Below are 72,089 nucleotides of genomic sequence, written 5' to 3' on the forward strand. Positions count from 1 at the left end.
GAGAAAACATGCAAAATATTAAGTCAAGCTTGGAAGCAGCTAGCTTTTGGGAAGAGTAATATATTTAAGATCTTGAATATTTTTCAGAAAGATGCTATGATCCCTTTTTAAGCCACCTTTAGTCTTTTTTGGACCAAGACAAATAAACCCTCTCTCATGTATGAATTTGACTCAGTACCTGTTTCTTAAAGAATAATTGTGGTAATTCTAAAGCAATCCAATTTTACAAGTACCTGGTACATCAGATGAAATCTGTTTTTCAAACTAATTTTTATTAGGAATATCTGGGTATTTTTAAAATCTAAATATTGTTTTTGTTTTTTGTTCTCTACCAAAAACAGGTAATTGCTTGATTTCAAAACCCAGCTTTTCTACTTGCTAGTGAAAACAATGTTATGCAAGCCATATTTCTCTCTCCCTCTTTCTGCCCTTTACCACATCAATTTTAATGTTAAAATTGGATTTATAACTACTTTGTCAGGTTGTTTTGAGGACTACTTGAGGCAATACACAGAAAGTACTTAGAATAATGCCTAGCATTTTATAAACATTCAGTAAAGTGTAGCTACTAGAATTATAATTTTAACGATATTTATCTTTTTGAAATTCTGCTTAACATGGTTGATTTTATTTAACCACTGAAAGAATTCACTGCCATTTAGTTTTTTATTCTCCATTAAGAATAAGGCAGTAATGCATAATTTCATTTTCTGCTATTTAAATTGGTAATGTGGTCATGGAACAGGAACTTGAGATAGACCCACCACGATTTTTACAGTTGCCAGTTTTTATGCAGTCCTGAGTAGATATAGAAGAGTGGGGTGTTAGGGAGGTAAAGGGAGGAGTAGAAAAGTTTGTTCTAATATTCTTGGCTGGGTGGGTCCAGAACATGTTTTCACTTCAACGTTAACAAATACTTACTGAGTGAAGGAAAGAAGGAAAATAAATACGTAAGACGCAGTTCCTCCCTCAAAGACTATAATCCAGTGAGATGTAAATATGGGTGCTTATTATGTACCTGATGACATTCAAGTTCTTTCAGCATCTCCCAGTAGGCCCGAAGAGGGACTGCTGCAGCAGAAAATGACCACTAGATGGCAATGTCACCACACAGTTACCAGACAGGATGTCCTTAAATTACTTGTATCTGTACTTATGATCTACCAGAGGAAATAACCAAATTATTTTCCAAGATTGGTAAAGATAGGAGATTCTCTTTAACCTTTTCATAAATAATTTTACTGTCTATTTACAAGACCTATCAATAAATTTACTTTAATAATATAAATGCAAGAAAATGTTAAATCCAATTCTCTTGAAAATTGACATTAATTTTGAAAGTATATAGCTTTGAATTTTAGTTGTGTCTTCAGATTCACTTATTTTTTTATAGTCTGTCTACAATAAAGCATTTTAACAACATAAAATAATGTTCAAAACAGTCAAATAGAACCACAAAATGTTTATTTTGGAATACATTTTCTTATATTCAGAGTGTCAAAAGCAAATTGGAAATGAAACTATGTAACTTCATCCAACTCCGCTTTACTCAATTGGCTCAGTCTTCTTTTGGGTACCTACTGCATAAAAAACTTACTGTTTAAAGAACTTAGAAGGCAAATATGAATAAACGTAGATCTTGGAAATCTTAGCCTAAGATTTCCTGTGGGTCACAGCATAAAAAGAAAATTATTCAAAGTTCAGTCACAACAATTTTTAAAAGTTGTGAGTAGCTATCAATTAGAAATTAGAGAGTTTGCCCTATCAGACAAGATGTAACCACATATTTTAAAATATCCATAGTGAACAATGAGCAAAACCAAATTTTAAGTATACTCTTAATGTAGTTCAGCTGTGTATTATAATTCTTAACAAAACATTTTTTGAGTCTGGGAGTTCTATATTTAAATCCTGATTCTACCACTTCCCAAACCTCAAGTACCTTCTGTAGCATCTCTAACGTTTTTTATTTGAAATGAGGACATTTAATAGTGCCTGTCTCAGGGTTGTTGTGAAGATTTAATGAAATAACACACCTGTAAGGAACACAGCACAGTGCCTGATACATACTATATGTTTGGTAAGTATTGCTCAAATGAATTAAGGTAGCCAAAAGGAAGTTTCCAGAGGAATCTTTTCTGTTTTCAAGGTCACTGATATTTCATCTTTGATCTTTTGGTGTTCTGTTTTTATCAAGATGTACACATGCTTTGTAGCTTTGCACCATCTACTTGCAATTTCTATTAGATAAGCTTTTGCTACAAGATACGCAGTTTATACTTGCAGTGACCTTGTGGTACTGATAACCTTCCATCTCTTTAGTATACGTCTGGCTACCTTTGAACTTTTCCCTAGAACCATAAAGACCTCTAAAGGACACTAATCTGAAGGTTATGCAGCTTGAGATGATCATTCTTTTAGTTAAGTACTCAGTAAATTTTCTGGCAAAACACGTAGTTGCCTTGTTAAACTCAGTGGTAAACCTGATGCCCTATAGGTTGTTTTGTTTGTTTTTTAATGAAAACAATCTTTAATGACAAAAAAACACCAAATATTTGAAGTCCAGAGTAATATCAAACAACATGCCCTGGAGGTTTATCAGCCACTTCCACATGATGGGGGGATGAGTTCATTAGGTACTCAGGAGAGCAGTCCCTGAGGTGTATGTTTATTTCCTGGCAAGGAGTCAATACTCTGGGTGGGCTAAGGCTCACCATCTTCATTGTTCATCCCTCAGAACGTCTCCCTAAAGAGCATCAGACTATCCTAGTTTGACTAGGATTTGCTTAATGAAGTTTAATGACTATTTGCTTAATGACCTGGAACCATATGCAACTGTGTAAGGCTGGGAATGAGGTAAACTTCAGAATAGCCATGAGCTAACAGTTGTGAATAACCAGGAAGTGTGGGAATAACTCCAAAGCCTACAGCATGCACAAAGATTAATACTGTTACATTGTAAAGATCCTAAGTTTTTCTTTTACTTAATATTGTAAACAGTGACGTTAAAATTAACATTTTACATAACAATCAAATTATTGTAGGCTTAATTCCATAAGTACGATCGTGCTTCATAATACAAATATTTTATCTGGGACATTTGTCACAGTATTAGATGCTTCCATTTAAAGAAAAAAAGTAACCACTTGAAATAATCAAAAAAGAAAAACCCTGCTTACTACAATTTTGCTGTTTGTGGAAGACGTTTGGCCTACATTAGGAAGAAAAATATGTATGTTCATACATCAGGTTTCCAAGTGTTTTTCGTCTTGCAGAAAGTGAGGAAGTACCCAGATTTTTAGGATAACATTTATGTTGACTGAAAGCCTCTAGTGTTTTGAAGAGAAGAGTAAACACAACAACGACGACATGCGAGTACAAAGCAGACTAAAGAGCCTGGTACCATTGATCTGGTGCTGAGAAAATTCCAAGGACAGTGAATAAGTGAAAGACCAGACTAATTTGGTGAAGTGGTTTGGGAAAGGGATTTGGTCGAATAGAAAGACTGAAAAAGAGCTTGCAAAGAGGAAATCAGGCAGAAAATCCAGAAGACAGAAATTAATGTATGCTTGTTATGCTGCAGTTGGGAAATGGGTGTTGTGCTGCAAGGGACTAAATTAAAGATGATTTTGAATTTTTTGTTTAAAGTTTGACCTGATTAGGAAAAAGCAACTGTAGGTTTTGAACAGTGCAATGATTTGATTATAAAAAGAGAGGAAGGAGTAGAACTAAGGAAACAGCAATGTGAGAATGAGTTGGAGGAGGTCTGGAATAGGATCTAAATGGTTGCTCTGTCAGCCTAAGTGTTAAGGTTAAAACAATCTGGAATGTAACCCTATTATATCATACTAGAGATAGAGATTCTTTATTACCTTGTGTTTGTTTGTTTTTCAGAGATGAGAAAAAAGTATCTTTGGATGTAAAATCACTTGCCCATAGTCAGAGAGTGAATAAGGATGGGAGTGATTGAAAGAAAAAAATGGAATTGTGAAGTATCAGAAAGGTGAATGAGAGGAAAATCAGCATACTCAGGTGGTTTAGAGCTTTGTATCCACAGTCTTCTGCAAAGTCACTGATGTCCACAAACTTGGACCCGTCTTCCGGAAGTATGACGGGTGGAAGTGGAAGTATGAGAGGGGATAGTCCTCATCCAGAAAGTTCCCTTCCTTTTTAGAAAACAAAGATGTTGTTTTTTCCCTAACAAGTTTTTTTATCTTCTCACAGGCCCAGTAAAAAACCCATCTCAATAGACGGAAGCCCTGAGTGGAACAGTTCTGGGGAGGTGGGAGAGGAGCTAGGTGGTACTAGAGTAGTTTTTTTGTTGTTGTTTTTTTTTGTTTTGTTTTGTTTTGCTTCTTTGAGGCTACTGAGGTACCTTGACAGGATCAGGAGAATATATTATTCTCTAACTCAGTCTTTCTCTAGTTTTCAATTTGTGAAAAAATAGGCCCCCTTTCTGTGCAGTTTCCTATTCCTCTTTCTTTAAACAAATTGTGAAATATTTCTTCTGTGTCAGCAGGAAGCATGCTAAGTGCAGTGCTCTGGTGGTAACTGCATAGGAAGTAAAATGGAAATTATAGTTTACAGTGTGAAATGGATGGGCACAAGGCTTTTATCTTAATGGAAGCATATCCATAAGTGTAGCCGAAATTGAATTAAGAGTATACTAATGATGCAGTCTTCACAGGAAGCTTCGTCTAAAATATATGGAGCTGAGAAATTACTGGCTTGCTTGAACTTAGCCTCTCCATTAACTAATCTCAGGTTTAAGTCATTTTTTATAACCAACAAACATTTTCCCTAGGTTTGTTTTAGTCTAATATTAATTTTTTCATAGCTTATATTTTCATTTTAATATGCTCATTGTTGCAGATATTTAAATACTCCATACCACTCATACCCCTCCAAACATGGAAAGAAAAAAACGCAGCTGCAATCACCCTATGTAAACTGTCTCATTCCGCAGCATGCCCCTTAGAGAAGACCTCAACCCTTTGTATGTGAAGAGTCACTCAAAGACTAAGCTGGAGTTCATATACCACTTTTAGAGGCAATCTTCTCACTTTATAGCCACAACTTGTATTGTTTTTTCCTGAACACCCAACAAAATAAATTACTGTCCTGGACAGCGAAATCGAGCGGGGAGGGGGGGTGGATTTTGTGAGAAAATGCAGGAAGAGGGAAATGAACCAATAATTAGATAAATTTTTATGAAAGAGAAAATACTATAAAGCCTACTGGAAAAATACACTCCAAAAACAAACCAAAAATTTTTAAACTGTCATTTTCAAAACACATATTATACTGGCAGTCAGCCAGCCACAGTTTTCACCGAATACATAATAATGACCCAAGGGCTTTATATCTTCAATCTGGAAAATTTGAACATCCAAATTCTCCCACCTTTCAACATCTGAGTTTATTCTGAAAGTGTTACCCCGTTTCCCCGAAAATAAGACCTAGCTGGACAATCAGATTTAATGCATCTTTTGAAACAAAAATTAATGTATTAAAATAAGACCGGGTCTTATATTAATTTTTGCTCCAGAAGACATATTAGAGCTGATTGTCCGGCTAGGTCTCATTTTCGGGGAAACACGGTAACCTGTGAACTAGCAAAGCCTCCCTCAATAATCCCTTTGGCGTCTAAACTGTTGTTTGAAGAATCAATTTTGTTATACTTCTCTTTGGAAACCAAAATACCACGACAGGCCTGGGTAATTGGTTACATAAAATAATCTAGATGACATGGGCTCATTCAGGATCCCCAAATTATACATACATACACACACACACACACACACACACACACATTATGAGTGTATATACAAAAAAGTATGATCGAAAAATACTGTGAATGTTTAGATTTAAAAAAATTATTGCAGTGAAACACATTGCCATCAATCCCCCTCGCTTAGAACACACTTATCCCATTGTTCTTGCCACTTTCTGAAGCAGTTCTGATAGTTCTCTTTCATGAGTGTCTTTAGTTGTGCTGCTATGGCTGCCTCTATGTCCTGAATCAATTCAAAATATTTACCTTTCATGGTCATTTTGACTTTGGGGAAGAGCCAGAAGTCGCACAGTGCCAGATTTGGTGAATAATGTGGATGAGGGCACACTGTATTGCTTTTATTTGACAGAAATTGCCGTACCAGAAGTGTTGGGTGACAAAGAGCCTTTCCTTTGTGATCAAAACGTACGGTGAATGCTGCTGTCAGGTGCCATCCAACGGAAAGGCAGGGATTTTCAATATGGGGAAGTGGTGCTTCAAACCTGAGTAACAGGGTGTGGCAAGTTTCAACTTGTTCTGTGCAGTCAGTCAGGTGTGAGCTATGGTTAAGGGAAGGTACGTTTTAAAGTGTATCGTAAGTCATCCTCCATCATGACAACACTCTGTGTCACACATCATTTCTGGTATACGGCAATTTATGTCATATAAAACAATGACGGTGTGTCCTCATCCACCTTATTCACTGGATCTGGTACCATGTGACTTCTGGCTCCTCCCCAAAGTCAAAATGATTCAGGACATGGAGGCAGCCATGACAGCACAACTAAAGACGCTCACGAAAGAGGCCTTCCAGAACTGCTTCAGAAAGTGGCAAGAACGATGGGATAAGTGTGTTCAAAACGAGGGGGGGAGTATTTTGAGGGGATTGATGGCAATGTGTCTTTTACTGTAATAATTTTTTTTTTACTTAAACATTCACCGTATTGTTTGATCATATATATGTGTGTGTGTGTGTGTGTGTGTGTGTGTATGTGTGTGTATATATATATATATATATATATATATATATATATATATATATATGCATGTATATAACATAGAAGGCTCAGATAAAGGAGAGGTTTACTTTCATTGTGCTTTCTGGTTATGAGTATTCACTCTACCCTGGCAAGCAAAAAGGGCAGTTCACTAGTGGTTTTATTTGGTGGAGAGGAAAATTCGTTCAGGAAAACATTGTTCATAATATTCTATAAAAATGAAGAAAGTACATTCCTTTAATAGGTAGATGGGGTATTAATTTTCTAATTATTTGTTTCTAATTATTTGTTCACATAGTTCCATAGGTACTTCATTGATGATTTCCTAAATGTAGCGATATATCAATGAACAAATGTCAGACTAAGTTCTTTTATGTTGCCTGTGATTTTAAATTTGTTTTATTTAGCAATCTGAAGCTGTCTTTTTAACTGACCCTCTCATAAATAGTTTAATTCAAATATCTCATTGCTCCCTTCCCAGTTGGGAGTAAACAAATTAACACCGGGCAGCCATTTCATTTCTCTTACTTATTCCTTCCCAGTTGAAAGGAAACTTGATGCTAACAAACCATTCATTCCTCATACTGGCCTTTTCCTAGTTGAGGCTAAACAAAACCGACACTGAACAGTCATTAGTCATTACCTCTGCAAAGACAGTTTCTTTCTGGCACTGGCCCTTCTCACCCTCCCACACACCCCCAGAAGCACTAACACACAGCTCTGACCCTCTGATTGTTTTGCCAATCCAGCATTTAGGCCCTGTCCAGTTCCCTCAACCCACCTCCCAGTGGAATCTGGAAGGAGCTGCTCTCAGTCGTTTCCCATTGGTTTTGTAAACTACTTGCGTGAGACCAGTTCTTTTTCATTTTATATACTTTACCTTAAATTGTAAAATTTTGAGAATCAAGGCATTAGCATGTAAGCGAAGAAGTTATTTCACGGAAGATAATCTTTCTAAATCTCAACCAGCCTCTCCTTCCCTCTGTCACCGAATTCCTTAGAGAGAAGTAGCTATAAATTGGCTCAGGCTCAGTTACCACAGGCCTCTTCTTTGAAGTCTGCATGCCTTGTGCTGAAATTGTTCAGGACCTGGAGTCTCCCCAACTTCCCTGCAGCCTCACTTACTGGCCCCATCTCTGCTTCACTTACCCCAAGCTTCTCCTCTAGGGCAAACTGAATTATGAAGTGGGGAGGCAGGAGAATGGTGGGGGTTCCTTCCTTATTTTAAGTAAAGATGATTCTTTGGTGCATTTATGTTGTTTTCTAACATTCCAGATGTTATTTCAGTTGGTGGCCCCTGCCTCTTACCATGTTTGTACCTGTAATGAACCACGAGTATTTAACAACAAAAAGATTACTGGAATGATAGGAATGAATTTTCTTTTCCTTAACAACAAAATTATTGTTTCTAGGGAGTTTTTTGTCACATTGTTCATGAATTGGTGCAAAATATGCCACCTTGATATGTCATCATCTTAAAGAGTTCTTTGTACCCTGGGAGCTAGGTAAAGGTATCACTGCTCTAAGCCTTCCTCTTTTACTATTGGGGAATAAGTTTTGATCACTGAATACGTCACTTGGATGTCATTTGTCATACTTCTGAGTAGCACTCTAACAGGGTTTGTAAGAGCATCATTTTGGTTTTCACTGTAGCCATCTACCCTTGTTTTAATACTTTGATTTTGCTTTTGGTATATCTATACAGATGGTTGAGGCTGACAGTGAAATCTAACATGTGAACTGTATGTAGAATCTGTACTAAAATAGAGACATGGAACAGTGACTTCTCAGGCTCTTCCATCTCCATCAGGTGTTTTCTGCATCAGAGAGAATGGTGAGAAACCTCCGAGTTGTATTTCTCTACTATCTCACAACAACACTTTAAGCTGAGATAGCCTTATGGGCAGACAAGGAAGAAATGCATAAGCAAAGGTTTCAGAAAGCTTCTGCTGAATGATAGAGCCTAATGAGAAAGAAGAAATTATACTAACTGACTGGAAAATTATATAATCCACCTTTCTAGAACTCCTTTTTCATTTCTTAAAATATAACATTAAAGAATATGATTGTTTTTATCAAATTATCTTTGCCAAGCTGTTTTGGGGTTCTCTGGTTTGCCTTCTTTAGAAAAATCTTGTGGAGGTTGAAGATTAGTTTTCTTGACAAATTCTTTCCTTTCATTTTAATTAGCATTAGTGGTGAGTATCTTTGAATTCACCCTATTAATTCGTGTCTCTCATATTGATGAATGGATATGAGGTTGACTGTGGGAATAGAAGTGTTTTGTATGAAGACAAGTCCAATTTTTAGGAAATAAAAATATGACTTTCCAGAAGGCTAGAAAATTTGTGATAATATTTCTGTTCATTTGCAATGTAGCCATGTAATCATAGACATCAGATTTGAAAGAGAGTGTCCAGCTCAACCCCCTCCCCCCCAGTTTTCTAGATAAGGACTCTGAGCCCAGAGAAGATGAGTGACTTCTTTAGTTATACAGATAACAAAAATCAAATGCTAAATTTTACTAATCGCAAATTCAGTGTTCTTCCACCACACTACGCAATCAAAATATTTTTATGTATTACTATAATTAAATTTAAGTCCATAAAAGTCCATTTACTGATTGAAATCTCAGCATCACTCACTTCGAATTTTTCTGTGTTATTTCTTTTTATATTATCAGTCTCACTCCTTTGAGAATTCCATATTATTTTTCCTGTTTTTCTAATGGGAACCTTAACTACCTTAGTTTCCAATTCAGTATCACACTGAAAGTACTTGCATTCATTTATACTTTGTGTCCAATCAATGTGTAATAGTTTTTTGTTTTTTGTTTTTTTGTTTGGTCTACAGATCATCCAGGTTCTTTTAAATGATAAACTCCTGGATGGCAAGGATATTGATGATTTTCTGTATAGTACAGCCAATGTAAAGTACACTTTGGGATCCTAAATAAGTATCTTAACATGAATTGCTACGTCTTTCAAGTTCTTTTTTATAATAATATCTTTGCACTCTGGGGCTGCAGCTCCATGTCTCTGTTATGTGTGGCATATACTCGCTGGGGGCGTTTGCTAAGTGATAGTCATTATAATAAGAATTATTATTACAGCCCATTTCTTCTGTTTCCTTTTATTAAGCCCACCCTTCTACGAACTAACTGAAAAAGCCGATCACATGGAAAACATTTTATTTTTAGTCTTTAAAGGATTGGTTTCAGTTAATCATATAATACAACATAATTATGGAATCTGAAAATTGGAAAGAACATTGGAGAGCAATCTCTTGTGCTTACCCTAGAAAAATATTTTTAATAAAAGTAAAGACGTCCCCAACAAATCTTCAACAACTAAGGTGGGTTACAGCCATTAAAATCAGTTCTTTTATATCTGGTACAAATCCTTATTACTGCAATGGGATCCCATGACTTATATGTATGTCTCTTGTGGAAAGACGTCATGAGTGGTGAAGGACATAGGTAGAAAAAGAATCTCTGTTTTCTGAAGATTGTTTAATTAAGCTACCTATGTTATTTATTTATTTTTTTACTTCTGCAATTTTTAATAGAAAAAAATTATCACGAAATGAAAGGCAGTGATAGAATTCATTAAAGTCAAACTTGGGAATGATTTGCCTTGAAGGATCAATAGGGAAACAAATGTTTCCAAGCAACATGAAAAAGTCAGTCCACGAGGTTTTACTTGTCACTGCTCATCAGAAGTGACTATAATTAGGCGGGAGGAAAAAATTAAAAGCTTGGCTCCCAAAGAGATGCTCCTGAGTTCATATACAAGGCATAATCTGGTGTCTGGCTACATTCACAATCTTCATAGCACTTCTTTCTCAAAGAACAAGTTAGATTCTACTGATTCTGAGCTGGAAGTCTTGAGCTGGAAACTCCTTTGTTACTAAGGAAATTTCCTTGAGAAATAATCTTCTGGATTCCATACACCTGGGGATAGCATGTTTGAAGACGGGGGTCGAAAAGAAATATCCAAGTCAGAAAGCCGCACGCAATTCAGGCTAAATCTGGTTGGAGAAGAAAAGCTGTTCCTATGATGATTAGGGAGCTTCCCCAGCTCGCCTGTAGGTGGGTGTGTTTAACAGAAGGAAGCAATGGGAACCCGCCTGTCAGCCAGCCTTTAGAGCTAATTAGCTCAGCACACAACAAAGATAAGTGAGCCTGGGAGGAGGGCCCCCTGAGGGGTCTTTAGATTCTGGGAAATGTCTGATTGGCAGATGTTAAAAGGGATTCTTTGGTAATCCTGTGCATCAATGAGCTGCACAAATTCGGTCCAGGACTGCAAGAATTCAGGCATGAGGACACTGGGCAGCAGGCTCACACAGGCAGACCCGAGATGGACAGAACCTTGGAATCCCTGAGACACATCATTGCCCAAGTCTTGCCTCACAGAGACCCGGCTCTAGTCTTCAAAGATTGTAAGTACTGAAGGGGAAAAAGGTTTTTTTGACTTTTTTTTTTTTTTTTTTTAGAAAATAGTCCTAAACGTCTAGTCACATCCTATTTAAGTAAGATTTCTTCTAAATCTCTGTAGTCGTGTGCTGTGGTCTAAGTGATATTTAACTTGTTTCTGACTTCAGTCAGGAACATGATTTCATTTCACCTACGGGTAGTAGTTGCTGGGTTGCTTTGTCAGTGATACATCTTACTAACCGTTTAGGAGTCTCTCCTAAAATCAAAGACTCACCTAAGACTTAATGAACTTTTCCAGATGCTTTAAAATAAATAAATAAATAAAGCAAGGCTGATTGCTACTAAGATTTAAATTAAAAAATAACTTGAATATGATAAAATATGTCTATATTTGCTAACCTGTTTCACCCTTCATAGCATATATTAGTTATGTTAAATCAAATATTGCTTTTGTCTGAAATTTTTTGTTGCAAGCAAAAGTTAGTACATCACCACTGAGCTCTTAAATTTTAATAACAAATTATAACACTTCAGTTAAAAGGCCAATAAAATTAGATGTCTTCCCACCTCTGCAACACCCTTCCCTCCAAAAAATCTAAACAGCTATGGCAAAGTTATTTCAAAGTTACTTCTTTTAATGATTATGAAAAATAATTCAATCAAGCTTTCCAATTCTAGCAATGTTATTAAACCATTTGTCATGTTACTTCGTTTCTGGAACCAATTTGATTTCCTGCTGCTGCAAAACAGACTATCTTCCCGTTGTATCTTATCTACAGTGGGTTTCATATTACAAAGAGCTTCTGAAATAGAACTTTGCTATGGAACTGCCCAAAAGGTAAAATGCATATGGATTTTTTTTTTTTTTTACTTCAATAGGTTACAGCTTTCTTCTTTATAAATCTCGTTATGTTTGTCTCCATCAAAACTTCAATGGTTTGGATTTTCCCTTTCTGATTGCTGAATAATGTTAGTTTCCAGATGTCCTTTTAGTTTATATTTTTCATGTGTGATGAAGAAAAAGAAATGTTAGGCTATTTTATTCTATAAAATTTTCTTCTTACAAATTAAATTGTAACCAATGTGCCCTCTGAGGCATAAAATAAAAGCTTGCTCCTTCCTTTCTTTTCTTTTTTCTTTTTTTCTTTTTTCTTCTCTCTCTCTCTCTCTCTCTCTCTCTCTCTCTCTCTCTCTCTCTCTCTCTCTCTCCCTCTTTCTGTCTCTCTCTTTCTCTCTTTCTTTTAAATAGTATCTTCAAGTATGTGTCAATAGCAATGTTAGAACTAATAAAAATCACTCTCACCCCCAGCCTCGCCTGGGGTCTATTCAGGTTTGGTATGTTTCTTAAAGTGAAAAGGGGAGGCAAGAATGTCTCTCTCCCACAATAGCATTGAATTCACTAATGAAGGGTAAAGGGCTCTTGACCTGACTAAAGCTTTGGTTAAATTGTGTAGGAGCAGGGGTCCTATTTTGGGAGTTTGGGTAGTAGAAGCAGTAAAAAGGAAACGGGGAAATTTTTCACTGAGTTCATTGTGAATTTAAGAAGTTTAATCGGAAATCATATGGCTCACTGTTTAAGATGAACTAAATCCCAGAAATTGTTTACAAGTTTAGCACAGAGAATAGAGAAAGGATTAAAATAAAGCATACGTTATATTCTGTCATCCAGACTTTGCAGGAACTCTTTTATATAGAAAGATAAAGAAATGTCCTATTTTATGTATTTCATTCATTAGCATAGAACCTAAATTCAATCAGAATTGCTTACCCTATAATGGGCTGCCACTGTACAGCTGCTTAGATGGCTTCATAGGTATGAATATCAAACTGCTGATGTTCTCTCTTCAGGTGTTTCTGATCTGAAAACTAACTAACTGAAAGTAAGCCAAATGGCAGATTTCTGTACCGGGGATTTTTATAATATCGAAATATCCAGCCACTCGCCATCCTCATGGAGTAACTGGGTACAGACTTACTTTTGGGGGCATGACATCAAAAGTCGGCCTGGAGAGTATGCCATTCCTTGGTAATCTGTGGTGCACATGCCAGAGTTTAGCACGTGGACTTTTCTTTGGCACATCTGTAAGTTGCTGCCACTACACTCCTGTTATACACAGCCTATAAAAAGCTGTCATCAGCCTTGAGTGACAAGCTCTGTGCAGCTTCCTCTCAAGCACTCCTGACTCTTCCCTCACCCTGGTCCAGTCTCTTCCCGCCAGAAGAAAAGGGCTGAGCACTTAAGTTCATCACTGCCAATTCCTTAAGAAAAATGGCTACCTTACTTTCCTGCAAGATGAAAAGCCAGTCCAAGAATTTTTAAAACCCAGTACAGTTGAACAATGGAGCATTAAAAAATACTGTAAAAGTGTTTTTCTAAATTTCTCTTCTATAAATGTACAGGCGGTTATTTCTCTTAATTCTTTAGAAACACATACTGCAGGGGATGTAAATGATCATTTGACTAATTTATTGCCCTTAGTTGGCTTTTGATTTTTTAAAAGCAAGCAATAGTAAATGACATTTTCTCTTCAAGTTGGTCAGGAAAACCACCCAGAGTTTCCTGGTCTGAGACCAATGCACATGGGGATAGTTACATTCATTTAAAGAAATAAAATTTGAATGTTTTTTCTCAGCCAAGGAGGCCCTCCAAGTGGTATTTTGCAATACATTAAATCCCTAATTTGTTTTAGACACAGTGTTCATCTGGCAGTAGTTGTGATTTGTTTTTTGCTTTCTTTCCTGGAAGGAAATTAATTTCATAACATTTTTTTTTATCATTTCCCTATTTTACATCTCAAGTGAAAAATAATAGAAATACATTTTAAATAAGGTGGGCTCTCAATGTGAAGTTTGCTCAGTTCAGCGGGTGTTGGATTGTTCTTCACTATCTAAGTGTCTCCATTTTGTAACAAGGGGTGTTGGGAGTCTCCATACCACCAGACAGAATCTCTTTGCAAAGAAATCAAGGAGTATCTTCGTGTTGCCTTCCACTCTTGGCTTTGCGCAACATCCAATTTCTTTTCATGCGTCATGTAATCACAACCAAAGAGGAGCTACTCTAGAAGCAGCCCCTGCCATCTCTTTTAAGAGTATGTGTGTTAGCTTACTATTTGTTTGCTACTGTTCGACAGCTCCTCACACGCTTTCTTGAAGGAACTTACCACATGATTTCAAGATGGCTACATACTCACATTCTACTTTGAGTGTTAACTCTTCAAATTACATTAGCACAATATGCTTATCTGTCATCTGCAGACTCCTCCTTCATCCATTCATATAATCATGCTAGGATGTCAAGTCCTCCTCAAGTCAGGACAGGCACTAGGCTAAGAATATTTCTTCTTCACAGCAAGATAGTAATGCAGGTACTACTGTTATTTACAGGTGAGCGAACTGAGGCTCGTGGAAGTTAAGGTGACTTGCCCAAGGTCATATAGCTAATAAGTAATAGAGCCAGGTTTCAAATTCTATCTTCCAACTCCTCACCTTTAGCCACTAGAAGACCTTGCCTTTCAGAGGTGTTATATTACCATGTCGTGGCAGAATCTGTTAGGACAACAGAGGGGGCATTTAAATGAATTCTTCTATTGGAGTGCGGAGAGCACCCATTAAAAAGGCACATCGGAATAGGAGTGTGACAGGAGACTGAGAGGAGAAGGGCATTTTCGAGGAGCGAGAGAACAGCTTGTCCAATGGCAGGTCAGGCGATACAAGAACAATGCATTGGGGGAGGTAGAGAGAAGGCTGAGAAGGCAGGTGGAGTCACACTAGGAAACCATTGGAGATAACAGTGATCTGAGATTAGTTCTGGAAGTTTCCGGCCTTATGTTGCATTGGGGAAAAGATTATATTGACATCTGTTGGGGTACATTTCCTGAAACTAAATTTGGAAACAATTACAGCTTTTTCACAGCAAGAATCCTTTTGCCCATTCAGGCAAGATTTGTAAGTCTAAACATGCCTATAGGGAGAAACCAACTAACCGAAGGCCCAAAGCAAGGCCAACTTTCTCAAATAGATTGTTAAAAAGCTGTCTTAGTTGTCACTGAAGCCATGAGAATGTGTTGGTTTCTAGCATTGACTTATAAAGTGACATGCTAGATTTCACCAATATGTTTCCCCAAATTGTATAATGGAAAAATAAGATGGGATCTTTACTGTAAATATTGTACATTTAGAAGCAAATTTCTCACATATTGGAGGTGCATTAACTCTTCCATTAAGGGAAATATTTTTCTGCATGAAAGTTTTTATTTATGTCACATAGGTGCATACTTTACCTCAAAAAATACATTTTTACCTTTTGGAAATATTCGACCAGACTGTAGAGCTATTAAAAACATCTCAGCAATCATGAATCTGGTTGTATGCATTGTGAGAGAGCAAAAATCCTCAAGAGTCAAGTATTTTCTCTTTAGTGTAGTTATCTGAAATCTATAAATTTGATGGTACATTTATGGTTTTTGCATTTCACAGAAAGGAATGGAGTAGGATGTAAGGGATAAAGGTACTTGTGCAGTAAAATCTCTACACATACTGCTTTGCATTCCACCACATGAAGTATGCCTGAAAGAATATGGTTAAAAAATAAAAGTCCTGGATTAATGACTGCATCTTAATTACAATAATTTGAACTGTGGATGTTTGGTATACCAAAGTGTATTCAAATGCTAATTTTACTTGAAAAAAATTTATATTGAAAGATAATGCCAATTATTTTTATTTGAATTTATACTAAGAAAAATGCAGATTTCAGTTCAGATCTCCCTGGGATAAGCACCATTCTCCTTTTTTCAGTAAATACACATTTGGCAGAGTTTTAATACTGAAAGTCTCAGCCCCAGAGGAAAATTTTACAAAATGGAAAAACAGAAGTGGCTTCTTGATCACTTTATGTCCCTCTGTGTCCTAATACATTTATTTCTTAATATATAAGTAAGATTTAACAAATCAAAATAAAATATGATTGACACTCATCCTGTGTTCAAATCTGGTGCCTCTTCAGAGCCCGCTATCTCTTCTCACCATAGGCTTTTTTTTTTAACAGTTAAGATTTGTTAGCCTGAACTCAACTTTAACAACTTCTGAAACTCATGTGTTAAGTTACAGTCCATAATAGGATACAGCTGCACAAGGGTGAGTTTCTAAGTTATGAATTTTCTGTTTAAATGATACGGTTTTACTGATTATGTGCTACAGATTGATTTAAGAAATGTAAGACAACTTTAGAAGCCTTTCATAAAAGAATCTTCTTTATTTAATACATTTCATACTGCAGTTTCAACCCCAAAGACTCTTATTTCTTTTTCTCCATGTTCAAACGCTCATATAAGTTTAGTCTGTCAAGATAGTTAAAACAATACTATTTTAAAAGAAAAGGACAAAAAAAGAAAGAATCCTATTGAAAGTTTAATATTGATAAAATAGGCAATTATTACACTCCCTGTAGTTCTATTCTCTCTCTGGCGTCTGTGGAATGCTGTTTGAATTATGGTTTGGTTTTTTTCTTTTTTTTTTTTTTCCTGCTGCGATGATAATCAGTTGATCCCTATTTTGATCTCATCCTGTTAGGCAGCTGTGGGAACCCATCATTTAGTCACCACTCCTTTGGCGCTTATGGCTTGTACTGTGTAGTTTACATTTCTCTCATGTGGCTCTGCGTTATGAGTTATAGCTTCGCTGGCATGTTTTTGTCCACACCTATGTTGGAAATCTCAGAAGGGCAAAGCCATAGCTTGCACTTCTCTGTAACCCCAAGGTGTCTCTCACAGGGCCAGACACCGACCAGGAGCACAACAGACCTGTGTTGATTGCTGATTTGGTTGGTTTTCTCACTTATAAAAGGGGGAAAGATTTTTCCCATTGTCAGGTGTTCTCCTTTATGATGAAATGAACTGTACTGAGACCTTCTAACTCATCCTCCACTGACACCCTAATCACAGCCTAATTGCATGCAGGGTTAAGTTGACAGCCAGGTGAGACAAGAAGGAGCATGGAGGAAGGGACTCTGAAATAAATAGCCCCATTATGCAGCTTCCCCAGTGCACTGCCTTGGGTTGATCTTGGGAGAGCAGCCTGACTGATCCCATTCACCACTGTGGCACGGTGACTTATGAGGTGTGACAATTAAGTTCGTGAACTTGTTGCAATGATGTTGCTAACCTTTTCTGATATCAAAAGAATTATTCGTTATGAATTTGTACCAAATAGACAAACAGTTAACCAAGTTTACTGTTTGGAAGTGCTGAAACGGCTGCGTGAAAAAAAATCGACAAAAACCACCTGAACTTTTCACCAACAATTCATGGTTCTTGCATCACGACAATGCACCAGCTCACACAGCACTGTCTGTGAGGGAGGTTTTAGCCAGTAAACAAATAACTGTATTGCAACACCCTCCCTACACACCTGATCTGGCCCCCAATGGCTTCTTTCTTTTTACCCAAAGAAAAAGGAAATATTGAAAAGAAGACATTTTGGTGACATTCAGGACATCAAGAGTAATAGAACGACAGCTCTGATGGCCATCCCAGAAAAAGAGTTCCAAAACTGCTTTGAAGGGTGGACTAGGCACTGGCGTCAGTGCATAGCTTCCCCAGGGGAGGACTTCGAAGGTGACCATAGTGATATTCAGCAATGAGGTATGTAGCACCTTTTCTAGGATGAGTTTGCAAACTTAATTGTCCTACATCATAGCTGGCCGATCCTTATATTCACCCTCCGGGTCTGCCCTCAACTGTAGATCACCAAAGGCAGTGCACCATGCTCTTTTGAGCCAAACTTTGTGCCTTGTACAGAAATCCTGGTTTGATAGCTGTGGCAGGGTTGTGAAAAGCTTTCTTTCTTTTTATCCAAAAAAAAATTATAAGAACATTATAATGTTCTTATAATGACTGTTCCTAGGGAAGGTACGTTATACACCTAAAGCCACATTTGCAAAGATATGACCATTTTAACTAAACAGCACTGGTCAGCAAAGCAACCTGTGTTGTTTTTCTTGTGTGTTTCTTTTTTTTTTTTTTTTGATTGTTTGTTTGTTGTTTTTTTTAGATCCTTGGTTGGTTATCTAGAATCTACAGTCCTACAAAGTCTCTTAAATAGAGTGCAATGTCAGTGCCCAGTAGACCATGGGAAGACATATACTGTCTGATTGGTTAAATGGATTACCTCAAGTTTTTATTTTATGTAGCTTTTGTGATTGTATAGCATCATCTGACCCATGATGCACGTGAAAACCACACATGGGAACTCAGCATGCTGCTGCTGCTGCTGTTTAATTCTGATCTACTTAACGACTTTTTATTTTAATTTGTCTTTGTGATTCCCTCTGGCCCTTTCATATACTCTCCCCTCTGCCTTCTTTAAAAAATCACCCTGTACTTCCGAAGATATAAAAAATAAGTATTACTTAAGTTTCTCCCAAATGATTTATAGCTCAGCAATTTTAAATTCTAAAGGTAAAAATTAAGCCAAAATGAATGATATAGTTTTTGCATATTTGGGAGAATTCCCTAGAGGTTGACTTTGTAAAACACTAAAAGGATCATAATTACCTCACGAAAAATGTTCAAGGTAGAGGATGGGGACCAGACCAGAAGAAAAGAAAAAGCACAACAAAGAAGAAGAACACAACCAGCTTTCCAGCTGCTGAAGGAGCTAGGCACTGACACTGGAGCATTGCTAAAAAAGTTCCTCTGCTGGGAACAAAGCAAGACTCCAAGCTGTCTTAGCCCTGCTGTGTGGCTGTGGCTACCTTGGAAAGAGAGTCTACAAAAAAAGAAAAAGGGGCCCAAGATTCCTATATGTCGTACCCGACACACAAGACATGTCAGCAAGATTCCATTTAGCTGGGTCAAAACTTGACAAAGCCTGAGGATGGTTATAAATGATTATAGACAGTTGGCTCTGTTGCTCAGTGGCCTATAGCTCCCCAAACCAAGCACCAGACCCAAAGATAGCCCATTTTGCAACTCATTGTTCATGAATGGCAAATTGCATCATGCCTTGAGCTTACGCCTCATATTATTTGGGGTCCTTTTATTTTTTCCTCAACAAAACCAGGAAATCACATTGGCAAGAGCAAGTTATACATGATTGAATTACAAGAATAGAAAATATTAATTAACTTTATTTTAAAATATTGCCTGCTAAGACTAATTGAATTAAAGATTGTATTAAAATATTATGTAATATAAATCCATCTGTTTGGAGGCAGGAATCAATTTTAAAATCTGTTAATCATCTTGAAAGCCTCTAAATAATTTATCCTTAAACGGTAGCCTTTTCAATTTGTCTTTAATTGTTTTCTGTAATGTAAATTTTACCCAGCTAAAATTTCATCCATGTAAGGCATAAAGAAATGGGTTCTTTTTGGGGGGGATAGATTTATAGCATACTTTAAAGATTCCTTTTTGAAGATAAATGATTGTCTTCCATACAAGACTTATATTAGGTAATTGAACTGGGCAATGAACTATAATATTTCTACTTTGCTGAAGCATAAGCAGTAATTAAACATTAACATAAAAGTTAGATCCTCTCTGTAGTTTTTGCTAAGAGCAGGTCTACTGCCTTTAACATCCACTAGAAAGTAAATAATTGGAACAGACAGCCAGCCATGTTTCCAGATTTTGAGACATGTACTAGTTCATCCATTTATTTTCCAGCTATTATGAAGTTTTGATTTTACCAGTGAATAATATCAAAAGACCTTTCTCTTTTCTATGTCTGAACTCTTCAGATATTTTGGAACTAAATAGCACAATGTATACAAATAATGGCAAACACTCTAGTGCTTACTATACTGAAACTCTATTCTGAGCATTTCCATTTTAAACCTTATGGCAACCCTGTGATATAAGTGCAACATTTTACAGATAGAACTGGAGCAGTTAGGTAGGTATCTTACAGTGGTAGAGACAGGAACCAAGTCCAGGCATTGTGGCTCCAGAGTCCATAATGTTAACTATAATACTAAGTACACTGCCTGCCTGTTGATAAAAGGTGGAGAGACAAGATGCAGCCGTACACATTTCATTGTGTTTGAGCCAGGGCCTGTTTAAGGACTCTTCTATAACAGACTCTACAATACCTAGGGCATTTACATTCTCTACATCTCAAAATTCCCATATGAAAATAGAGGTCACGTGTCCCTCCCAGCACCTCCATTGTGTCCAATCTGTGAAAATGACAAGCTCTGTATTTTTAGAATAAAAGCTCTCTGAGTGTCCAGTTATGGATTTCCTTCTCTGAAGGGACGTAGTGCTCTTTCCAGACTGCCAAAAGAGCACTCTCTTGCTTGCTTATCTCCTACTCACAGATTTTTTTCTGCCGAGCTCCTCCCAGAAAAGCGTCTCATTGGGCTCACCCAGCCGCACAAGAGCAGCTGCAATTCCCTCCAAGTCTGGGTTCTTCCTCTTCATGGATGGAGCCACCTCAGATAATACAACAGCACCTCAATAAGGACAAAGGACAAGGGACTCTGCTCTTGCCTTTCTCTTCCACTTGGGTAAAGCTGGGACACCAGGACAATGTGGTTGATTTTCAATTATTAAAAGACGTTATGTTCCCTTCCTCTGTCTCTTGTCAAATCATACTCCCTTCCTGATGGCACCCTTTCCTATGGCTCCCTTACACAATTCCTCGGCTGAAGCATTATTATTTTTCTTACTCTTTTTGTCAGATACCACGCTCACTCCTTTGGGATCCAGACTTCTCTCCCTTCTCCCATCCCAGTCTAAATTTCATTCCTCTTAGGTGGCCCAGCTTTGACCTTCTTCTGACACAGATGTTTCCTTTTCAGCCTACATTCATCTTACTTTTCTCCTCCTACTGATTTAATTCTTGTGCCATACATTTTTAAGTTTTAAATATTACTTTAAAATCATCTCTGCGCTTCAGGGTAGCACTGTAATATTTTGTTCACTAATTATGAATATATTATTTTTACACATTGTAAATCTTTACGAGCAGAGGTCTGCTTTGAACTTTTTTTTTCACTCCGTAGTACCAAGGTCAGTATCACCAGGTAGACTATGCCAGTGCCACATTGCTGGTTAATTACGATGTTATGTTCCCCTGGTACCTCAAGGTACTTTCACATCCTTTTCAATGGACTGCTCCAGTAAGCCAACATAAATGGATTAAAGATGGCACTCTAAGAATATGAAAAATATTTGTCATCCCCCATTCAGGGTTTTCCTAAGACTTATTATGGAGGTAAAGCCCTAGCTATCAAGCACTAGTAATCCCTTGTCTGCTCTGACCAGGCTTCATCTTTCTGCACCTACTCCACCATCTCCACCAGCTGAGGCATGGCTGCCACCACCACACCCATGTTGTGTGGGCACTACAGTGGTTATATATGAAACATGCTAGTCCCAAAGGAAGTATTGACCTCTTCAGGAATCGTAGTGACTTCTCTTACCTTCTATGTGTTCATTCAGTTGCACTCAAACTGCTCAGATGCATAGAGTTTTCTTAGATTCCAGATGAATTCAACAACTGCTTCTAGATGAATAGCACTGTGCTGGATACCAAGGGGGCTACAGAGAAGAATAAACCAGCATCCCCACCCTCCAGAATCTCACAGTCTGCTGAGAGTTTAATAACAGAAAACTGTATTCTATAAGACGAATTATCACAAGGCATTTCATTCTTTTAGCCAGAAGGAAGTCCAGCCAAGTCTGACTTGATAAATTTAGCCAGCAGCACCACATCCATTTTATTAGCATGGTTTATAGGAGATTAAGTGCTAAAACACGGGACCACTAATGGAATAAGAGCTCAGAAAAGAAGATTCATGGGGACTGGAACCAGTGAGTAAGGCATGATGGAGGAGGTGGTATTTCCTCTGAAGTACTGGAATAAATTGGAGGAATAGGGGGGAGGGACAGGAACAACACTCGAAGTAGAAAAGAGAACTGGAAACAAGGCACAGGTAGAAAATAAGCACTCTACGTGCAAGGACACTAGTGTCACTGCCCTTGCTGAAGCTGATTCAGGATTGCAGCTAGAGAAATCCTTAATCTAGAGGATTAGATGGGATGGTCTTCATTGTTGGATGTCTTCATTGGTCAACTGTCTTCTGACCTCCATCGTCAAACAGAAAACTTGGCAAAGGTGAAAATGAAAGACTTGCTTGGGGATCTAATTATGAGAGACTTGCTTGGGGATCTAATTACCACTCTGAAAACTTTGTCATGTTCAAATTTCAAAACACAGTGAAATAGAAAATAGCCATACTAATGTCTATAAATTACACAGTACATTTTCTAGTTGATACACAAAATATTCAAAACTGCTGAGGTGATTTGTCTTAGTCATCTTGGGCTGAAAATACCATACAATAAGTGATTTAAACAACAGAAATGTATTGCTCACCGTTCTTGAGGCTGGGAACTTCAAGATCAAGTTTCTGGAAGACTTGGTTCTTGATGAGAGCCCTCTTTTTGGCTTCTAGATGACTGTCTTCTTGCTATAGCCTCACGTGGCTGAGAGAGAAAGCTTTGATGTCTCTTTCCGTTCTTATAAAGGCACTGATAGAAATCACAAAAAGGAACTGGCTTGTATGCTATTATTCCTAAGATAAAGACCTTTTTCTTTAGTGTCCATTGAGACAAAGTAGAAACTTTCCAAAAAGAACCTTACTAAACTTTGGGAAAAACAATGCATAGCCCAAAAGGATGTGTTCCAAACTATATCTTCCTGACTTGGCCTTGACTTGTGCTCATGCCCCTCTGCCCAGAAAGGCTGTACAAACCCCTCCTCAGTCTTTGGTCATTTCCTCTTGTTCCTCCTGTGGTCTCTCCTTTCGTCATCTTTCCTGGAAAGACGGGATTGGAACAGGATGTTGGTCACAGCCCCCTCTGAGGCGCACAACTGGTGGTTATTTACACCATTGCTTTAAGCCAGAGCAGAGTGTTGGCTGAAGATTGATCGTCAGGATACCTGTTCACGCGGACACAGACCGCCTCATTCAGCGTGACAGCGACAAGCTGGAAACATGTCATGGCACTTGTATGAAATAATATTGGCCTTTGCTTCATTTGACTTTGTCAAGAGCAAGTGTCAGAAAAAGAGCCCCTGGGAAAAGGTCAGTGAAGTAATTCCTGTGAAGAACCGCCTATTCCTCTCCTACCAACAGCGTTACAAATACAGACTATCTTGCACACCTCTGATGACATTCAAATACTCAGCTAACATTTATTATGCTCCTACTGTGTTCCAGATATTGTGGAAAAAATGACATACTTCTTCATCTGAGGAGCACTGTCCCTAGTAGTGGTAGACACACATGAAAACAACTTAAATTCTATCATAATTAGAGAGTATCTCATGCTGAACAGACCGTAGATTATACACTCAAATGAAAACTAGGTTTCAAAACCCAGGTCTAAGACTTAGTAGCTGTGTAATTGTACCCATTCATTTCTCATCTATAAGTTGTGGGTGATAAAAACCTATTTCTAGGGGGTGCTGTGAGGATTAAATGAGAAAATGCATAGAGTCTGGTGCATGATATAACAGGTACATGATAAGGGTCACTTGAATGCAACTTCTTCCTCCAGCAGAGCTTTTCAAACTTTAATGTGCATCAGATTACCTGAGACTCTTATTAAAAATGCAGATTCTGCTTCAGTAGGCCTGGAATGCAGCCTGAGATCCTGCATTTCTGACATGTCCCCAAGTGATATCCAGTTTCTGTAGCAAGGATTTGCAGATTGTTTTGGTTTTGGTTTTATCTCTAAAGAGCTGATGCTGGAAGTGAATCTTAAAAAAATTAGCACGTGCCATCAAGGAAGACAACAGACAGTGGGAAGAAGAGCATTCCAAGAGGAGAATGGAAATCTAGGGCTTGCCAGTAAAATAAGAAGCATCAGAATGTGTGGGACCTGGGAGGTGTCGTGAAGAGAAAAGTTTGGATTGAGCAAGAGTATCAAAACATAGGGTTTTCTATACCTTGCCAAAGAATTATTTATCCTGTAGGTAACAAAGGACACACAAAAGGATTTTAAGAAGATGTGAGTGATTTGATTCACTGTGAAATTCAGAAAGATTACTCTGGAAACAATTGGAGGATGGGTGGGAGAGGAAGATGTTTGGCGTCAGGAAAGTAGTGTGCTATACTTGGTGAGATATGAGCCAATGCAGCCATGACAGTATAAACTGCGAAGTGATGGCTATGGGAGACATCATGATGTGGAATGACAAAACTTGGGCATTTATTAGATATAGAAAAAGGAAATTAGGTTTAAGGTTCCTGCCAGGTTTATGATTTAGGTGACTGGATTAATGATCACATCACTTTCTAAGTAATTCAGGAAAAAGAAAGGAGTTCATGGAAAAGAAAATGAGCCGAGTTTGGGAATATGTTGAATTTGTGTAATGTTCAAATAGAAGCATCTATTAACAAACTTGGGATTACAAGGGAGTAATTGGGAACTGTCGGTGTACATGATGGTAGATGAAGTCATACAGATAGGTTCTGTTATTCAAGGAGAAAAGTAGAGAGAGAAACAAGAAAAGGTAAGTACAAGATTCTCATGCAAACCAACATGAGGGGAGAGCCGAAGGAGAGAAACCCACAAAAGAGATTGAGAAGAATGATTAGAAATAGGGAAGCAGAATCAGGAAGAACCGGTCAGGAAAACCTAGGGATATGAGACTTTCTAGGAGAAATTGATCAGCTGCATCAAATTCAGTTAGAGGTCAAGTAAATAAGGACTGAAAAGTAGGAAATGGTGATATTTGCCAGAGTAGTTTCAGTGGAATAATGTAGAGGAAAACCAGATGGTGATGGGTTAAAAATGAATGGAAGATAAGGAAACAGAGATAGTAATGTAGAATATTCTTTCTAGCAACTTGGCTGGAATGGAAAATTTTTAATAAATAGCAGCCAAAAATAGTGCCAAGATTGAGTGTTTCATTTGATTCATTCATTCATTAATTCATTTATTTGTCATCTTGAGCATACTTATGTGGCTGAGAGGAGTGTGTAAAGAGAAAAAAATTAAAAATAGGAGGTCAAGAGAATGACTCATATACCAATGTCCAGGAGAAGCAACGCAAATTCATTTGAGACTGGAGGGAGTAAGGTGGAACTGGGCACTTGGGTAGATGAGTCACTAGATGTAGGACTGGCTATCACATGCTTCATAGCCCAAGTTTGTTCTGTAACATGGAATGCAGGCTCACTGGCTGAGCACTGACGGTGCAACTGCTGCTAGAGACTAAACTGGGTAGTGAGGCTTATCCTCAAAGTTGGATGGTTTTCTTCAGCAGTACTTGACCCTCTGCTCACATTTTCTTTGATACTGTCCATGAACCTTGTTGTTGTGACATCAAACCTTTGAGGAGCATGTTTTTCATAGAGTATCCTCTGATATACCGATCTTTAGAATTCCAAATAGCAAGCTGGCCTTCTTCCCTCTACACTCCATTCATCTGGTTTTCTAGTCGTCAAGAGGAGCTAGAGATAGAAAGATGGATTGTGTGTGTGCGTGGACATATGTTGTACTCTTTAGGGGTTATGGCATACACAGGACCATCAAAGAAATCTTCCAAGGTTGCAGAATGAAAAATATGAAAACTGCTACTTTTATTCATGCAGAAATTTTACTTCAAAACCTACATACCTTTGAACTCTTTAATCCACATAGCTTTACATGTCAAAATTCTTGTGTTCATTTTACCTAAATAATCATGAGTTTTCACGTTCTTACTGCAGTTTTCGGCTGAACATCATTCAACAATGAACTTAATCAAAATAGTAGGTTAATATGCTTTGTTGACTATCGAGCAACAGGCCACTGGCTTTCATTTTAGGTGTCAATCTTCAAGACATCTCTGCTGAATGCCGGAGGCCAAATGCAAGTAAAAACACAAATCAACCAGCTCAAAACTCCTTTTCTTAGAGATGGGAGAGAGGGGAGGGTTAGGAGCAGAAATACAGTTTAGGAAATAAAAATTCTAATATTATTTTGAGTTACATTAACTGGTAGGAAATATTATTTCAAATATTTTTGAGTGAATGAAAAAATTCTCTCACCTTGACCACTTCAATATGTATTTTATTGGTTAGTTCAAGTATCTCCTCTGCTAGTCTTACATGTTCCCAGTTTCTCTCCAAACCACTTCTTAAAAACTAAGTACTGCAGTTTTTAAACATATACAGGCATCCAGTTCCTTAGTTGTCTCAAGAATTTGCCTGAACTACACATTTTGAAGCTGATTGGTGACTAAGGATGAAGAAAGGAGTCAGGACTCTAGTAAACAACTTACAAGGGGTTGTGCAATGTTTTTTCCTGCCGGTCAAACTCTGTGACTCTCCTGACTCCCTGAAAAATATCAAAGCCCAGCATTTTGAAGCATATCCATCCAGGAATGTATTACAGAGAATGCCAAAGGGCATAGACTCTATGTTACACAAAGAATGCTTGAAAGAACAAAATCTATTAAACCTAGAACTTGCGGAAACCTGAGAGTTGTTTGTTTTAGTATAATGTCATGTGCAAGTAAGAGACAGCGGTTCAAAATTGCTTAAGGAAAAAGCAGATGTGTTGGTTCAAGGACTCAAGCTGTGTCATCAGAACTTAGTCTTTCTTCTTCATGTCTTGGTTCTACCCTTTTCTATGTTGGCTTTCTTGTTAGCCATGCTTCCCCCTTGCTTGGGCAGCACCTATCCCTCCAGCAACCTTAGTGAAAAGGAGAATCTAGTCTTCCAACATTTCCAAAACAATTCCTAGACTCATTGGCTTTAAATGATTTGGCTTTGGTCCAATCCCCACACAGAACCCTGCAAAAGACGTGGTGGAAGGAAAGGCGGTTCTTTAGGAAAATCTTTTTACTATCCCCACAAAGGGGAAGGAAGGAAATGGCAGGCAGGCAAAGACAGCAAGCGTCCTACACTACCTACAAGTTGTGTGGTGGACCCTCGCATGGTTAACTGGATAAGCTCCTATGAGGCCCCAGAAATGGGAAGTAGGTTAGTTGGGTGAACCTTACAGGAAAGCATTCCCAGAAAGGACCTTTTCATAGTCAGGACCCTTGGCAGTTGAAATGGGCTGCCTCCGAATGTGCTGAGTACCAGGTCCTTCCACATGTTTAGGCACAGGCCAGGCAGGCAGCTGTCAGTCGTGTGGAGCAGGGAATTCCTGCATTAGGCAGGGCTATGCCTGCTTGACCTGTAAGGTCTACAATTCTATTATCCTTGTTAATTTCCACAATTCAATTTGCAGTACAGGATAAACAAACCGACCTAATTTGATCTGGAAATTCTGCAGGCTATCACAGGTCATTTAATGTAAAACACATGGCTATAGCCATTACTATGTTTTCTGAAGTCATCTAACAGACGTGGTCTTTAACAAGGTCTCCATGTTATTAGTTTCACTTATGGCTTTTTCCAGCCTCCTGCTTATTACACAATTGCCTTTCATTCTCCTTTAGATTGGGGTGGAGAGGAGCATGAAAGAGTTTTCTTCTTTCTGCCTTTCTCCTCTTAAATCTTACAGTAGGGGAGTCCCTACCAAAATGACATTGCTTACAATTTTACCTCCAAATTTGACTTTCACTTTGCAGGTTTAAGGACCTCTGAGAAATGGGAGTAGAAGCCATGGATAATTATAGCTCTGGACAAAGTTTATTAAGGCAACCAAAAATTAATTTATAAAGTAAATTTAATATGCTGTAATGTTATTAGAATTAAGGTACCAACCACTTGAGCCATACTCAGGAAGAAATAAACATGTTTGTATGAAACCGTATGTACTTCTTTCACAACTAAAAGCAAATAAAATGTTGTTTTGCCAGGGTATGTCCATCCTTAACAACGAATCATGTTCCTTGTCTTTTTCAGTGAATGTTGTGTCAATGTTACAGGAATTTTGGGAAAGCAAGCAGCAACAGAGGGCTATGTTCCCAAGTGAAGGTGTAGTGATCTATGAGTCGCTGCCATCTCCCGGACCTCCCTTTGTGAGTTATGTGACCCTCCCTGGAGGAAGCTGTTTTGGCAACTTTCAGGTAAGAAGCAACCATAAATTAGTCAGTGAATGATAATGGGGTTAAAAAAAGAGTAAGCCATTTATGAAATGGTAACATTATAAGTTTTCTTGGATGTAGTGGAAGAAAGGTGTGCCATATTCCATTACACATACAGAAAAATTGGTCAGCCGTTCCAGGTTTTTTAAAATGGCAGTATTTTATAGTAGGGTGTCCCCTGGTATTTCTTTATGGAAAATAAATTTTATAGCAGTTTATTTGTTTGGTATCTGCTGCCTTTTCCCTCAAAATATTTTGGAATATACCTTAAAGAACTAAGGACCTTTGGCAAAGTCTTCCTATCATGGCCCTTCCATCAGTAGAAAGTCTTCACTTTCATGAATTTTATAATCAAATACTAGTCAATATAGTACCCACCAAAGCATGAGCAACAGCAAAAGTTGAGACTCACAGGGCTGGGTTCAGGCACTTGTCCTAAGCCCACGTTCTGCATCTGAATACCTGTATACTCTTGGGAAACTCATTTCACTTCTTGATTTCGACTTTGAGATGAGGAATAACACCCACAGGGTTGGTCAGGAATCTTATTTGGTACATTATAGGTATCCCAACGATTGTTTTCATAATTATTCAAAAGACTTCCAGTTGGTTAAATATTTAGTATATTTATGATAGATGTAAATGATGATTCATTTCTAGTTATATACCTACTCACACAAAAACATTTGCCTGCTTTAACCATCAACATCTGGTTATCCAGTGTGTGTAACAAATACTCATTGAGTGACTAAGAAATATTAAGCATAGGGCCAGCTAATAAGGATATGGTCCATACATGGAGGAAATCAATCTATAAAAATATTATAATAATTACATAGAGTTATATTTGAGGGTCAATGAAAGTATAAAGGAAGGAACTTCTCAGTTTACTAGTCACCTTTATAAGTACCCCTTTAGTACAATGAACCATCTCTCAATTTTCAATAACTGGCAAAATACTTTATTTATAGTTTGTAGGCAATGTCAAACTCACAGTCAAGTTTCTTTCTTAGCTTTGACAAGTGGGAAGCCCAGCGGTAGATTTTCAGTCTATCTTTTTGTAGTTTAAGTCGACAGAACTTATGTCATGTAATTTTTAGGACTAACCTCATACTTTATATTATTTCTATTTCTACCTTTACTCTCCCCTTGAACTTAGTGTGTCTCACTCATTTATTTGATCTTGTTACCTGTTTTATATGATTTTGGATATTTTGTGGAGCTAGGGAAGGATATAGTTTAATAAATAGACCCACAAACCTATGTACATCTAGGAGGAGTCAAAGAAGAATTCACAGGGAATGCAATTACAAACTGAGATGTGCAGTTCAGAGTGTCTTTTCTAGTTGGTAAAGAGGAGATGACATTCTTAGCATAGGGAACAGTGTGTGCAAAGGCATAGACCAAAGGAAAACCACAAGCACTTCCAGAATTTGGGGAGCCTAAGTGTGCCTTTGGCAGGGAAGTTATAAGAGATGATGGTTATGCTCTCACATCAAACCATAAGGGATCTTCATGTTTTGCAAAGGAGAATAGATTTTCTTCTACATAAATTCAGAATGCTGGAAGGATTCTTAGCAGGAAAGTGATTATATTCAAATTTGTTTCAGAAGGATTATTCTGGCAGTAGCATGGGGTAATTTTAAGACTAATTAAAATCTGCTTTCAAAACTTCTGACCCAGTCAGCCATTGAGGCTTTGCCTTCTGCTACCCTGAGCAATGGTCACTAGAGGATTTTGACCTCTGACTAATGAAAGTGAATTGCCTGATTCGGATGATTTGAAAGTGGGTCTAGAAGCCTCGGGACAGAGCTTGATATAGCCCCAGACACTTAGACCAGGATGAGGGACAGGGAAACGGGGAGAAAAGCAGCAGATGAGGAGGTGAGCCTGCAGTTCCGTCCTTGAACGTCCTAAGGTGAAGTCTGCCCACTCAGACAGAGTTCCCGTCAGACTTCCCATTGCAGGGGAGGCATCCTAGGGAAACAGACCGACTCAGCCACAAAGCAAGGTTTTGCCAGCCACCTAGTTGCATCTATTTCTTTGCCCATGAATATTAATGAACTAAATGAACTAAAGATCACCAGACATCTGAAGAGGACATACAGATGGCCAATAGACATAAAAAAAGATGCTCAATGTCACTAATTATCAGAGAGATGCAAATTAAAACCACAATGAGATATCACCTCACAGCTGTCAGGATGGCTATCATCAATAAATAAAAAATCAAGTGTTGACGAGGATGTGGAGAAAAGGGAACCCTTGTGCACTGTTGGTGGGATTGCAAATTGGTGCAGCCACTATGGAAAACAGTTTGAAGAGTCCTCAAAAAATTAAAAATAGAACTATCTTAATACCCAACAATTCCACTCCTGCGTATTTATCTGAAGAAAGCCAAACCACTAATTTGAAAAGAAATATGCATCCCTATGTTCACTGCAGCACTGTTTACAATAGTCAAGATATGGAAACAACCTAAGTGTCCATCAATAGATGACTGGATAAAGAACATGTAGTACATGTATTATACAAAATGGAATATTACTCAGCCATAAAAAAAAAACGAAACCTTACCATTTGTGAGAACATGAATGGACCTAGATGATATTATGCAAAGTAAAATAAGTCAGACAGAGAAAGACAAATACCCATATGATCTCACTTACCTGGGGAATCTAAAGAACAGACTAAACAAAACAAACAAGCAAACAAACAAAAAAGATCACCAGCATTTGAAGAAAGCCAAAAAGAAACAGAGAAAAGGTCAAGGCAAGCAAGCAAAAGAACAGAAATAATCCAAGCAGCAGAGGACATAAGAGAGTATTACAATGAGTATTCTCAAAAATTATGGGAGGATGTTTATCCCTAAAATAGTTATGAAAAAAGAAGCAAGCAGGGAACAGGAAATTTAAAATATGATTGCCAAATTAAAACAATAAAAGTAAATAAATAACAGAGGAGTAAACAGGTGAGTGGACATAGATATTACAGCCAAATTAGTAAAGAATAATAAGATTAAAAAATAAACAGTAAAGTAAATCCTCTAGAACTTAGTGCAAAAGACGAAGAAACGGAAAAAGATAATACAGGAGACCTGGAGATAAATCATGGTAAGTAAACATTAATATAATAAGAGTTCTAGAAAGAGACAAAGGAAATAGAAGGAAGGAGAGAAATAACAGAAGCACTTTTCTTTGAGTTAAAGAAAAGCACAAAATTTTATATTGAAATGGCCTACATATCCCATGCAGGATCATAACAAAATAACCACACAGCTATATGGATATGTGGGACTTAGAGATATCGTTCTGCTTAAAAGATGAATCAAGGGACTTTTATTTTTGACACAGAACTCATACATTCAGCTCACTGTTCATATTTTTAAATTTTTTTTAACATAGATTGAATATATATGTAGGGTAGCTTAGGGGGAATTGATGAAATACAGTAAAAAATGAAAAACTTGCTCAACAAAACCAAAAATGATTTCTTTGAAAATGTACGTAAGAAAGACAAATCTTCAGCATTTCTGAATGAGAAAATAAACTAAGATATATATGCTACACTAAGCATGAGAAAGGGGATGCAATTATAGGAGTATAATAAAAGCATGCTGCATAAATAATTATATTATTAAAACATGAACACTTAGATGATATTGACTACTTTCTGGGGACTCTCTGTATTATCTTCAAAACTCTTCTGTAAGTCAAATTTATTTCAAAATAAAAAGTTGTTTTGTTTGTTTTTTAAAGGCTTCTGTGGCTCCCGATTACCTTCTTATTAAAACCTAAATTCCTTATACTGACAATAGAGACTCTACAATTGGCCCCAACATTTCCGTCCAGCTTCATCTCCCTGAATTCCTCTTATGACACTCAGTGCTTCAGCCTAACTATTTCTCAGCCCTGCCTTGATCTCTTCTAGCCATTCCCGCACTCACACCGTGACCTCATCATAAAGTTCTGTTGTCTCCTTCTCTTCATGTCTGAATCCTGCCCATCTTCCAGGACTCCACTTACACGTCATAGTCTCTGTGAATGTTCCCCAAATCTCCCTGCTAGATATCTCTACCTCCTCTGATTTCCCAAAACAGTTTCTCTGTCTCTCTTCTAGTATTTTAGGTGTTTTACCTTATGCTACAGCTATTAATGTGCATGTTCTGTCTCTATAATAAAATGTGAATGTCTCAGGGACAGGACCTCTATTCTTATATCTCCATGACTCCAAGCACTGTGCTTTCATGTATTAAGTACCTAATAAATTTTGTTGAATGAATAACGAAATGAATGAATACCAAATCTTAAGAATCAATGAAGTTTATATTTCTCCATTTTTGTATAAAATAACGATTGAGATACAAAATAGTATATACTAGCATATAATATATGAATTAAGATATTTCTCCTAACTCAGCTGACATTATATTCATATCTGTGGTAAAAGTTTTGGAAGTAGATTAATTTGAAAGTATTGATTTTAAAAACCTTCTAATAATTCTCTCTGCATTTAATTTATGCATTAGAAACTTACATTCCACTCTGTACCATGACCATAAATAACCCAGACTTGGCCATACTCACACCCAGGTGTGCATTATATTTGTTCATATGTAATAAATACGCTTATAATGTATCTAGAATATAATGTATTTGGCAGGTCAGTGAATGGATCTAGAGGATATGAGTCTAATGTTCTTGTTTTTGTTTTTGTTTTTGCTACCTTGAGAAATATGAATTTCCCAATTGCTTCATAAATTTCTATCCAAAATGATAGGCCTTCCCTTAGGTAGTACATTCAGCGTCCTCTTTGCGGTCTTTAAAAAATAGAAAACACAATGCAAAAACTGACCTCTTCAGCAGGGAGGCCTCTTTGGTGATCTCTCCGATCATTTCAGGGTCTCCTTTTCCTTATGTTTAAATCATCATATTTTAAAGTTCTCAGGAGGATTGTTAACATCCTTGCTTTAAAAGATCCAGAATTTCCTGAATCAAATATATTTTGAAAACGTGTTTTGGTGATTGGCTGCCAAATCTGGCCCCTTAACCCATTTGGCCCTCCAAAATATGATTTGAGAAAGGAAAATCAGGAAGAAAAGAAAGACAGAGAGAGAGAGAAGAGAGAAGAGAGAAGAGAGAAGAGAGAAGAGAGAAGAGAGAAGAGAGAAGAGAGAAGAGAGAGAAGAGAAAAAGGAAGAAAGAAAGGAAGAAAGGAAGGAAGATTCCCCTAAAGCAATGTTTTTGCACTTTTCTTGGTCAGTTCAGAAACCATCTTAAATGCTGTTTTCACCCTATAACATTTCATCACGTTTTTGCCAGCAGCTGGCCTGTGAGAGCGTACATGCTCATTCCTGCAATGACTTTCACATAATCAAATGTCACCCTCGTGCATTGCAAATCATTTCACGATGGATCATTAATGCCAAGACCATGTGCTGAGACATGGAGAAACCATTATGCCAGCAGTAGCCTTCTTACTGAGCCATGGACGTCACCTCCAATGGTGCCAAGTAATTGAAAATACTTGAAGTGGAGTATGGGACTGGATTGCAGCAGGATTAATCCCTCTGGTTTCATGGAAGCTGTAAGAGATTACGCTCATTCATTCTTTAGAAAAGTGGTATTCAGACTGAGCTTTAGTTTTCTGATTAATCAAAGGAAAGCAGTCAAAAGGCTCTGATGGACACAAACTACTGGTTTTATGCAAAGAAACCTCCTATTGAAATAAATGGGAGGCTGTGTCCAAGAAGACTAATTAAAGAATTTTCAGTTAGTCTTGACATCACAATCCACAAAAAACAGAGCCAGAGGTAAAGAAAACAGCCATAATCCTGCCTTTAAACCATGCCTTCATAAATTACTATAGTAGAGGAAAAGAGAAGTGAAAAAATGATTCATCTTTGAATTTCTAAACAATAAATAAAATGGTCTATTGAGATTAAATTATTTTTCTTTCACAAAGTTATATTGAAACATATTAGTCCTTACTACGTCTTTTATAAAAGAAACCATCTTCTGATATTACAGGCATTAAGTAGGAATTCATGCATTTTAGACCTATTTTCTGTATGCCATTTTTGTCTAGGCAGTTAGTCCTTGCCTAGCCACATATCATGACCATGAAAACTTGCAGTAATTTGCATTTTTTCACAATAAGAACAACACAAGAGGTATCAGATCAACGTCAGTCTCCCCTCTTGATAAATTCAGAAGGAAAGCTACTACTCATTGTTTCAGCAGCTGTTTTTGTTTCCAAATCCAAAAGGGGAACTTAATTGAGTATTTTATCTTATTTTACATTTTGATTAAAAGGTTTGTGATTCAAGTTTTGTTTTCAAGCCAGTGACATGGTCTGCCATGTAGTCTGGTAGAGTGATTTGGATTAATTGATTTTATTTGGAATAAAAAGCAGTCATTCCTTTGGGTATAGTACTAGCCCATGTGATTATTTATGTGCATGAGTTATAACTGAATAAAAAATGCTTCTTCTGGCTAAAACATTGATGCAATAGCTCAATTTACTTGAAGTGTAGGACAGTAATTCATTGCAGTATCATTTCTTTTTCACATAAGTCTTTTGTTGCTAAAATGGCTTCACAGAAAATAAATACAGGTGTTGAACACTGGGGTCAGGTACGTAGGCTATTTTTACAACATGAGACACCACATAAAATTGAGATATGTAATATTTCCATAGGCAATCCGTCGATTGATATTTTTTTGTTTTTCATGGATTTTTTGTTTGTTGTTTTCAACCAATGTTTGGTGTTGCATAACAGGGCTGCACAGTGCGGAGATGTGAGATGGAACAGTCCCAGCAGATAAATTCCTTGCAAAGCTCTGTCTCCAAAGAGCTCTTAATTTTTATGTCACTTAGTTTTTCAAACCAAAGCCTTTGCCTATGAAGATACCTAGAAAAACTACTTTTCGAAGGTGCGTACGAGCTAGAAGGAAGATAGGGGTGTTTAATTTTGTTTTGTTTTAGTTACTTAAGGCTAAGAATATTTCATCTTTGTTATCAGATATAAAACACATATTTTATTCTCCCATGCATGGAATGATTGTTCTCAAAGTCCAGGGAATTAAACGTATATTTAAATCACAATGAGCTAAGTTTATAAAATTAAGTTTTTCCCAGGAGAGAAGGACTAAGAGAAAATTTGATTAATTCATAGACTTGACTAAATGGAATTGTAATGCTCTCTTCTTACCGGTTATTAAATAAAGCCTAGCCTTAACATTCCATGCCCCAAACAGAGAGTTAGTTTCTGCCATAAAATTGGGACTATTGCCCTGCACTAATGCTGTATTTCAACTTGAAATCAGCCATGATCTCTTTCTTTCTTCTCTGTCTCTAGAGCTATATACCTTGACACAGATTCACAACGCTATGCAATGTAACTTAACTTCTAAAGGAGGTATTTCCTGTTAGAAATATCCACAGGAAAGCATCCTATTTTGTAGCTAACAAGACCCAAAGTTAGGAAGATTAGTTATAACTCCTTCCCATTTGAAAGTCATACGTTAGTTAGTGACCAGACTTTAATGACTTGCCCCTGAAAGCTGGGAGTGTATATTATTTTAATGAGACCTCCTGTTTATTCCCCAGCCCTTCATCTGTGTCTTTTCTTATTGAGCAAAGTGAATAACGGTGCTTGGCCTCCAAATAGACTAGCAGAGTTTAGTGAAAGGAACACTTGGGAAAAGGCTCCATGGTAAACGAAGACTTGGGACTATCTCCACAGGAGACTCGCAGCCCTTAGTTGATAAGCTTTAGGAAGATGCTCACTGTCTCAGGAGTTACTGAGTGAGGAAGAAAGGCTGACTCCATTTTTCCCCAGCCCCCCACCATCCCCTCAGTGCAATCAGAGCCAAGTCCTTTTACATCAAAGCAACTATAAAAATAAACCAAAACTTTGAGCCCTGATCAATTCATCTTGTCTTCACCTTAACTTGAAAAAAGAAAAAGAAGAAAAGAAAAAAGGGAAAAGAAAAAAAAAAAACCACAAGGAGCAAAACACAACATGGTTTTGTAATAGTTACCAGGGACCTTGGTCTAGGTATGTGGTAGAATAGCATTTGCGGCAGAGGTAAATGAGGAGGAGGCCAGGTGGTTTATATTATAAAAATAACATTCTGACCCACCATGTGCATGAAACGTTTCTTTCAGTTGACAGGAACTGGTGAGTTTTCTCTGAAAATTGGACTCCCAGACCATTCCCCTCCCCCATACCTAGCAAAGACCCCCATTCCCAGCACAAAACAGAGCTCCAAATTGTTCCCAATGTATTTGCAGCCAGCCTGACCTACGGAGAAAGAGACACGATATTAACTTGGGTGACTAAGTCCCAACGGTTGCTCTTTTTCACATCACCATCTGGAAGAGGGGGAAATGCTAATACATCCACAATTAGATAAATTGGAACACATGCAAATGCTCATGCTTAGACCAGGGCAGTCAAGGTCTTAAAGAACTGAAAGGGGGACAATTAGCAGCAGGGCCTGGTTTGTGGCATTCTTTGTGCTGATGGCTTGCTGTCAGGATGAAACCGAGGTGTGGGTGACACTGACCAGAGCTGTCAGGTCATACACACTCCGCAAGTCACTTGCTGAGACTTGGACTCCAAATCACAAAAGCAAACCATTCCCAACCACCTGAATGACAGACTTGACAACCTACAGGATATGGGCAAGAATTCTCACCTCTCACAGAGTCGGTTTATTTGGTTTTTCCACCTGCATAGTCCCAGCCGGGGAGAGCCTGTTGGGCACCATATGCTTTCAAGTGAATGCCACCTAAATAACACTGACCTGCCCTTGACCCCAAGGAGGACATCTTAAGCTACAGAGATACAATTGGTCACATTTTCTATATTACATTACTCTTATTTAAAAAGCTCACTCCTTATAGACCAGCTTTAAACTCCTCGGCTACCCTTGGTAGGCATATAAAGTGGCGTAACTTGAGGTTTTATACATTTTCGATCTGCAGACCTAGTTTTCCTCTTGATGTCTTTAAAATACAGATATGAATAATTCTAAGAAGTCTGTTGTATGTTTAGAATGGAGAGGGGTTACTTATACTGTGTCTTTCCACATGCTTTCCTAAATAAAGCAGTTTAGTAGGGATGTATATACAGTAAAATCTTGGGGTCCAGAAACACATACATCCTGCTTGTTTTCCAATACAAAGCACAGGGGAAAAATGATTAATCAAATGAGGACTACCAGGAAAGTAATTGTGCAGAGTATCAATTGTGTCAGCCTGGCTATAAGGTTTTCCTATGAATGGTAACACACTTATCAACAATTTTAAAGGATTAAAGAAATAATTAACAATAAAACTAGTTTCTTGTTAGGCATTTCTATTTTTATAACATGTACATGACTACCAAAATTTTATTTCAATTAATTTAAAAACTTCTGTACATGCTGAAAAATTGATTAGCCACTGGTCTATTTGGGGACAGCCTACTGGCCCACAAATTAATCTTGGTTGATTAATTTTCTGTTGCACAGCATGACACTTCAGAAAATTATCAGGGAAGATATAAAACATGCTGGGCAGAAAAAGAAAATTGAGACCTCAGTTAAGTCAGCAAGGCTTATATACTTCCTAGGGGCCTAATATTAGAATTGTCAGAAAGGATTTTTTTTTTTTTCCAATCCAAACACTGCTTTCCTTGACTCTTGGGTAGAAGCAAATTCTCTAGTGAAAAATTAGCATTTTTGATGTTAGCAGAGGTGGATTTACCATTGTGGTATTGTGATTTATAATAAAAAATATATATATATTTGTTTTTTATCCTTGTTCCTGGCACAGAGCTCCTAAAACCCTTGGAATTTCCTAAGTGATAAGAATGATAAAGATACCTTTCTTTATTCATAACAAAACCCCTTTCTACCATACCTGAGTTTATGTCAATAAGGTACCTTTAGGAAAGCCCCTAAAGATGGGGACTGGTTGCTAGGGAAACCAACCTGGTGAGTAGAGGGTTGGAACATTCAGCCCCATCCTCTGACCTCCTTGGAGGGGAGAAGGGCTGAAGATTGACTTAATCACCAATGATGAAGATTTAAGCAATCCTGCCTACATTATGAAGCTTCCATACAATTCCTAAATGATGGGCTTCGGAGAGCTTCTAGGTTGGAATACATATTCCAACGGTGCTAGGAGGGTGGTGCGCCTAGAGAGGGCATGGAAGCTCTGAGCCCCTTCCCACATACCTTGCCCTATGAATCTCTTCCTCTGTCTGTTCCTTTTATAATAAATCAGTAATCTAGTAAGCAAATTGTTTTCCTAAGTTCTGTGAGCCATTCTAGCAAACGATGGAGCCAAAAGAGGGGGTTGTGGGAACCTCTCATTTTTAGCTGGTTGATCAGAAACACAGGTGACAACCTGGACTTGTAATTAATGTCTGAAGTGGGGGCAGTCTTGTAGGACTGAGCCGTTAATCGGTGAGATCCGATGCTACCTCCAGGTAGATAGTTTCAGAATGAAGTTAAATTGTGTGACACCCAGCTCATGTCAGAGAAGAAGTGGGTGTTCCCCGTAACATTTGGTGACAATAGCATAGAAGTGTAGTGTTACAGTACAGTAGAGAAGAGAGTTTTCCTTTTCAACCATGAAGCCAATAAAGCTTCAGCATAGGCTCCTTCCAAATCACAATGTCCATTTTTTTATTTGTAATTTTATATTATTTTTCTTAAACAAGGTACCCCAAATTGCTTCAGATACCACAAAACCTGACTCTGCCCCTGCCAAATTAGAAATGAGACACAGAAGTGACAGAAGCTAAAGCAGCATTCCTCTAAGAATAGTCCTGGGTCCACCTGCCTCAGAATCACCTGATAAGCTTGTTAAAATGCAGGACACCCCCCCCCCAGCACCACCATCACCATCACCACCATGATCTATCTGAAGAAGCTCTGTGCAGTAGGTCAGACGGGGGCCTGAAAACGTGCATCTATAATAACTTCCGCAGATGATCTTACTCTGAACAATAAAGTGTTTCAACTATTGCTTCAGAGCCCTGGCCTAGGCTTAGCAATGGTTTTCATAGTGTACCCAGTGGGTTCCCGGTTGCTTGGTGGTGACCTATCATCCAAAATGAAATACAAGGCCGGAATGAGCAGGTCTTGGGAGAATTTCTTATCCAGCGGAGTTTGGGAAGTTTCACTTAAATGACTTTTGCTCTTGATGACTTATGAAACATGTCTCTTTTTTTCTGAGTAATCTTATGTAGTAAAATCCCAAATTCTCTTGGCCTCACACTTAATCAAGGGGTCACTTCCAGAAGCATGAGAAACTTCCTCCAGAAGATGACATTTGATCTTCTGGTCTAGTCATAGCTGGCCTTTCTTTCTCCATTTTCTTTCTTCCTACAGTCCAGGTAGAGAAAAGCATCAAAAGGACAATAGGAGGGAAGGGAATATTGTTAGTATATCCCCCTCCTCATTTAGCTGTCTTCTAAACGAACTTGAGTTCATCATACCTGGTGGGAAGAGATACTCATGGAGTCTTATGTCAAATGACCCATGGAATATGACGGTGGGAGCTTTGGTTAAAGTACTATACTGATTTAGGGAATGCTGTGAGACTTTAGCCAAATTATAAATTCTTTTTATTCCAAGGTGAGTGACCATTTCTGTGACAAGCAAAATAGTATAGTGGTTAAAAATTTGGACTCTCAAGTCAGACCTGGAGTTTAATCTTGTTTTGGTCACTTTTTAAGTTGTATGACCTTGGGACATGTAACCTCTGTTTCCCCATCTGCAAAGTAAGGGTAACAACAAAGCCAACTTCATAGGATTATGGTAATAATGAAATGTGACAATAAACATAAAGTGCTTAGCTCAGCGCCCAGCACAGTGTTAGCAATGAGGATTGCTATAATTGGACTCTCCCTCAAAGGTGGGCTGAAAGAGTTCCCAGTTATCTGATGTAAACAAACCCTTTAGTTTAGTTAGCTATGGCTGGGTAACAAATTGCCCCAAAACTCAAAATGTGTCATCCTGTTTTTGAGGACCAAGAGATTGGAAAAAGCTTAGTTGGGTAGTTCTGGCTCAGAGTCTCCTGACGGTTATCCGTTGAAACTGCAGTCACCTGCAGGCTTGATTGGGTCTGGAAGATCAGTTTCCAATCTCCCTCAGATGGCTATTGGCAGAAGGCATTAGTTTCTTACCATGTGTGCCTTTTCTGTACGACTGCTCACAACATGGCAGCTGACTTTCCCCAGAGCAAGTGATCCAACAGAGAAGGCAAGTGTGACCAAGACAGAAGCCACAGTGTCTTTTGTAATTGAATAACTAAAGTGACATACCATAACTTCTGTCATATTCTACTGGTTATACAGCCCAACCCTGGCCCAGTGTGAGAGGAGATTTCATAAGGGTGTGACTACCAGGAGGCAGAGATCAGTTCCTCATTAAAAGGGGGGCTATCCCAGAGGCTGGCTACCACTGCCTTTATAGAGTTTTCCTGAGCAGTGCCACAGACGCTCTTAATTTTTTTTTTTTTGGCTTTAATTTTAGATTAGATCCAGGAGGCTTTGAAATGATTGTAGTGGTTTATAACTACGAGCAAATGAAAGGCATCTAAGCATCAAGATAAATGTCTGAGTGGGGTCTGCTAGCCACTTGCAAAGCATGTGGTTCCACATGCCTCAGAAATCCACAGCTGACTTCAGTAAAATCTCAACTATTAAATATTCCCGCTCTGCACTTTCACAAAGTGCAAAGGACAGAAGTTGTCTCTCTATATTAACAAGTAAAAATGGTGAGCGGATAAGGCACGGTTTACAAATCTGTATTTATGATTGGGGTCTGGCTGAAAAACAGCAAGAATAAACCATACAATCTGGGAAGTCTAATTCTAGCAGGAAGTTGCTTGGAAATAACATCATACTTCACTCACTCCCCGACTGATGTCTTTGAGCACCAGTTTGGACACATCAATAAAACATCCTGTCACTTACTATATTTTATTTTCTTGCAGCGTTTCCCACTGTTTGATGGTAACTCGAACAGTGTCTGTTCTTATAGCAGAGTCCACACTCTGATTTAAATTTGCCAAGTAGGTTGCTTTTGGCTACATTTCTTGCCCAAGCACAGGTCCTTATGGTTTGAGAAGTCCCATTAAAAGACCTAAAGAAAAATATACAACCTTTACTGGTTTGGATTTTTAGCTCCAAAATTTAGAAGAAAGCGGCTGGTTAACATTATAAACATTTTGAAGTACTTGTCTTTCAGAAATGCAAAGAACAATAGCATGAAAAGTCCTTTAATGGCTCAGAATTTATTTTATTTTGTGTACTTATTAATTGGTACACTTTCTCTCCTGTTTTGACCAAAGATTCTGTACATTGAAACAATAAAATAAGTAAAGACATGTGTCTGCTTTAAAATCTTGATATTGGTTAAGTCTCCGTAGTCCTTTTTCATGCTTTCTGGGTAAAGGCTCTTTCTGTTCTCTCAGCCAGGCAGCACTTTGATCTCAAAAGTAGTGCCATTTTGTTGTAAACGTATGTGGCGCCTTTGATCTAGTACTTAGCTGGTCTTACTTAAAATAGATAGCTTCTTTTATCTAAGTAGTGTTTACTAGGTCTCTCTCTATGAAAGATGATTTAAATTGCTATTATTTAGATAGAAAGTTATATAAAGTTTCTTAAGAGTGCCCAGATCTGAATCTAATTCTCTAAATCCTAAAACCCCCAATGGTTCTAGTATAGATTTTATAAAGCAAATTCCTATTAAAATGAGCTGCTCCTGTAGCTGTCAGGTAATATTTGCAAAAACTTTGTTTGCTTTTTAATGAGGAACTGATTTTCCAAAGAATAATAAACATCTTACACTCAGGCAAAAAATGGTAATCTCAGGGTGTCTGAAATTAATGGCTAATTGTCCCTCTGAAATTCAGGTATCAATATATTTTTATATTACTGGGTTATGCATACTATTGAAGTGGGACTTTTAAAAAATGATAAGTATGTACTCATATCTTTAATTCTTCTCTTTAAGAGGATTTCTTGAACATTTTATCAGGTGCACTAGTGACTTATGTTTGAATTTCATAGTCTGCATTCAGTTATTCATTCAACAAACTATTTTGCAGATGCAGAGACATAAAGATGACTAAGTCACAGACTCTGCCCTGAGGTTGCACACAGTTTAGAATCTGGGAGCACTGGCAGTACTAGCAGACAATTACATGGCACTGTGATGAGTGCCTGTGATGGACAGCGGTCCTCCCAGCCTGGCCTTGGGAATGGTCAGGGAAGGCTTCCTGGAAGAGGTGACACCCACGCTTCAGTGAAATATTGATGACTCAAAACTCGAGGTCCCATGAATTGCCCAGCCAAGTCTCCAATGCACAGCCAACCTCTCTGCCCAGACACCACCCCTTCCCCAGTTTAATACAGGTGGCCTAAACCTTGGGAGAGGTCTAAACTTTGAATAGCTTTGCTGCTTCCTGAAGCTACCCCAAAACCTTCTTGCATATCATCAACACTCAGAAGAAAAACCCCAAACTACTTTTCACATACATTTTAGACCTTTAGTTCAATTCTTTTTGTAATGGAGATATTATAAATCTCTTTGTGTTGTCAGTTAAAATAGCTACGTTTAATTATTCTATTTTGTCAGGGTCCTGACACCTTTTTTCCCCCCATCCTCCTTGGTATCATATTGCAACCATTTCAGATGTCTTGTCATTACTTCATTCGTGGACTAAGCATGTGTGAGCACTATCAAGCACTGACCCTGGGGGTAGGTACTCTGGAGGATACTCAAGAAGAGTGTAAGTGTCCCTCCCCAGGCCTGGGGAGGGGCAGGAGGAAGTCATCTACAGTTGAGTACAAGATGGTCACAATAGTAGTCACAACTGAGAAAATCAGAGGGGGCGGGGGCCTGACCTCAGGGGACTCATCCTGGGTTTGTGGAGATGGAGAGGAGAGGGGGCCTCTGAGGACACAAGAGCATGTGTTTGGAGTGGGCCTTGGTCAGTGCATGGAAGGTCAGCATTGGGCAGATGAGGTCGAGGCAGGGCTGAGCTGAGAGCAAACTGGCGGGGTTTGGCTTTCACCCAGTACTGCTACCAAGCCACAGAGGCTGCAGAACTGCCAAATGAAGTGGAATCGTTGGTACTTTCCCTGTTCTTTCACATCAGTCCCCAAGCAGTACTGATTCTGTGAATCATGCATTTTAGGTAGCAGGAGCCTTGAAGATCAGAGAGCCTAACGTCTCCATTTATCCAGTGAGGAAACCTGCCCCAGTTCAAGCAGCCCAGGTCTCACAGTCACTGAGTGGCAGAAGCAGGGGTGCTCAGCAACCCTATTTATCAGGACCTGAGCCTGGGCTTCTCTTCCTGGGGCTTGTTTCCCTCCAGGAGTCCTAGAGCGGGGTCACAGGAGCTGCAGGAAAGAGATGCCATCACACCCTAGAGTCCTCCAACAGAAATGGGCCCAGGGACAGTGGAGTTCTCATAGGACTTCATCCCTCTCTCTGGACACACAGGGTCCACGCCAAGCCAGAGCTTGAATAAGAGGAGTTGTCGTTGATAAAAACAAAGTCAAAAGAGGAAAGAAAACAATCAGGATACACTGAGCAACCCTGTGTGAGCCACAGGAAAGCCAGACTAGGAGGATGGACAGCAATGTTACATTTGGGGAAAATATATATATATTTTTTTAATGAGTTACGAATCAGACGTTGCCTATGGCCCCTAACTTCAGGGAGGCCAAATGGAGCATGAGCCACTCACACTGCATGGACTGAAATGCAAGGGGGAAAGGGTGGTCCTCAAGAAAATCAGGGAACTGTTATTAAAAGGAAGGTGAGGGATAAATGCTGGAAAAGCAAAAACAATAGATTTTCACAGCAGCCCCCTCGCCCTAACTTGGCAGTAAAAAAAAAAAGTATAAGACTAGTATGTTCTCATAGAGTGTTACCATGGGCAAAATATTCTCACTGCTTTATCTATGTTAACTAATTGAACCTATCCTCAAACCTATGACATAAGGACTACTATTATTCCCATTTACAGAGGAGGAAATTGAGTCACAGAAACCCGAGGTTTCTCAGTAAGTGCTAGAGCTGGGATCCAAAGCCAAGCAGCCTGATTCCAGGACCTGTGCTCTTGAAGTCCTGTGTTCCATGTCGCTCCCAATTTTCTTACATTTTTTCCCCTCTGAAATAAAGATGTGAGGAAGGCCCTGATAATCAATGTAATCACCTAGCATACCGTAGTAGCCATTATTACTTTTGTGATGTACTCATTAACAGAGTACGCAGAGCCTCTGGTGCATAGTAGACATTCAATGACTATCAAATGAGACAAAGAGCATCTGAAGACCAACCAAGACCTTTGCATGGCATCGAGGGCTAAACAAAAAGCGACATGATCTTCAGGGGTTAGCAATGGGGGTGAAAGAATAGGTACAGACAGTAAATGCATGACTGGAAATGTCTAGAGACCCCTTGAGGTGAGGGCAAAATGGTGAGATGCTAACTCCTTTAGTGAGTCCTTTTCTCCCTCCCTCCTCTAGTGCTGCTTAAGTAGAGCGGAGGCCAGACGGGATGCCGCCAAAGTGGCCCTAATCAATTCCCTCTTCAACGAGCTCCCCTCTCGCAGGATCACCAAGGAATTCATCATGGAGAGTGTGCAGGAAGCCGTCGCCTCCACCAGCGTGAGTTCCCACCAGGGAAGGGAGGGGCTGGCTGCACTGAGAATACTGAGGCATTTGGAGCTTGGGAGAGATGGGAAAGGGAGCGCGTTCTTTAAGAATTGGGCAGGTTTCATTGTTGCCCATTAAATCATGAATTCTCAGCAAAAAGAACACGTGGACTGGAAATTACAAAATTGGAGCTGGCTCCCTGGTCCTCCTCTCAGTAATATTCTTTAACTCCCCTGGATCACAATTTATCAAGCTTTGCATCAAGGTAGACAATTTGATCCACCTCGATTTGTTCATTTGAATGGTTGCTATTTGAGGAGCATGGATTCTCTTCAATTGCATCTGAGAACACAGGCAATTGAATACTGCTTCAATTAGAGGTAAACTAGCTGACTGTTTTCCTAAACTTGACTAATCTTAAAAATGATCGGAAGTGCTTATTAAAAGTGTCAATTCCCCAGCCAGTGTCGGATGCTGCAATCTGCATTTTTTAGAAAACACTGACTGTTTAGATAGAAGAAAAGCCATATGCCCACTATTTGTTAACTATTAGAAATATCATGCTTAATATCAATTACTTCCTTCAGAGAGCTTTGAAAATTTTTGCAATGGATATCACTAAATGCAAAGTGATTTAGGAGCAGAAATCTTTGTCTCAGAAATTTAGATAGGATGTTTTCTCAGCAATCCAGGAGTAGATGATTCGCCCCATGAATTATTTGGGAATCCTGATCCTTGTTACCTCCAAACTATAAACTATGGAGGAACCTTGGTTCCTCCCAGGGCAGGTGTCTCCCTGTGTGTCCTCCAAGGACAGGGACTTGGCATTACCAAAGGGATTAGTCAACTCCTGGCTTGTCTTTAGTTTGGATAAACCCAATCTGAGATTTCCATCCTCTGATTCCCTTAATCTGGCTGTAAAGTTTCTCTCATTCTGGAAGAGCTGCTGATCATGAAGGAGACATTATCACACTAGCACTTACTTTTTGCTCCTTCTCCCCTCATAAATGCTCTTATCACACAGAGGAGAGGTAAGGGAAGGGGCAGAGTGTGGTGGACCTGGCTTGGAGACCAGAGAAGTCAGGGACCTCTGTTCTCTATCTGCTCTGAGGATGAAAGGAAGCCTTTGTTTTCCTGCCCTGTATATTTCAAGTGCCTTTGAGAAAGAGAAGTTGGGAAAAGGATGTCTGATTTCTATGTGTGGTACTTACTCAGGAGCAGGGAGGGGCCCTCAGTGTAAATGTAATTTATCATTTTTGCATGAACATTTCTAAGGAAAGAGAATATATAAGGTTTGCAGGCTTCTGGATGGATTTCTTCTGGGATCTTTAAAAAGCCAACATAAATATTTCAGCAGTAGTGTGTTAATGTTATTGCATTTAGAAGCTATAAATTTGCTGCTATCTGATGCTGGCAGTTGTATGTTCAGTCTCACAAAACCATTGCCCACCTTCCCAGGAATCCAAGACCATGGGATATTGAAGGGCAGGCTCCAGTGCCATTCTAGAACTTGTGTTAGCTTTTTGTACTGCCAAAATAGAAGGAGAATTTTTTTTCTACCCATCATCCACCAACATTGTTTGCTAAAGATTAAGTGGCCCAGAAGTGAAAAAATATAAACCAAGATCCACGTCTCCAGGCCAAACACCAGCATATTATGAAAAGCTCCCATTAAGAATCATAGCAGTGAAATATGAATAGTCATTACAACTGGACAATTCTTTCCCTGCCAATTACATAATCTTGCCTGGTTTTCATCAGAATCCAAGCAAGGTCATCATTTCAAGATTTCAGTAACACATGAAGGCAGCCTCAGAGGGCAACCACTCAAACGTTACTGTCACCATCAACAAAAACCCTGTAAAAAATTACAGAAATATCTGCTTTGGGATAATTATTCTTTTAGTGAGCATAAAATCAGTTAACATTCTAATCAAAAGCCAGATTCAAATTGATTACAAATTGACTTACTCTGAGCTTTGGTGAGATTAAGGATTTTATTCCAAATCAGCTAGAGACTTGGCTGTAGAATGCACACCTGAAGGGTTAGGACAACAATGGAAAGATTGCTGTGAGGCCACCGTATTAATTTGTGACCACCCAAAGAAGAGAAGGAAAAACCCATAATATTTCTTTGTTGTATTCCTTCCCTAGGGCACTTTGGATGATGCGGATGACCCCAGCACCAGCATCGGAGCCTATCACTACATGTTGGAGTCAAACATGGGGAAGACCATGCTGGAATTTCAGGTACCTGACTTCCTGCCACATGTTTGTTTGGCTACACAATTCAGAAGCCTGGGAGAATGCCACTCTTATCACTAACACCTCCTGTCCCCAAAATCTTCTTTTTGTGTGTGTTGGTAATTTAAATTTAACCCTCTTAGAATCCAACGTGGTAGCTCTGTCTAGCCACATCTCAGTAGGCTAAAATAAAGAAGCAAACAAGAGCAATCTTTGCTTTCTTAAAGAGAAATGGGAAGTAAAAGACTTAAGTCTAAGAAATAGGTAGGGTCTTCGAGTCCCACAAGGGATGGTGGGCTCCACCCCCTGCAACTAAGATTGAACACGGCACCTTGAGCTGAGCTGCCGCTGAGCTCCGGGATGGCTTAGTTGGTAGGAGCTCGTCCTCTCAACCACAAGATGCCGGTTCGACTCCCGCAAGGGATGGTGGGCTGTGCCCCCTGCAACTAACAATGGCAATTGGACCTGGAACTGAGCTGCGCCCTCCACAACTAAAATTGAAAGGACAACTTGACTTGGAAAAAAGTCCTGGAAGTACACACTGTTCCCAATAAAGTCCTGTTCCCATTCCCCAATAAAATCTAAAAAAAAAAAAAAAAGAAAGAAAGAAATAGGTAGGGAACATCACCGTCTTATGACTTTATAATATTTCACCAGCTTTTTGGTACAGAGTTCCCCCTTAAAACAAATCAAGCAGTTTGACGTATTGGTTGTGACTGTTTGGTTTTTAATTTTCAGAAGTCGTAGATAAAGGTGCTTGCAATTATTAAGCAATACCCCTCTGGGTTCTGGTCTTTCTATTAAACAAAACCTGCCACATCCTATTGTTAACTAAATCAAAAAGTTTAGCAAGCTAGAACCCTTTTTTCATTCACTGAAGACGAGAAATAATAGAGCTTAGGAACTATATTATCTATGATTTCTAAACTAAATATATTGAAAACAACAGCAATAAGAACAATAATAGCTGACCCCAATTGGATGCTTACTTTGGCATTGTGCTAAGTATTTAACAAATATTATAATAATTTAACTCTCACAATAAACATATGAGTATTTATTATCTCCATGTCATCATTGAAGGAAGTGTGTCACATAGCTTAGCAAATGGCCGAGCCAGGGTTCAGATCCAGGCCATCTGATTTCTGAGCTCACACTCTTGGCTATTATCCTACATTGGACGGGGCAGATTCAGTAGTAATTGGGCATGAAATGTTTGCCCTCTAAAAAACTAAATTTGAATTTGCAGTTGAACATCTATTATACCTACAGTGCTAATAGGAATCAATATGCAATGTTATAATTAAGAGCTTTTACCCCCAGTATTTCTATTTTTTTAGGTTAGATTCCAAGAAGCAATCAGAGATATAAAGTTCTATAGATAACAATGTTCATATTAAATAATTTACAATGGTGCTACAGCTGAACCCTGAAGTCACCAACTTTCAAACACCTTCTTTGATACCCTTCAAACTCTTCCTGACTACAATGGCATAGCTACTTTTCAGGTGGATACGTCTCTACCGTCCCTTATTTAAAATCAATATTTTTCCTCATCAGTCCCTTGTTTAAAGCAAAAATATTATTTCTTCACTCTGTCCTGGGAAAACCTCAGCCATCCAGTTTTCTTCTGGAGTGGCCATGGTCTCACTGACCTTTGATGTTGCTTGTCTTGGTTTGGAAGAGACCAGGTATCTTTAAAGCCTACCCTCTGAAGTAGACAAGGGCATGCAACAGCTCAGTGGTTCTGAGCCCAGGCTTTGGAGTGGCTGGTCCCTTTCAGCCTGGCTCTGCTCCCCACCTCTGATTTATATACAAATGAGGAAACAGATTATAGTAGTGCATAGTGGTTACCTCACAGTACCACTGTGAGGATTAAATGAGACAATGTAGAAAGAACCCAGAACTGTTCCTGGCATATGGTAAATGCTCAGGGAAGATTAACAACGGTCATTATATGTCTTTCTGAAGAAAGACTGCTTTATTGGAAATGCCTGAGGCTGCTAGATGGATTCTCTTGACAACTGTATCTAACCTAAACGTTTCAGACCAGGACAGGGTAGCTGCCCTGAGGTACACTTTTCAGGACCCTTGCTGTAGAATAAAAAGGAGGAAATGTGAAGGGTCCTCCCCCCCCCATAACCATCTAAAGTCAAACAGATTTTTTAAAAGAATTATAATAAAGGGAGTAGCATAACACAAAAGAAAGAACACAAATTTGGAACAATCCTACAGACCTGTGTGCAAAGCTTGCTCTACTACTTGCCACCTGTGAACTTAACCATTCTGAGAACTCAGTTTCTCCATCTATAAAATAAAAATCATAATACCTATGGTGTAGGAATTTTGTGGGACTTACATAATGTGACATTTATAAAGCATCTAGCATAGTGATTTCCCCAAAGAAGAATCTCATTTTTAAAAATTTCTCCCCCAACCTCGACAAAAGAACACTGTACTTCTTTTATTGTAGAATGAATGTTGCCTGCTCCAGTACATAGTAGTTTGTATGTAATTCAGAAGCAATTTTCAGAAAACCAAGAATGATGTTTGAATGCACTTGGGTTAGTCTGCCAAAGATGGGGAAGGCAAGATTTTTAACAAATTCTTAAAATTCCATCCAAGTGCTATGAAAGGCTGTACTTCACCACCTTTTTAGTAATACTCTAATTGCCTTGGTATGAGCTGTATGTTTTCTGTGTGGTCTATTATAGTAAGGTATTTAAATATGTGAAGTAATAATTTTAATCATGCTTCATAAATCCTCACTGAGGAGGCTGGGTACGGGATGGGGAACAAAGGAAGCGGAAGATGTTAGGGCAGGAAAAATCCAGACTCCCTCCCCTCAGTAGGCATGCTGGCAGCCTAGAAGGAGGGCCTGGGAGCACATCCCTTTCATTCTGCCAGCTCTAAGTTGCCTGTGAGGTCCGGCACCTTTCTTGGTGGCCTGGGTTAAATGCATCAGCTTGTTTCTGCACATCATGGGAATTGACCACAGACCTGAGCTGTTTGCAGCTGACACAGCAATTCAGTACCCCTGGTAGGTAATAGATGTGTGTTTGTATCTATGGCTGACTATTCCGTATAAAAACAAGGCTGGTGTCTCCTGACTGCAGGCAGCCTTTCCAGGGGGGCTGGCAAGAAGGCAGCGCTCCAGAGGAAACGTGATAGGCTTCTGCTTACCTTCACTTCGTGGGAGGGAAACTGGGATGCCTGTTTTGAGGTGGCCTTGCTTTAGAGAAAACTGCATGATGTTTGGGGGGAGGGATAGTTACAGCCCTAGCCACTGGGTCTTGTCAAGGTCAGATTCAAGGCAGACTTTGACTGAAGCTGGTTAATATATTTATTCTGAAGCCTAATGCAATCCAAGGACGCGTTGTTTATTTATATCTTTGCTAAATTCTCCAGGTCGCCTTTTAAAACCTCATTCCATAAACAAATTTCCTTTTAAATCCATTCTCTTGGGAGGGGAGATGGTGCCCACCTGTTTTTCAAGTTCTCCATTTACAGTGTTTGTTTTTCTTATTTCTGATGAATCACAGAACCAAGCCAGTCTCCCAGACATAGTTCCAGAGAGAAGCAGTGTGCATTTTCTCCCCACAAAGTAGAGGAAAAGTCAGTGTTTCTAATAGGAGGCAACAGCAGATAGCACTGTCAGGACACAGCCCAGTTGCTGGTTTTAATGGAATGAATGACAAAATGAACCAAGAAAGCTGTAGAATGAAATCTGTAACTGCAATTTTCCCTGAAGAGAAAGAAAACACAGGACTTGAATTCTCCATTCAATTTTAACGTTACTTTGCTATGAGAACTAGCCACATAATTTGTGGGGCCCATGACAAAATGAAAATGCAGGGCCTTTTGTTCAAAAATTACTAAGAATTTCCAGACAGCGAAGCATGAAACATGCTCTGAGTCCTGTGTGACTGCAAAGATCACAAGCTCATGAAACTGGCCTTGTCCCTAAAATAGACCCACGAGAAGGGCCCCAACTAGGGTAAGGAGAGTTAGGCATTCAACTTAAGTACAAAATTTAAAGAAGTGTCCAAACACTCAGTAATCAAAACAAGCAATATTATAATGCAATATTGTAAAAACTCAAAATTAATGTGTAAAATTTCATGACAAACAAAATGTCAAAGTTTTAAACAAGGACAGAGTTTTAAATCCAAGACCCTGAATGTGCACGACTCACCTTAAATCTTGCTTCACTTACATCACCCTCGTCCCAGCCCAACCTATGGTCTAGCCTCTTGATTATGTGTTAGTGTACCCAGGTTCCTCAGGCTTCTACACCATCCCACATAACAAACAACACAGCACAAAGCCTGCAGTGAGGAGCAGGACATTGAACAGATTTCCTTTAGAGTGACAGGACTTCGACAGGTAGAAAGCAAGACTGGAAGACCAGGCCGCAAGGAATCATGACGAAACTAGGAATCAAATCCTCCCAGAAGGTCACAGAGGCCCTCTCCTTGCCAGTCTGCAGTAACGCAAGGATATCCGATGGAATCGATGGGAGGTACACCCGTACTTCCTGGGGTTGAGCCTAGGGCTCACACAGCTTTGGGAAGATCTGAAGATAATGAATTTGTTCTTATGAGGGGGAATAGAAGTGGAACAGGAAGAATGTGGAACTATTGCGATATACCTTCCATAATGACGATAAGATGAATGTCTCTACAGAGGAGGATGAGAACTAGATAGGGACATAATGGAAGAAGGCAGAAAGAAGGTCATCTTCCCTGGGGGATTTTAGGAACCAGAGTAACACTCAGGAAGAGACAGCCGTGTCCCTGCAGAGGAAAACGACTGCTTGGTGATGGAATAGAACTTTAGCCAAACCAGGACAGGTGATGAGGACGGCACTGTTTGTGCAGGCTGAAGCAGTTCAAGTTTTTGAGAGAAGTAGGTTGTAAAGGGACATGACAAAGGTTTCCACTTTTGTTCACAGAAGAATTGTGGGTTCCAAAGTCTTAGGGGGATTGATGGAAAGGGGTGGGTTTGTGTATAGATAAGAATGAGAGCCTAGAAGGCCTTGGAGGGAGAATATGTTTTTAAGGCAACAATTGTCAGAGGATGGAGTTGAGAGCCCTGTTAGCAATAGGCTGTTTCTCAAACTGGGCCACAGATATGTAAAGACAATGCCAAGAGGCCTATTGGAAGACACAGAATAAACTCGGTGTATTTTCTGGGTTGTTAACTTTATATGAAGATGAAGGGGGGCAGGTGGAGGAGTGGAGGTGGTATTTATTTGTTTGTTTGTTTGCTTATGTAAATGGATATGTACAATAGAATACAAACTTCAAGTGGAGTTAACATAAAACATGGAACAAGAGGAAATGTCTTATTTGTAAACATTGGCCTTCCTGTCACACCACAGAGACTTTTCCCTATCAGGATATAAAGAGTGTTCCTATTCATTTTGTATGGCTGCCCAATATTCAGTGAGTTGGTTTAAAGGTGAGGTGAGAGGGGCAGCACAAATTTACTCTCCTGGTCACTTGGGTTTCTTTGATAAAAAGCACAGAGGTGAGAGCCAGATTAGGCAAGCTTTCGTTATAGCACAAACCATTCTCATTCTCGCTTTTCCAAATGAGCGTAGTGATGTGACAGAGTGAAAATCTGGATGGGATTAGGGAGAAGAGGAGGAGAGCAGACGTGAAAGGGGTGGCTTCCCAGGGCACTGGACCCAGGACCCTGGGCAGATGGTGGGGTCTCTGTTTGGAGCAGGAGTCATTCAGCTGGTTTCCATGTCCTATTTTAATCAACAGAAACAGATGGTTTTGCTTTTACTGAGGTCTCTGTGTGCTCTTGGGGGCACTTACTGTGTAGTAGAACATAGAAAAAAAATCTCAAACTGGATCCCAAACTGAAAAGAAGAAAAACGTTACATTCCAATGGCAATTTTCAACATGAGAATAGTGCTATTTGCTCTTCTGATCATCTTAAAGCTTTAAAATTCACCTAATAATTTTAAGATGTCTGAAATCTCAGAATGACTTCGTGTCTGATTTTCATAATGAAGACTTTTTCCTGCACAAGCAGAGCTAAAGATAATGAAAGTCAGCTTTTTTAAATGGGCAGTAGGACATCTCTCTAAATGTAAGGTTTTCATAACCAGTTTCATGACCGGGTAGTTTCTTAATTGTACTGTTATTTTCTGATAATTACATGGTTGCGGTTTGTGCTATTAATCTACAATAAATGTGTCTCTGACCAAAAAGGAAAAAAAAAAAGAAAAAAGAGAGAAAGAAATGTAGATAACTTCAATGGAAGACTGCCAGTTCTAATCACTTTAGAAAAACAAAAGCTTCAGTATGTTTGTACACTTTCCTTTGCCCTTGATCTTACGCGAGAGGATGATGCTAATCAAAGGCTTGATGCTGTGCCCAGCCATGGCCACTGGATGTGAAAACTATGGGTTTTGATGTCAATTTAACCTACTGGCAATATTTGAAGTCATTTTCTTAACTTAATGTATACACTTAAGAGTATTTTACAGGTTTTATAGTTTGCCCATTATGTGTTTTATATTTATTTGGGGGCTAAATTTTTTAAAATTAAAATTTGTCTTTGATACATAATAATGTCACATGATTCAAAACTCAAAAGGTGCAAAAAGAATGCCAGAGGAATATCTCCTTCCCACTCCGGTCCCCAAGGCATTCCTTTCCTTCCCCCAGGGGCAGCTAGTGTTACCCAATTCTCTTCTATCTTGCCAGAACGCTTCTAGGCATTTACAAGGAAATATTTATCAGGATCTTCTATTCTTTTTTACTCAAGTAGTACACACAGTATATATGTATGTTGTGCCCTATGCTTTTATTTTAACAGCCCATCACAGAGATTCTTTACAGTAGAACCTAGAGAGCCTTATCCTTTCTTTATGACTGCAACATATTCAGTAGTATGAATGTATTGTAGGAGAGGAAAAATAATTTTCTCTCTCCTTCTGAGTTCTTAGATGAGACCCTGTAATAAAAGACAGATTAACAAGGAAAAACATAACTTTATTGACATGTATACCTCATGCATACATGGGAGATACTTAGGGAAAATGAGTAACTCCTCAGGTAGCTCAGAATTCAAGATTAAATACCATCATAATAGGGTAGGGGGGATGTAGGCTTCTTAGGAGAGAATAAATGATTTTTAGGAAAGATGAATGGGCCCTTAGAAGAATAGACAGCAGATGTGATCATTTGTGACAAAGTTCGTCTGGGTGTGGTGTGGACTTCCAGTCCTCTTCTGAGATAAGAGTCAATTTCCCTGGTTGCTGAAATTCCCCAGGTGGGGATTTATGACAATCAAGTTCTTTTGAGAGAATCTGTCTTTAGACAGATAAGGGGAGTTCATAGAAATCTTCTCCCTGTGTTTATTATTTTTCAAGTGCCTTCAGCTCAAAATAATCAATATAGCAAAGTGGCATATTTTGGGATACTATGTCCTAATCTCATATTTTGGGGTGGCATATTCTGCTACCTTTCAATATCATACTGTATTTAACCATTCCCTTAAAAAATGAATGTTTAAAATACTTTTAATCATAAGCAATTTCAAAATGATGCAATGAATAACCTTGTCTATAGATTATCCTCAGACGCACTGGTATATTTAGATAACTTCTTGGCTGTAGAATTGTTAGAGTATATCTATTTTTAATGTTGAAAGATATTTATCAATTATTTACTTATTTATTGTACAAACATGGATGTAGCAAAGGAGGAAAGGAAGAAGGCTCCAAAAGCCTGGGGACGATGATGTTTGAAAAGTCTCAGAGTGTTCTGACAATATGTATTGTATATTCTATTTTTCTGATATAGTTGGGGATCAGAGTTATTCCCTGCTCAGTTCTGACGGAGGCACCTTGTTTCACATTTTTGCTTTGAGACTAATGAGAGGTATTTGGGTTTTGTAGGAGTTAATGACCATTTTCCAACTCTTACACTGGAACGGAAGCCTAAAAGCTCTTCGTGAAACCAAGTGTTCCCGACAGGTGAGATTTTCCAATCCACAATGGGTTTGTGTTAGATGGACTGAGCAGATGGTTCATCATCTTCCTGGGAGAGTTCCTTTACTTGGATTTTTTTTTTTTCTGTTTAAGTTTGGTACTGTATTTACTGAGTAAGAACAGAGGCCATATGAAAAAAACATGTATAGCAGTCCAGTTTAGTGAGGGACTGACCAAATATGCACATTAAGAGGAACGCTGGCTGGGCATGGGACTGATTTAGATTCTTGTACTGAATGCCAAAGCGGAAGGATTATTAAGATAGACTTCATTTCTAAGGTAAATATTGAATATATTCTACGCACCTGCCCTGCTTACTGTGTGTGCGCTCCTCCACTTTCCAAGGCGGAAACTTGAGAATACACTGCTTGGGAACTTCCTCACTGAGGAGAGGTAAAGTTGGTTGAAGGAGGAGATTTTTCCTGCTCTCACCAAAAGTCCACAAAGAACAGAAATGATTATAAAGGTGGGCAAGCTGGCATTCAATCACCCCAATTTGAGGGTTTGGAAGTTCCTTACTTATTTTTCAGAGACAGGGCCTATTTCTTTACTACCTATGGAAAGCACCCACCTCCCCTTTTTTAATGGCAAGTTCCCTTCTGTGTATTTAATGGTTTTCACCTACTGTCATGCCAGTTCATCCTTCCTTTCCCCACCATTAGTCTTTGAAATATGGTAGTTTATTTTTGAGAATTTGCTCACCGGAATTTGTATGAGGAACAAAGCCTTTACTAGTGAGCAGATGAAGGTAGATGTAAGAGTTTTGCATGCACTGCAGCCCCAGGAGGTTTTAGTTGTTCTTTGCTTAGAAAGTCTGCCTTTCAAAATGTCAGAGATGGAAAAGAAATGAGTAGCTGACAAGGGCTTTGGTTATTTTGTCTTTTCCTTTGATTTTATAAAAGGTCTTTGAAATATGCTGGGTTCGTTATAAACACTTTTCCATGATTGTTTTTAATTTGTTAAGGTCATAAATAAATACCATATGTTCTTGAAAATAAAAATAAGCAACGCATCCACCCCCCAAGCTCTTCATAAAGTATCTCCATCAAACACACATGATGTTACAATGCAGTGGCAAATTTTTCACAGGAGAATTGACAGGTAGTGACAATTTTTTTAATTGTTTGCAGAAGGAAGAGCCAGTAGACATGAAGGTACCATTATGATGTCAATAATAATGTCTCCATTTGATAATAAAAGTGAACGTTGTTTCTGTGAGCCATTTGGACGGTCATCTTCCTTATGTTAACAACACATATTTTCTAGCGAGGTCCACGTGGTTTTGTGAGAATTATTGAGTCTTCCTGGTGTTAGTGTTTTGATTCAACCTGGTGTGACTCTGCTTGGCTGTACTAGCTTAGCCACTCATTTCCTTTAACAAGTATGTCAGGGTGTTTGGCTTTGGTTTGTAAACATCAGAGAGGCTTAGTTGTAGGGAAAACCCCCATGGATGTGGTAGTGGCCGAGGCAAAGGAAACGGGGTGTCGAAAGGCCATGAGCACAGGTGCCTTGATTGCTCTTTACTGACACTCTGGACTTTGTCTCTTGGCTCCCAGGAAGTCATCTCCTACTATTCCCAGTATTCCCTAGATGAAAAGATGCGCAGCCACATGGCTCTGGACTGGATCATGAAGGAGCGGGAATCACCGGGAATCCTCTCTCAAGAGCTACGGATGGCCCTGAGGGAGTTGGAGGCAGCCAGGAAAGCGGGACAAGAGCTGCGGTTTTACAAAGAAAAGAAAGAAATTCTGAGTTTAGCCCTGACTCAGATCTACAGCGATCCTGACACTTCCTCACCCAGTGATGATCAGCTGAGTCTCACGGCCCTTTGCGGTTATCACTAGCAAGGCCAGGTTCCTAGACACCCAACGATGGCAGAGGCCAGACTGCAGGATTAGGAAGCTCATTAAGGAGATCATTGGAGGCTTTAGCACTGAGATAGCTAATACCTAAAGGCCACCTGATTCTCCCCCCCACCCATTCCATTCACACAGCTGAGAGTAGCCCATAGGACCCTTACAGGATCCAACCACCCACTCCATGCAGTTTTCCCATCATGCTCTCTATAGTTCCACCTCAGAATGATAGGATGGAGACAGGATTGTTTGAAAAATATTTTCCAACCCTGGCTCCAACAGAAAACCCGGTTGACATGTGCCTTGCTAGATTATATATGTTGTTTCAAAGAATGGGTCATTGTAGCATCCCCCAAAGAGAACGTCAGGCAGGACTGGGAGCAGTAGCGTGGTAGCAATTTTTAAGACTACTTGGGATTAAATAAACAATGTGGATTAAAAAAAATATATATCCAAGGGTCAGCGTTTCTTCCTAAACTGTGTAAGCTGAGAGATAATTTACACTCTACTGCTGTTATCCAGAACTACAGTGGGAATTTTATCTAGACAGCCCACTAGCCAAAATCTTGAAGTGGTAATAGTATGAAAATACCAGAAAATTTTAATGTGGCTTAAAATGCAATTGTGATAATAATTTTTAAAATTCCACACTCTGCCAAATGGGGATAAATGCCACCTATAGTAGAATCCTCATATTCCTCAAGAAGAATTAATGGCCAATTTTTATGAGTCCTGCAGTCAGTCCTGTTCATTTGTAATTTGCAAATAGATAACTTGAATTGATTTGTTTTTATTTTTGCCACCTCAGTCATATATCTCTAATGGAGAAAGTTACTGGTATTTCAAAGGTTAAAACATTTTGAAAAAATCATTAGCATTTAACAATGCTTGCATTTGATTAGCTTCTCATGTATGAGAGAGAAGGAATCTTTAGCTGTCTTTGTTGTTGTTCAAGAACATAAGCTACCAGTTGCTCTAATCTATCATTTTTAAGTTTAAATTACTGGAATCTTCATTAAAGAAGAATAAGACATTGCTATTTCTCTTGGAAAATAGCTTGGATCAAACAACCGATTAGAAAACCAAGAGCAAATACAAAATAATGTTTAGATGATTCCTGGTCACTCAAATTGAAGAATGGCAGCAGTAATAATTTTGAACACTTGTATCTATTTCTAGCTATTTCCTTCTCCATAACATGAAAAGGAGTATCCTGCATTTGGTCCAATAATTCAAATTAAAGAAAACAATTGCTTTCCATTTTTTTCTTCTTGTTTAGGCAAATGCAAACTAACTTTCCTGAAAGCCAAAACCATTATATTAAAGTTTACAAAAATATACTTTAGCCTTAAATCTAAACATATACAACAGTATTTTTCTCTCCTTAAAGTCCCATGAAAACTGTGTACTGATCATATATTTTGGAATTAGCCTTGATAATAAAAAAATTAACTTCACATATTACATTTCTCACACCAGGGGAAAATTTAGCTACATATCTGCCCTACTCTAATGTTTTGAAAAGGTAATACTACATAACATTAGGTAAATTTTATTTTAAAATATTGTTTTAACGAAAATCACATTCCTCCCATAATGAGGCTAAATGTCACCTAGAAGAAAACTTTATTCCCTTATGTTCCCAAAAAGCAATTAGAATTAATAGTTGTAAGTTGAATAAATTTTGAGGGAACTTTCTATTTAAAATAATTTTTTTCACGAAGTCATTAGTCTTCATCATTTGAAAAAAGACACAATTTCCCATGTTGAGTAGAACTGAAGGTAGGTCCACCGTTACTGCATTTTCAGCCTTTGACAAGCACCACCTCAGGCTGACACCATCTGATTAGATTCAGGAACAGTTACCAGCTGGGAAAATACCAAATTTACTCTCTGCCCTACAATTAGAACACTGCACCCATTCTGTAAATGGAAAATAGAAGTTCTCCCTTGGCCACTCTTCGTTTTCCCCAGCTAGTCAACCTTCCCACTCTTCCTAGAATGGCATGGAAGCTACAGCAAAAGAAACAAAAGTCAGAATCTTCGCCACTGCTGGTTCCTTGGATGCTCATTTACAGCAAACCAATTAGAGCTAAGACATAATTGCTGTCAGTACCTCACTTAAACATCCGTAACCCTGGCCCGGAGAAGAGCAGGTTGAAGAGCAAAGTTGACTATTATTATTTTTCCTTTTCTATAGCTTATTCTCAATAACACACTGTGTTGAAGGGGCCTAGACTGGAGGATTCTCTGTTTTAATACATGGAGCTCTATGTCCTAATCTTCTGTGGTTATAAACCCTTTGAGAATCTGCTAAAAGGTATGGACCTTCTCCTCAGAAAGTAGAACTAAGTATATACATTTAAAATTACACACTTTCAGAGAGTATGTGAACCACCCCCCCAAAAAAAAATTCCATGGATTGCTCTGTCCAAGAACCCCAAGTTAATTTTAGGCACATGCTTACAGTCTCAAACTTTTCAGCAGGGATCCAACTTAGTTCAGATATAGCCCCTGGAACCTATTTCTAAGGTAAATTTCATCATCCTTAAATACAGAATTGCACTGTATTTCGACAAGAGATGTTTGATTTTCACAAAATCCAAATATACAAGATTATTGTGAAAAAAAACTTAAAGCAGACTAGTCATAAACTTGGGTGAACACACCAGAAAATCACAGATTTAATAAAGTCATTGTTCCTCTAATGATCAGAAGTCAGTTGTCCATTTGTTCAAAAACTATAGCCCACTGATATGTTTGCTGTTAAATATATCCACTTATTGCTAGAAAAGAAAAAGAACAAAGCAGTAGATATTCCTGAAATACTGTACCTTTGAATCTGCTTAGCTAGGTCTCAGGAAAAAAGTGAAAGAAAGCAAAAAGGTTCAACAGTTTCCTGTTTCTTTAGGGAAAGCTTTGAAAGCCATGAGTACTGTTGTAGTTGACAACATCTCTGAAGTACTTTATAGAATTCTGAGTTATATCATGCCATGCCTTTCTTTCTTGCCAAAGGACACAAAATATATAAGAATAATGTCAGTACTCTTGACTATGTTAACAGGTAACCACTATTCAAAATACTGTCTTTTATGTGTTGTGGATTTTTTGTTTGTTTTGCTTTTCAGAAATGCAAATATCAATATCTTTTCGATGGTGGCCAACATGTTAAAGAGGCAATATTAAGACTGTTTTTAGCCAGGGCTCCAGGAAAGCAAAAGTCGTTTTTCCCTATCACAGTGGTTCTCAACTTTGACTGACTGCACATTAGAAATACCTGAGGACCTTTAAAAAAAAAAAAATCCTAAATATCCAGACTGTACATAAACCAATGAAATAAGACTGTGGAGGTGGAGCCCAGGCATCAGTATTTTTTAAAACTGCTGTCGTGCGGGGCGGCCTGCGGGGTCTCAGCTCCCGCTCCCCTCATAAGAATGCAGGAGGTGGCTAGGTCAAAAAGGAACACCCACGGAGCCATAGATGGGGAGTCATATCACTATACTCTCACTGGTGGCATCCACCTCTCTGCAATCTGCTCTTGCTAGCTCAGCTACCATCTTCTTACTAGCCCCATTTTTCTGCCAGCATACCCATGGCAGTTATATTAGTGGCCAACGGCTCACTGCTTACAGCTGACAGCCAACTAGCCACAGCTGATGGCCATCCACTCACACTTGATGGCCATTTACTACCTGAGCCAAAAACTTTCCACGTGAGGCCAAGAGCCTGAAAACTGCACTCCTGGCTCTGTCCCCACACTGCCCAGGTAGTTCTAAGGTGCAGTAAGTTTGAGAACTGCTGCTCTCCACAGGAAGTTCTAGCTCAAAGGCTGGTGTCTTCCCTAGTAGGAGCTGTTACTCACTCGGCCTTGGCCCCAAATTCTAATGTTGAGTTCTTCTAAGCCAGATAGGAGCAAACCCTTTTGCTTGGGCAAGAGCTTCTATTGGAGCCCAGAATTAAAGCAGGTATGTAAACACACACACACACACACACACACACACACACACACACACACACACACACACGCCTTACTTTAGCAGGAGAGTCTGATTCTGCCCCAGAGGCCAGGCTTTGTTTCTCAACTATGATACATGAATTATCTGCACCAGAATCATGTGGGGTACTCATTTAAAAATACAAGTTCCTGGGCACACACCCTAGACCTGCTGACCAAATTCCAGGAGAGGGTCTGGATTATTTACCATTTCACCAGGTGTTTCTGATCATATTTAAATTCAAGTTCTTTTGGCCTAAAGCTACCTAACACATTCTTTACTAGGAAGCACTGCCCTGGCCCTTTTGACATAACCAGCCTCTTGGGGGAGCACAGACAGAAATAAAAGAGAGAGGGGAAGGTTGCTTGTTTATGCTCCTGCAAACTAGAAAGAAGCAGAAGGGGCAAAGAGATATGGCTGGCCTTTTCTCTCCCAAAAGAGCAGCTCCCATTCTTTTAGTACTTTGGCCACTATATTTGGAAAAGTATATATATTACTTTTCATACCTTTACAAGAAACTATGAAAATCTCTAGTAGCTCACGGTTCACGTCACTTCTTTAAACCTGACTGGAAACCCTGTTACTCCTTTCTTTCTTGGAGCAAAGTAGGTTGAGGGAAACACAAGCAGAAGATTCTTCCTGAGAGCTGTTGATTCTCTAATGATTATTGGTTCCCAAGTGAAAGTCCCAGATTGCTCTCTATTTAGCAGTTCCAAATTTTAGTAGCAATTGTGTTCCATGAGTCCATTTGTAAGTTAGTTAGTTGTTCAACCCTGAGGATGCATTTTTCTATAGGAGCAAGGTCACAGATAGCAGTAAACTTCCCAAACTAGCTTATATAAGCAATAAGGTACCAAAAGTATTGATCCATGGGACCCAATACAGCTCTAGGTTGTGATGGGGCAGAGGAGGGTAGAACAAGGGCAGCTATAGGTCTAGGACATTGTATTGAAAGGGCTCCTTGGGGCCCATTTCTCAGTCCAAAATGGGTTCTCTGCATTGTCACTTTATTTTCTCTCTGTCCCCCATAGATTAGGCAGTGCCCTCCACACTGCCAGCACTTGTTGCCTCTTTGGATCATGATTTCTTCTACTTGCTAACTTACTGCAAGAGAGGTGACTTTTTCTGCCTTTCTTACAAATCTTTGAAAATTTCTAAGAGTTGGTATCGCTAGAAACAGGAACATTCATTCATATGACTAGAAAATGGCAGCTACTAAGCCTCTCTGCCAAGTCTATTTTCACCAGGGCCCCTGGGGAAAGATGGGCCTAGGAAGCAGGTATGGATGTGCAAGCTGACCATGGAGCCTGTCCCACTCACTCACAACCCTGTGGTTTCCTGCTTTTTTGGTGTTTTCATTTGGCTCCACATGATATCACCCCATCCTGATCCCAGCTGCCCCAGAGCTAGCCCTTGATTCTGAGTAAGCTGGTTCAAAACTACAAACTGGACCGATCAGTCTGCTCAGGAATGTGAACTAAGAAACATGGGAGGGATTTGGCAGTTCAAGTTGGGAGATGAAGTTGGAAGAAGTGTGTTCACGAGAGTTGTGTCTGTGCAGGCTGAAGTGATGAAGTAAGAACCGCAGGTTAACAGAAGAAGCTGATTAGTAAAAGAAAGCTAATTGGTGCAGAGAGCAGCTGCAGAGAGAGGTAGAGACACAAGAAGGTGAGAGCATGGAGGCCTATAAGGGGATGGTGAGAGCTGTTAGCCCAACTGTCCTGCAATAAATTCACTTATTCTTTATCCAAGTGGATCACACACTTTGCAACCAAATAAATCTCATCTTACTCATTTCAGAACAAAATCACAATGGATTATTCTGGACTTTTCATCCTACGACTAGACCAAAAATACTGACATAAGGAAGAAACTCAAGCAATAGAAATACTGCTAAGAAAACTAGATTGAGGACTTGTGACAGAGTTAACTTTTTCCGCTCTCCCTGCCCTTCCAATGTACAGTCCAATATACAGTCTCACACCAGTTAGGAGTCCCTCTCAACTCTGAAATAAATTCATGTATTATGTGCAAACCATCTTGTCCTTGCTCCCCTGCATAGAAATTCTCGTGTTCTCATGTTCCATAGGAGGTATGACCACAGAGGGAAAACAGAATTCTATTTTTAAAAAGATAGAATTCATAACCCCAAATAATTGTTGCCTTAAAAAATTAGTCACCTTGGGAAAATTAAGAACACACTCTGACAATGCTGAACAGTGCGGTCTTTGCAAAGGCATGCCCTGTCATGAACTCCTCCTTGGGAAAGGCCCTCTGAGTCCAGGTGTAAACCAAAGAAGAAAAGCAGTCTCTTTTGTGGGCTGAAAGCACCTTATCATCCTGAACTGACTAGTTTATTTCAGCACCATGACTATTAGGCCTAATACTTAGCCTATGCTTCATGAATGTTTCTTGAGTAGAAAGTTGTCATCAGTGACTTGGTCACTTCCTTACTCCTATTCGACAGTTAATTTATTCAGCAGACCTGGCTCTGTTCTACTGGATTAGTCAGAACTCACCACTCACTCGGTTGGAAGAAAAGCAAATCAAACTTACTAGGCAAAAGAGACACAAGAGTCCCAGGATAGTTTTTGCTCCAAGTACATCTGAATCCAGAAGCACAAACCAGGACTTTCTCTCTCTCTCTCATTACATAGATGTATACATATGGGAACATACATGGGTATCAGTGCTTATTTCTCAAATCTCTTTTGCATTGGCTCCATTTTTGAGGCAGTGTCTCCCCTGGAGTAGCAAGATGGTGACCAGCAGTTTCATGCTTACATCATAGCAGAAAGAGAAATTCTCTTCCCAACAGTTCAAATCCAAACTTCCAGAACTGAGTGCCATGGTGGTGTTTTAGATGAGTCAATCACTGTGTCAGGCTCATATGTCTATCCCTCTAGAACTAGTGGTCAAGTTAGCCCACTTAAACCACTTAGACCTTGTGGGGGAGGAATAGTCACCTAATGTAAGTATGGGTTCAGTTACCAAAATGGAGAAAAGGTGACCATTTCCCAAATGTGACAATAGAAGAAACGCTGTCTCTCCAACCATTTGTTGGAGAAAAGATTTTGGGTAGACAAAGAAACAACAGCTGTCCACTATGAATACATTATATTAGTTCCAAAAATCAAATCCACCCTCAAAGGATACATTTTGTCACCATTAAGGATATTTAAAAGAACATTCTTCCCTGAGGGAAAATCCCAAAGTGTTTCCAGACCAATCACATCACTGGAATAAGTATACAGGCTCTCTGAGGATTTGCCTGAAGGGGACAACACTCATTTATATGTAAGAGTTCTGCTGTGTGGAGAAGCCTAATCACTCACATTACTCAGCAGTCACACTTCATATATCTTCAATACTGATGAATTATTGCTATGCAAGTGAGTCAGGAAATTTCCTCTGGTCTATTTCTGGTGGGCCCTGGCTTTCATTATCAGTGGCTGCTAATGCTTCTTAATAGAAAAGAAAACACTTGGTCCCAACAATTGAAAACAGTTGTAGCAAAACTGGACAGTTCAATAGCCTGGGTTGTTTATTTATCCCTGCTTTTGTCTGACTGACTTACAAACCTTAAGCAGGGCTCCATTCTGACCCATGAGTCATGACACATATAGTCATAAAATTATTTGAAAACAATTTATTCTGAGGCAATCCATTGTATACCTGTGAGATATACTCACATTTCAATGTAGTGATTTGTTAGATGCTGTCTGGAAGTAAATAGGCAATACTTGGTACAGAATTCGGAGAGAAATATTGAAAACACAAGTGACTCAATAAAATACCAAGAGAACTAATACACCAACCTGAAACCATAATAAATTAAAACAAAAAAAGTATAAGTTATTTTATTCTTTCAGTTAATCCGTTCTCAAACAATCTGGGGATCTTGTTGCATTTATCTATTTATTTATTTATTGTAGCTACCTGGATTTTTTTTATTTTTTGGGTCACAAGCCCATTAAAGAAAATAAATCCAAAAAACAGAGGAGGAGATGTCAATTCTCTTAAAGGCTAAAACATAGATCCTTTTATCTTAAATGATGACTCACATACTAACGACTGGGTTTGGTTTTGGTTTTTAATTTTTTTTTGGGGGGGAGGAATATTGGGGAACAGCACGGTTCTCTAGGGCCCATCAGCTCCAAGTCATTGTTCTTCTTGAACTGGCAACCTCCTTGTTAAGACCCTGTGCTCTAGCCACCTGAGCCATCTGTCCTCCCCTCGGGCAGCTCAGCAGCAGCTCGTTGTCTTCAATCTAGTTGTGGAGGACACAGCTCACTGGCCCATGTGGGAATCGAACTGGCAACCCTGTTGTTCAGAGCTCATGGTCTAATCAAAAGATTGGGTTTATTATAGTAGTGAATTCACTAAAGACATGTTTCCTTCATATTGCCTTTCATCCAGAGCAATATTATTCGCAAAATGTTCTGAATCCTTTTTATTTTCTCCAGAGAAATCCAAGGAAAGTATCTTCTTGTCCCATTTACCAGTTGTTTATGAAAAGCTGGGGGGCGGGGGGGGGGAGGCGCTCAACTCTCACTCTACCGAAAAGAGGCTTAAACAGGCTGCATCTTACCACATGGGCAACTATATCCCAGGAGTTGCAGGTGTCATACATGTTGACAGTAGGACTTACAGGGGCTAAAATAAAAAGCTTAAAAAAAAAAAAAATCCCAGGACGGCAGGGTGGCTTAGGTGGTTGGAGCGCTGTGCTCCTAATGCTGAGGTCGCCAGTTTGATTCCCACATGGGCCAGTGAACTGCACCCTCTACAGCTAAGATTGTGAACAACAGCTCTCCCTGGAGCTGGGCTGCTGTGATCTGCTGATCGACGACTGGGGACCGGCCGGGCTCATAATACCAGCATGGGTCAGGGAGCTGTGTGCTACACAACTAGACTGAGAAACAACGGCTTGAACCGGAGTGTGTGGGGGGGGGAGCGGAAGAAAGGAGGAAAAAAAACAACCCAAGCTATCTTTCTATATCCAATTTCAATTTGCTGTGCAGTTAGAAGAGGGACATGTCAGAATTAAAGAAGGAACTTGGTTAAGAAAAGGACTTTTTGGGAAAGGGGGAGCCAGTACCTGGAAGACTAATCATACCTCTTAGCAAACAGTAGCTTTCATCTGCAGCTCCAATCCTTACCTCCCTTCTATTTTCCCTTTTCCTGAGGAGGCACTTCCTCTCTGGATTCAGTCTTCAGTTCCCCTCATTTGTTGTGTATCTCCACATTTGACTCAAATGACTCTTAATTCTCACTTGAGAATTAAAGTTCTGTCATTGAGAAGTAACGGAAAGGAATTGACTTCTCATGTACATTAAATCCTAATAAAACTACTTTTTTGCTGCAGACTTTCTTTTTTTTTATAACAAACATGCTTCTTATATCCTAAAGGCATAAAAAAAGATAGTTACCTTGTGTGTTTCTGGTTAACCTTTAAAAATGAGGAATTTGGGGTGATAGTGTGTGTGGGGACAGAGTCCCAGAGAGCAGTTTCCAGGCTCTCGGCCTCACATGAAAAGGTGCTGGCTCGGTAATGAGCTGTAATCAGATGGCCATCACCTGTTACCAGTGAACCATTAGCCACTAATGTAACTGCCGTGGCTACACTAGGGGGTTGGTTGGTTGGCAGAGAAGCGGATGGCGGATTGCAGTTAGCAAAGGGTTGGTTGGTTGCTTGCTTGCTTGGTTGGTTGCTTGGTTGGTTGCTTGGTTGGCAGGCAGAGAAGCAGATGGCAGATTGCTCATCGTGTGGAGCCTGCTTCCTGTGTCTCCAACCCAGCTGCCAGCAAGAATATAGTGGTATGACTCCCCTATCTAGGAGACTCCTTTTTTGGCCTCACCGTATCCTGCTTTCTTGTGTGGGGAGCAGGAGCTGAGACCCTGCATGACAGTCTGTGCCCAAAAATGTCGATTTTTGCATATTATACCAGAAGTCTGAGGAGTGCCCTCACTCCCTGCAGCAGGCTGAAGAATGGGGCCTTTTCTGCCAGTTCTCAGATGTGAACTGTGAGAAGCTCCACTGCATCAGAGGAGGGAAGGCTATGGAATCTAGAAACACAGAATGAAGGATTGATCGTACTTCCATTAACCCAGAAACTGAAGACAGGTTTATTCAGTTATGAGAAAGATTCATGCTCAACAGGCAATTTACAGAACAAAAAATTCTATTTTCAATCTCACGACTTACCAAACAATATTTTCACCAATCAGAATGGCAAAAAATAAAGAATTATAACATCCAACATTGCTGAGTTTGTGAGGAAATGAACACTCTCACAACTCTGTTGATGGAAATGTAAATCAATACAGTCTTTTCTGGAGTCAATGTTGTTAAAATTTGGTAAGTTCTGTCCCTTTGACCCAGCATTTTTCACTTCTACAAATTCATACTGTAGAAACATTTCTACAGATTTTCAAAGATATATGTAAAAGGATATTCTTTATTTTGTTTCTAGTAGTAAACTGTGGAATGTTCATCCATAGGGGGCTAGCTAGTTTCATGATACATCTCTTACTGCTCTATCCAATGCAGTAATCAGTACTCTATTTCTCCGAAAATAAGAGCTGGACCATCAGCTCTAATGCGTCTTTTGAAGCAGAAATTAATATAAGACCCCGTTTTATTGTTTTACTTATATAACAATAAAATAAGACCTGGCCTTATATTAATTTTTGCTTCAAAAGACACATTAGAGCTGATGGTCCGACTAGGTCTTATTTTGGGGGAAAGACGGTAGCTACATGTGGCAATTGAGCACTTGACATGTGACTAATCTGACTTGAGAACACACTGGATTTTGAAGATTTATATCTAAAAAAGTAAAATAGCTCATTGATAATTTTTATATTGATTGCATGTTGAAAAGATAACATTTTGTATATATTGGGCTAAGTATGTTATTAAAATTAATTTTACCTACTACTTTTAGCCTTTCTAATGTGACTACTAGAACATATAATATGAATATGTGGCTCATATTTGAACCTCACATTATAGTTCTCTTAGCATCGACCTGTACTATGCAGTCATTAAAAGAAAGTTGATCTCTATATATAGATATAAAAGATATAATATGAATTAATCAAAAATAGTTTCCAAGTCAATACATAAGTTGCAAACCATTTGTTTTTATTTTTAAAAAATTAAGCCTATGTAAAAAACCAATTTGGAGGAATATGACCTCAACATTGTTGGGGAGGAGGGGGTTGGGGATGAAAGAAGAAAATTTTTTTACATTAAGTCTTTTAAATTGCAATTTATGTACACTGGGAGATAAAATAAAAGTAAAAGGTAAAGATTGAGAACAAAGTCAAAGGAGAAAAACACAACACAATAGTTTCAGGGTTTCATATTGATTGATATCTCCATATGTGTTTAGCATGCATTAGCCATGACAATCTCTTTTGATGATATATTACAAAATCATGCAATTTTTCTCTAATAGAATGGGGACTTTTTTTTACTATTACTATTAATTATTTGTTTTAACCCCAATAAACAAAACACAAATATTAAAAGTAGACAAAATTTCTTATCCTACTAATGAACAGCAAGCCAGATTTCAGTTTATCAGTAACTCAGTTCTTGCAATTTTCCCTCAGGGGTTGACAGCAATGGACACAAAACTTAAGTTTAAAATCCATCTCCAACTTAACCATCTGCTGCTTCAAGTACCACAAGGGAAGCCACGGCTGCAAATTGCTCAAGCAGTAGATGCTCTTCACATTTTATGAAAGCAAATTTAGAGGGAGGAAAAGACTTAATAAACATTAAACTATTTTACCTCACATAGGATGTTTATATGTATATCTACATAGCTCTGATACGTGTTCATGTTCTTTTGTGTTCTATTTTAGTCATCTAACATTGTTTCATGTAAATCCATGTATTACCATGTTGCTCAAACTTGTCTGGAATAGTATTTCAGCATATTTACATCACAAGTTTATATTTGATCTTCAGAGGAATTTTCCTTATCTTTAGTAACACTATTCTGAACATCTTACATAAATTAATTTTTAAAACGTAATTTTATTTTCTCTAAGGGTAGTTCCTCTAAGTATTTCTGAACTTTTTAAAAAATATTTATTTTGAGTACTTTTATGACATATTTTTAATACGTCCTCAACTCTTTTTCTAAAACAAATTGATAAACATGTTTTTACTTTTTACTTTCACTTTTTTCCTTAGAGAGGAATTAACTTGATAAATGGTCTGAATATTTTAAAATCCTTAACACATAAAAGTAGTTAATACACATCACCAGATTGCTCTTGAAAAATAGAAAACCAATTACTATATTGTAACATATATGGTCAAATTTCCCTGCAATACCAACTACCGCCTTTTTAAGTATTAGAATTATTGTTCTGTTACATTCATAAACATTTCTTCTTGCAGATCTATATATGCTTTCCACTACCAAAAAAATCAAGGGTGTTACATTTCAAAATCAGGTCTGTCATCTGACCAAGGATCTATTCAGGTGAGGAGCTTTATTTCTCTATTCTTCTGTTTTCCTACTTTCACTAATAAATTTTACTCCATCAAATCAGAAATAAAAAAAACACAATGTATAGAACGTTTAGACATGCTTACAGATAGGAGACAATTATATAGAAGTAATGTATGTTTTTACAAAGTGACTAATATTATCATCAATGTCAAACACAAAAATATACAGAGTGAAGAGAGCGTGTGTGATTCAGATTAACAAATCAAGATTATTAGCAATTTTATACAAAGACGAAGAAGACACAGTCCTTGTATAAAATGGCTATATAAATATGTTATAATAAATCCCCCTGTCTGGGCTATTTCTGCCAAACGGAAAATTCAGACAAACATATTCTAGTTCTCTGTTTATCAAAAGTTTATCTTAAAATACTCAAACCAGTCACTGAGTCTCCCTCACATCCTCTCACCCTACAGCAGAACTAGAGTTTGCTGCTACCAAAGAGAAAGAAAGCTACTAAAACATCCCCTCCTCTGGAGGACAACTCTGCCTCTGTTAGAACTGGCTGCCACAGAAGGAACACTTGAAGCTCATAAACGTCCCATTCAAATAATACTAGTAGTTTCCCTTTTCCTTTTTCTGTGCCTTTTTTCCTTGCACCAATCCACTTGATTATGCCACTGAATATTTTTGTTTCTATTCTTTGGTTCCTACCAAATTATTATGTTATGTTTTGGAATCATGTAATACAGATGTTCCATATTCTCTCATATAATAGCTCTTGTGTGTATAATAGCGTTCTCCCCCCCCCCTACCACCACCCCGTCTATCCCCTCTGCCTACCAAGGAAAGAGGTGGAGCCCAAAGAATAACGAATAAAGAAAGGCACATGAAAAGAGAAAGGCACACACGGTGCCCATGTGCTGGTTACATACTTATTTTCCTCAGTGGGGTAGGCAAATGATGTCTTGAACCAGTGTATCATTAAACAAAGGAGCTCCTTCATCCTCACGACACATGCCTTGACAAAATCCACTTGGTGTGGCAGGAGGGCCAAGGCACACAGCTGTGCCTTGTCACTGTCAGGACAGAGGTAGTTTGTGGTATAGGTGAAATTTTAAATCTGTTAACCCAAGAAACAAAGACAACTGTGAGAATTTCCTCCCCCATCTCCTCTCCTGGTTTCCCCTGGTACAAATGAGCTATGTTTCTCTGATTAATTAGACCTTAAGCATTTAAAACAAAACCGTTTTCTGTATTTAGGAGAGTTATTCCAATTTACTTAAGTCATTAAAAGAGAAAGGTTCAACATTTTGATGTCTGAGCAGTTCAAACTGAGCAAACGTTGGTATAAGAAAATCTGTCTGATGAGAGATTTTCTATCAGCAGAGGACGTTTAGTTCTTAGCACTTTTGCTACCGTATGCAAATATTATCTAGCACAATAAACTGAATTCTTTATGTATCTGCAAATACAATCCCCTTTGTTTAATAGCTAAATTGTTATTGTCTTTATATATACTTGCAGAAGAAATTCTACCACCTGGACGTGGAAAGGAATTCATTATATTTATAAAGATTGAGATGATTTTCAAAGATGTATTTAGGTGAAATTGAAAACAAATAATCAAAAGGAGAGAGAGAAAAAAAGAAAACAAATAATCTACTTCAGTTAGTGATATATTAATGAGGGAAGAAAACTAGATTAAATAACAAGAATGATCAAATAATCATCTATAGTTTAGTACTACAATCTCATAAAACATCATTAACTCAGGTTTTGTTCATTCTAAATGTGTGATGTATGAATGTTTATTGTCTTATAACCTATTTAAATTTTCCCAATTCAACACAATTAGAGTTCTAATAGGAATCTATTTATATGTACCTATTTTTCTGCCTAACTAAATTGTCACACAGTGACACACTTGTTAATCATGACAAATTTATATTCTATAATACACAATTTAAAGTTAATTGGCAAGTAACTTTATTTTACTTGTAGAATACATTTTACCAAAAAATAAAAATAAAATGAAATGCGTATGTGCCTTTATTTGGATTCCTAATTTTAAGAGTATCTGTACAGTTCTTTTATACTTGTCCCGTTGTTCTGGTCCAAATCGGAGCTATAATAGGTTGATTATCAATATGTTAGAGAATAAAATCAAATTCCTATGGTAAACATAGGTGAACAAGTAGAGTCATCTATGGTAAATATTGTCATAAATGCCATAATAAAAAACATATTCTAGTCCCAATCTTGTAAGGCAACAGTTATTACAACTATTAAAATACACATTTTATTTTACCAGGAGGCTCTCTGCCTTTCTCAGCAAACAATAGAAACTCAGGTTGATGATAACAAAAGATAGAAGAAACAATAAATTAACTTAAATCTTGGTATATGATAGGTAAGTCAGATATCTGATGACCTATTCCTATCTGTCTGATAGGATGTCATGGCTGACATAAAGATTATCTACTCAAAACCACTATATTAACATTTTCTCTCCTTCAATGTTCTTCATTGACAGGAACACAAGTTGGTGGCCTGTAAGTTATTTTGAAGTTTATAATTTCCTG

The 72,089-nt window shown here is 38.6% G+C and overlaps 2 protein-coding genes across 7 annotated transcripts in view; both read left to right on the forward strand.

Moving 5' to 3' along the window:
- RIOK2 (RIO kinase 2) overlaps positions 1-1,643 on the forward strand; it is a 22,627-nt gene extending 20,984 nt beyond the window's left edge. The window contains exon 10 of one of the 3 annotated variants that reach the window (XM_081053159.1): positions 1-1,643. This exon is cut by the window's left edge and continues 106 nt beyond it. In XM_081053159.1, coding sequence (XP_080909285.1) covers positions 1-59 — 59 coding nt within the window. In that variant the 3' untranslated portion in view covers positions 60-1,643. The other 2 variants (XM_081053160.1, XM_081053161.1) reach the window with 2 other exon arrangements.
- Positions 1,644-10,853: 9,210 nt separating this feature from the next.
- LIX1 (limb and CNS expressed 1) lies at positions 10,854-59,742 on the forward strand. Of its 4 annotated transcripts, XM_081053542.1 has the most exons (8): positions 10,916-11,211; positions 11,986-12,044; positions 16,254-16,342; positions 28,065-28,228; positions 44,793-44,933; positions 47,076-47,171; positions 55,087-55,164; positions 56,736-59,742. In XM_081053542.1, exons 4-8 carry the CDS (start codon positions 28,079-28,081, stop codon positions 57,021-57,023), a joined length of 753 nt encoding a protein of 250 aa, XP_080909668.1. In that variant the 5' UTR covers positions 10,916-11,211; positions 11,986-12,044; positions 16,254-16,342; positions 28,065-28,078; the 3' UTR covers positions 57,024-59,742. The 4 variants fall into 4 exon arrangements, with proteins under 4 accessions (XP_080909666.1, XP_080909667.1, XP_080909669.1 ...); XM_081053541.1 differs by lacking the exon at positions 16,254-16,342 and having other exon boundaries at positions 10,878-11,211; positions 56,736-59,741; XM_081053540.1 differs by lacking the exons at positions 11,986-12,044; positions 16,254-16,342 and having other exon boundaries at positions 10,854-11,211; positions 56,736-59,741.
- The last annotated feature ends 12,347 nt before the right edge of the window (positions 59,743-72,089 follow it).

This window comes from Rhinolophus hipposideros (genome assembly GCF_964194185.1).
Source record: "Rhinolophus hipposideros genome assembly, chromosome: 7".
Classification (NCBI taxonomy): domain Eukaryota; kingdom Metazoa; phylum Chordata; class Mammalia; order Chiroptera; family Rhinolophidae; genus Rhinolophus; species Rhinolophus hipposideros.

Coding starts and splice junctions, on each gene's coding strand:
- LIX1 (XM_081053540.1), top strand. CDS start 11,130: ATGGACAGAACCTTGGAATCCCTGAGACACATCATTGCCCAAGTCTTG. Junction 47,172..55,086: donor AGACCATGCTGGAATTTCAG/GTACCTGACTTC, acceptor TGGGTTTTGTAG/GAGTTAATGACCATTTTCCA. Junction 55,165..56,735: donor AAACCAAGTGTTCCCGACAG/GTGAGATTTTCC, acceptor CTTGGCTCCCAG/GAAGTCATCTCCTACTATTC.